Raw genomic sequence first — 57926 nt, 5'->3', positions numbered from 1 at the left:
TTGTTTTATTGTTGTAGTTCTTATTGTTGTTGATGTTGGATAGGACGGAGAGAAATGGAGGAGGGGGAAGACAGAGCAGGAGAGAAAGATAGAAACCTGCAGATCTGCTTCACCACTTGTGAAGTGACTCCCCTGCAGGTGGAGAGCTCAAACCGGGATACTTGTGCTGTGCTTTGTCCTATGTGCATTTAATCCACTGTGCTACCGCCCAACTCCTCAAAAATTATAGCTTTTTAAAAATAATAATATCTTTTTAAAATATTTATTTATTCTCTTTTGTTGCCCTTGTTTTATTGTTGTAGTTATTATTATTGGTATTGATGTCATTGTTGTTGGCTAGGACAGAGAGAAATGGAGAGAGGAGGGGAAGACAGAGAGGGGGAGAAGAAAGACACCTGCAGACCTGCTTCACCGCCTATGAAGCAACTCCCCTGCAGGTGGGGAGCTGGGGGCTCGAACTGGAATCCTTATGCCAGTTCTTGGAAATTATTGCTTCTAAGGTCTCATCCAACAGGGTGCTCTCACCTGGACTGGTACGCAGAATTCCTCTCTCCTTTGTCATCAGTTTGTCATCTTGCTCCAACTGACAGATCAAGCTGGGTTTTTCACCGTGATACACTAACTCAGAGAGAAAAAGACCCTTGTTGAAGGGAGACCATAAAGTTGACAGAGACCCTGTTGAACTGAGAGCAACAATTCTTTTGGTCTGACTTTGTAGGAACTGAGCAAAAAGAAATTAATGTACGATGGTAAATAACAGACGAACCTAAACTCAGGAAACCCAAGGGTTAAGTAGACAGTTGGAAGGCAGGCCTGTCTCCAAGAAAAGAAGCAATTCTCAGGAGTTAGAGCTGCCATAAGAGAAAGGCCTGGGAGTCTGCCCAAACAGGAGATAAATCCAAGGACAGACTCTGAGAAAACAGTCTGGAAGCCTAGAGTCAGGAGAAGGAGGTAACCACCAGGCAGAAAAAGACCCACTCCCCTTCCCTGCACCTGTGGACTATAGATAACTACTGTTGTAAAACTGACATTGTGTAGCTGAACCCTGTCACGTAGTCTGTAATCTGAAATGTATATATATCCTAGTAGGACTTGGGTGCGGGGTGGATTACCAGAGAGCTGGTGTGGCAGCCCCTCGGTAACTCGGCCCTAGCCAGCTAGAACAATAAAGGCTCTTTGCTTTTGCATCACCCCAGTCTCTTGGTGCTTCCTTAGATTTGCAGTCCAACAACTTTGACAGCAGTGGCATCAACAATGCCTAAACTCTAGTGAAAATAACAACTCTGGGGGAATAAGTGAAGTTGTATGCCCTCCCTCAATATCCCAAAGATAGGACAGGAATAGTCCCAAAGCTCACATCCAGGGGCCAGGCAGTGGTGTACCTGGCTGAGTGCTCGCACTACACCGCACAAGGACCCATGTTCAAGACCCCAGTTCCCACCCACAGGGGGGAAGCTTCATGAGGGGGTGAAGCAGGGCTGCAAGTATCTCCCTGTCTCTCTCCCTATCTCCCCTGCCCCTCTCAGTTTCTCTATCCAATAATAAATGTTAAAACAACAACAAATCACATCTAAGTCTAGATACACAACTTCAGAAACCCTAATACTATTAACCAGGGAGAATATAGAAACAGGGGTAAAGAACAGATATTCTGTTTGTGAGGTAGGCTTCAAACAAAAGTCCCATGAAGGTGGAGACTATATTTTTAACTTAAGACAATGTGTTCCTTTTATAAAAAAGATATTTTATTTAATCATTTTAAATTTTTTAAAAAATATTTTTAATTCCCTTTTGCTGCCCTTGTTGTTTTATTGTTGTAGTTATTATTGTTGTCGTCGTTGTTGGATAGGACAGAGAGAAATGGAGAGAAGAGGGGAAGACAGAGAGGGGGAGAGAAAGACAGACACCTGCAGACCTGTTTCACCACCTGTGAAGCGACTCCCCTGCAGGTGGGGAACCAGGGGCTCGAACCGGGATCCTTACGCTGGTCCTTTAGCTTTGCGCCAAGTGCACTTAACCCGCTATGCTACTCCCTGACTCCCCATTTTTAATTTCTTACTATCATTTACTGGACAGAGACAGCCCGAAATCGAGAGGGAAGAAGGAGATAGAGAGGAAGAGATACAGACAGACACCTCAGCTCAACTTCACTTGTGAAGTTTTCCCCCTGCAGGTGGGGACCGGGGGCTCAAACTTGAATCCTTGTGCATTGTAACATGTGTGCTCAACCAGGTGTGCCACCACCTGGCCTCTTAAGATAATGTATTCCTAAGCCCAGCACTGACCCAGGAAATATATAATACTTAAGAAAGACTTAAGCTTGACAACAGATATATACAGATTATTCTAACCAAAAAAAAAAGAAGTAGCATACACACTTTAAAAAAATATTTATTTATTTTTCCTTTTGTTGCACTTGCTGTTTTTTATTGTTGTTGAATTATTATTGTTGTTATTGTTATTAATGTCGTTTGTTGTTGGATAGGACAGAGAGAAATGGAGAGAGGAGGGGAAAACAAGAGACGGGTAGATAGACACCTGCAGACCAGTGAAGGGACTCCCCTGCAGGTGGGGAGCCGGGGTCTCGAAATGGAATCCTTTCGCCGGTCCTTGGGCTTTGGGCCAGGCCATGTGCCCTTAACCTGCTGTGCTACCGCCCGACTCTCCAGGATATTGTTTAAAGAGAACAGAAGACACAGATAAACAGGAAGACATCTCTGTTTTTGCGGAATAAGCAGTAAAAACAACAACAACAACAACCCACTGCATTTTTGCATGTTTATTTATTTTAGATAGATGGAGAGAAATTGAGAGGGGAGGGGGGAGATTAGGAGGGAGAGAGACAGAGAGACACCTGCAGACCTGCTTCACCGCCTCTGAAGCAACTCCCCTACAGGTGGGGACCGGGGTCCCCGGTCCTTGTGCACTGTGATGTGTGCGCCACTGCCTGGCCCCTAGGACAGCTAATTGGTAACAAAGGCACTAATGTCATGTAATAGTAGTGAGGAGTCTAGCCTTGGGGGCGGGGCCAAACATGTGGGCGGGGTTTGGGGGGCTGGAGGTAAGTTTTCATGCAAAGCCAGGAATCCTTACTCAGAATCTTGGGTTTATTTTTAGGTATTTTATTTATTTAATTAATTTATTTTTTGCTGCTTCAACTTCTGTCATTTTGCAAGTGTTTGGAATTTGTACCTTTGCTGAGATTTTTCTGCCTTGCTAGTTTATGTTTTAATGAATTAAGGGTTATTAGCGATTTAATATTGATTGATACTGTAGTAGTTCTCCCAAGGTCAGCGATATGACCTGATTCTATATCTATGATCAATCGATTGATTTCCCCTCATTTTTTTTTTCAATGATCCTGCCTTCACTTCCTGTCCAAGTCACCCCTCCCTACACCTGTTCGGAATTCCAGGTGTGTTGTGACCCCAACAGGGTTTGGAACTATTAGCATATGAATGAGGTCAGCCTGAGGCGGGAATGTATAAAAGGCAGGGACTCATTCCTCTTTTTGGCTGCTGCTTTATCTTGGGAAGTGTTTCAGGTATCCGCCATGGCTCCTTCTCCTGGAACCTGTGACTCTGCTAGCCTGTAAACTTTTTTTAAAATATTTATTTATTCCCTTTTGTTGCCCTTGTTGTTCGTTATTGTTGTAGTTATTGATGTCGTCATTGTTAGATAGGACAGAGAGAAATGGAGAGAGGAGGGGAAGACAGAGGGGGAGAGAAAGACAGACACCTGCAGACCTGCTTCACCGCTTGTGAAGCGACTCCCCTGCAGGTGGGGAGCCGGGGGCTGGGCTGGAACCGGGATCCTTATGTGGGTCCTTGTGCTTCGCGCCATGTGCGCTTAACCCGCTGCGCTACCGCCCCACTCCCTGAACCGGTATCCTTATGCCAGTCCTTGCTTTTTGTGCCACCTGCGCTTAACTTGCTGCGCTACCTCCCGACTCCCAGCCTGCAAACTTTTAAGACCCTTCTACAGCCATGAACAACCTTTACCTCAGCTGAGAATTGTTTATATTTATTTATTTATTCCCTTTTGTTGCCCTTGTTTTATTGTTGTAGTTATCATTGATGTCATTGTTCTTGGATAGGATAAAGAGAAATGGAGAGAGGAGGAAAAGACAGACAGGGAGAGAAAGATAGACACCTGCAGACCCGCTTCACTGCCTGTGAAGCCACCTGCACTTAACCGGCTGCGTTACAGCCCGACTTCCGAGAATTGTTTATCTTATGGGGCTATACTTTTGATAACTATACTCAGATTTTATGGACCTAGCACACTCTCAACCACTGATGATAATTGCTTATTTTGCCTTTTACCCATTTCACTCTAATAAACCTTGTATTGTTTAAACCCGTTCCCAGCTCCCTGCTCTGAATCCTTTATGTGCTGCAGTGGCTCCCACAAACTCCTTATATATTTTTAAAAATATTAGTTTATTCCCTTTTGTTGCCCTTGTTGCTTTATTGTTGTAGTTATTATTGTTATTGTTATTGATGTCGTCGTTGTTGGATAGGACAGAGAGAAATGGAGAGAGGAGGGGAAGACAGAGGGGGAAAGAAAGACACCTGCAGATCTGCTTCACCGCCTGTGAAGCGACCCCCCTGCAGGTGGGGAGCTGGGGGCTCGAACTGGGATCCTTACGCTTGTCCTTGCACTTTGCACCACGTGTGCTTAACCTGCTGTGCTACCCTCCGACTCCCCACACAAACCCCTTACGTTACAACACAGGTATCTTTCCTTTTTACCTCTGCTCTTCCAGATAAGAGAAAACATGTCTGGTTTCGTCTGGTATTTCCCAGATTCACTTCCCTTTCTTTCAGTGATGGTATAAATACAAAATTCTTACAGAGAAATTCCTATCACTCGCCCAAGCTGGTTTCCACCCAGGAAGATCTACCTGCGAACAAGCCCTGGCCCTCTCAACTTACATTGAAAATGGTTTCCAGAAGAATTTAAAGACGGGTGCTGTCTTTGTTGATCTCACAGCAGCCTATGACACAGTCTGGCACCGTGGTCTCCTAGTCAAGATCTCAAGATGCCTACCTCCATGGGTGGCCAACACTATATCGTTTCTTCTCCAAAACAGAAGATTCCGGGTACATCTGGGTGACAAGTCTAGCAGATGGAGACTTGTCTCAAGTGGCCTCCCCCAGGGCTCTGTTCTGGCTCCTACGCTATTTAATATTTACATCAATGACCTCCCAGAAACTTCTTCAAGGAAGTGCATCTACATCGATGACATCTGCTGTGCAACTCAGGCATCCAAGTTCGACATCCTCGAGGAAACACTCACGAAAGACATGTCTCTGATATCTGATGACTGTAAAAAATGGTGACTAATCCCTAGCACTGCAAAAACGGTATCATCTGTTTTCCATCTACACCATGCCTCGGCCTCGCGTGAGCTTAATGTGCAGCTTGGCGATACGAGAATCCAGCATGAAGCCCAGCCGGTCTATCTTGGCGTTACTCTCGATCGCACTCTGTCATTTCACGAACATCTCATAAAAACTGCAGCCAAGGTGGGCGCGAGGAATCACATCATTGCAAGACTGGCCAGCTCCTCATGGGGCGCGAGCGCTTCCACACTGCGATCATCATCTCTGGCATTATGCTATTCCACTGCAGAATACTGTGCCCCAGGATGGTTCCGTAGCCCCCATGTCCACTTGGTCGATTCCAAATTATATTCCTCCATGAGGATCATTTCTGGAACCATCCGTTCCACCCCGGTTCCATGGCTGCCAGTTCTTAGCAACATCGCCCCACCAGATATTCGTCGGGATGCGGCATCATCTAAGTTCATTTCCCACGTCTACGCTCGACCGGACCTGCCAATATACGCGGAGATCTTCGCCCACCCTGTCCAACGCTTGACGTCTCGTTACCCAATCTGGTCCCCTACGCCTACACTGAACTTCTCTGTTCCAGACTCTTGGAAACAGAGTTGGCAGTCAGCTGCGGTAAAGAACAAACACCTCATCACAGACCCCTGCAAGCGTCAACCCGGCTTTGACCTAGCACGTTATGATTGGGCCCTCCTCAATCGCCATCGAACAGGCCATGGCCGGTGTGCCGCTATGTTCCATCACTGGGGAGCCAGAGACGACCCGAACTGCCCCTGCGGCTCCAGACAGACTATGACCCACATAGTCAACGACTGCCACCTCTCCAGATTCAAAGGAGGTCTCGAAACTTGACATCAGGCTCAACCTGACGCTGTTGACTGGCTACGGAAGAAGGGCAAACGCCAGAAGAACCCCATAACCACGCCTCCTGGGCTTTAAAAACAAAACAAAACACACACACTTCATATTGCGATACCGGCATTCGCCACCAGGTGGCAGAGCGCACTCAGAAACGGGGTGGTGGAGGGGAGGAGGGTTTTCGGAGGATCAGAGCATCGGGTCTGGTTTCTGCGGGGGGCGGGGAGGGGGTGTCTACAGCTATTTGGTGAGTGGGTGGGGTGCTGAGGTCCCCAGGAAAGGCAGTTTAGCCGGTGCTGAGAGCTCAGGGCGCCCCCCGAGGGGCTGGCTTGTTCCTCTCCAGCTCTGGACAATGTTGCACCTGCAGACAGATTCGGCAGCCAGTGGCAATGCTGCTGCCAGAGAATTGTAATGCTGCAACCAGCTGCAATGCTGCAGAAAGTTGCAATTCTGCATCCAAGTGTGCGACCTCTTCAGATCAGTGAGGACCATCCCGGTCTCCCTACCCTCACCCCCATTTCCCCAAAGGCTTCCATCACCCCCTACCCCCACCCTTCAGCCCTAGCTACTTACCCTTTCTTGATCTACCTTAGATGCCAGGGTCTGTCTCCTCCCAGGACCGACATTTGGCCAAGTCCAGCAAGGTAGGCGGTTCCTACCCCTGAGCACCCCAAATCCATTCTGCTCCCAGTGTCCTCCTCCCATCCCCATCCCCACCACCTCTGCCAGTCTCCTGGGCTTTTGAAAGCAGGCATTTCAGGTTCTGTGGGGCCCAGAGAGAGCCAGGCTTAAGGAGGAAGCCCCCTCACCCATCCATCCCCAGGCTCTTCCCTTCCCCTCCCCTCCTCTTCTCCTTCACCCCAACCCCTCTCTCCCAGCTCTGCTCAGGCCTCCAGCTTGGGGGAGATGGTGGGGGCGGGGAGCAAAGCAGATCCAGTGCCCTACCCCCCAGCAGGCTCTTTCTGAAGCTTTCAAAGACAGGCTCTTTTCTAGTGAAACAAAAACTTAGACTTGGCTATGGGACTTCACCATCTAAGGCTTGACTTGTGCAGAACTTGCACAAGCTGTTTTTTCTTTTCTTTTTTCGTTTGCCTCCAGGGTTATCAATGGGGCTCAGTGCCTGCTCCTGGAGGTTATTTTCCCCATTTTTTTTTTGTTGCCCTTGTTGTTGTTATTGTTGGCATTGCTGTAGTTTTTGGGCTATAGGACACAGAGAAATCCAGAGAGGAGGGGAAGACAGAGAGAGGGAAAGAAAGATAAACACCAGCAGACCTGCTTCATCGGGAGTTTTATTTTCCTTTCCCCAGAGCCCCTCTCAACTCTGGCTGATGGTGGTGCTGGGAATGGAGCCTGGGACCTCAGAGCCTCAGGCAGGAATCTGTATTTGTTCTGATTAACGGTTATGCTGTCTCCTCTCAACTTTGTCAAGCCTCTCATCTTTGGCTTGTGGAGGTGCTGGGGATTGAACTTGGGACCTTTGGTTCCTCAGGCATGATTCTTTTTTGCATAACCATTATGCTGTCTCCCCAGCTTTTACTTTAAAACTTACTTATTGGATCGAAACAGAGAAATTGAAAGGGGAGTAGGAGATAGGGAAGCTTCTCTCCATCTCTCTCTCTCTCTCTCTTTTTATTTCCAGGGTTATTGCTGGGGCTCAGCACTGGTACTATGAATCCACTGATCCTGGAATCCATTTTTTCTTTTCTTTTGCATTTTTTAAAATATTTACTTATTCCCTTTTGTTGCCCTTGTTGTTTTATTGTTGTAGTTATTATTGTTGTTACTGATGTCGTTGGATAGGACAGAGAGAAATGGAGAGAGGAGGGGAAGACAGAGAGGGGGAGAGAAAGACAGACATCAGCAGACCTGCTTTGTGAAGCAGGTGGGGAGCCTGGGGCTCGAACCAGGATCCTTCTGCTGGTCCTTGCGCTTTGTGCCACGTGCACTTAGCCCGCTGTGCTACCGCCCAACTCCAGCCCATAAACTTTTAAGACCCCTCTTACAGCCATGAGCAACCTTTACCTCAGCTGAGAATTGTTTATCTTATAGGACTAAACTTTTGATAACTATACTCTGACTTTATGAACCTAGCAGTAATCTTTTTTTTTTTTTTGCCTCCAGGGTTATTGCTGGGGCTCAGTGCCTGCACCTTGAATGCACTGCTCTCAGAGGCCATTTTCCCCCCTTTTGTTGCCCTTGTTGTTGTAGCCTTGTTGTGGTTATCATTGTTATTGTTGATGTCGTTCGTTGTTGGATAGGACAGAGAGAAATGGAGAGAGGAAGGGAAGACAGAGAGGGGAGAATAAAGATATAGACACCTGCAGACCTGCTTCACCACCTGTGAAGCGACTCCCTGCAGGTGGGGAGCTGGGGGCTCAAACCAGGATCCTTAGCTGGTCCTTGCTCTTGGCGCCACATGCGCTTAACCCGCTGTGCTACTGCCCGACCCCCTCTTTTTAAAAATATTTATTTATTCCTTTTGTTGCTTTTGTTTTTTATTGTTGTAGTTGTTATTGATGTCGTCATTGTTGGATAGGACAGAAAAATGGAGAGAGGAGGGGAAGACAGAGAGGGGGAAAGAAAGATAGACACCTGCAGACTTACTTCACCACCTGTGAAGTGACTCTCCTGCAGGTGGGGAGCCGGGGGCTCAAACTGGTCCTTGTGCTTCATGCCACCTGCACTTAACCCCTAGTGGTACTCTTAACCCCTGATGATAATTGCTTATTTTGTATATCTAAAATGTATGTCCCATACTTTTGTACTGCCCTTATAAACCTCTCTTTTGCTTTACCTTGAACGAAGCCGCTTATTTGCAGCACCTAGATAAATGTTGTCTTTTACGTGGCTTACCCAAATCGAGTCTCTACGGATTAAACCCATTTCCAGCACCCACCCCGCTATAAATCTTTTTATGCGCCACAACTCCCCAACCCTTTTTAAGTTTTAAAGTACAACAAACGCACATGCTACCATGCTTCAGGACCCAGGTTCAACCCCCCCCACCCCCGTCCCCACCTTCAGGAGGAAAGCTTCATGAGTGGTGAAGCAGATCTGCAAGTGTCTCTCTGTCTCTCTCCTTCATTGCTGGAGAATAGGGCCCAGTGTCCCAGGAAGTCCAGGCCGTTGTTTCCATGATGTTCAAGCGGGTTGACCCCTCAACTCTCCCTTCAGGTTGAGAGGAGGACAGGTTCCCCTGACCTCCGGAACTAATGGTGGATGGCTTCTCCGGAAAGGCCTCTCCTCTCCCCTTAAAACAAAGGCTATGGGGGGTCGGGCGGTGGCGCAGTGGGTTAAGCGCAGGTGGCGCAAAGCGCAGGGACCGGCGTAAGGATCCCGGTTTGAGCCCCCGGCTCCCCACCTGCAGGGGAGTCTCTTCACGGGTGGTGAAGCAGGTCTTCAGGTGTCTATCTTTCTCTCCCCCCCCCTCTGTCTTCCCCTCCTCTCTCCATTTCTCTCTGTCCTACCCAACAACAAAACAACATCAACAATGGCAATAATAACCGCAACAAGGCTGCAACAACTAGGGCAACAAAAAGGGGGGGAAAATGGCCTCCAGGAGCGGTGGATTCATGGTGCAGGCACCGAGCCCAGCAATAACCCTGGAGGAAAAAAAAAACCAAAAAACAAAACAAAGGCTATGGGGGTCGGGTGGTAGCACAGCGGATTAAGCGCACGTGGCGCAAAGCGTAGGGACCGGCATGAGGATTCCGGTTCAAGCCCCCGGCTCCCCACCTGCAGGGGAGTCGCTTCACAGGCGGTGAAGCAGGTCTGCAGGTGTCTGTCTTTCTCTCCCCCTCTCTGTCTTCCCCTCCTCTCTCCATTTCTCTCTGTTCTATCCAACAACAATGCCATCAATAGCCACAACAATGTTAAACAACAAGGGCAACAAAAAGGCAAAATAAATAAGTATAAACAATTTTTTAAAAAAGTACTCTGGGCCCGGCGGTGGCACACCTGGTTGAGTGCACACATTACAGTGCACAAAGACCCAGGTTCGAGCCCCCAGTCTCCACCTGCAGGGGGAAAGCTTCACAAGTGGTGAAATAGGGCTGCGGGTGTCTCTCTGTCTCTCTCTCTCTCCCTTCCCTCTCAATTTCTGGCTGTCTCTATCCAATACATGAATAATAAAGGTAACAACAACAAAAGATTAAAAAAGTACTCCAAGACTGGAAGATAGCTTTCTAGGGTTGTGTGTGTCTTACCAAATGCAGGTGTTCTGGGTTCATACATGGCAGAAGCCAAAGCCCCAGGGGAAGCTCTAATGTTGTTATTGTTATTGCTATTATTGTTGTTGGATAGGGCAGAGAGAAATGGAGAGAGGAGGGGGAAGACAGAGAGGGGGAGAGAAAGACAGACACCTGCAGACCTGCTTCACCGCCTGTGAAGCGACTCCCCTGCAAGTGGGGAGCCGGGGGCTCGAACCAGGCGAGATTCTTGTGCAGGCCCTTGAGCTTCGCGCCATGTGCACTCTTCCTCTCTCTGTGACGGTTTCCCTTTCTCTCTCTCTCTGAAGTCAAAAGAATGAAGAAGGCAGCCTGGGAGGAGAGGCCCCCCCCACACACACCCTCTCAAATCAAACCAATACAGAAGGACTGGGGTTGAAGTCTGACCAATGTGGTTTATTTTTGTTCCAGCCAAGTTTCTTGGGATCCTGGCTGGGGACCAGGAATTCTCAGGCAGCTGTGGTCACTGCAGCTTCCTAAGGTCCACGTGGGACAGGTAGTAGCTTAGACGGCGACGCTGGACCTCGTAGTCCCCCTCCTTCTTGCGCCGGCAAAAGGTGACCTGGGACAGAGAAAGCAGGCGTCAGGAAGGAGGAGGCGGGCGGTAATGCACCCAGTTAAATGCACATGCCACCAGGCACAGAGACTTGGGTTCAAGCCCCTGGTCCCCACCTGCAGGGGGCAAGCTTCATGAGTGGTGATGCAGGGCTGCAGGTGTCTGTCTTTATCCCTCTCTATCTCTCTTTAAAAAAAAATATTTATTTAGGGAGTCAGGCGGTAGCTGGAGCAAAGCACAAGGACCGGCGGAAGGATCCCGGTTTGAGCCCCCGGCTCCCCACCTGCAGGGGAGTCGCTTCACAGGCGGTGAAGCAGGTCTGCAGGTGTCTGTCTTTCTCTCCTCCTCTCTGTCTTCCCCTCCTCTCTCCATTTCTCTCTGTCCTATCCAACAACAACAGCTATGACAACAATAACAACTACAACAAGCACAACAACAAGGGCAACAAAATGGGAAAAACAGCCTCCACGAGCAGTGGATTTGTAGTGCAGGCACCGAGCCACAGCAATAACCCTGGAGGCAAAAAAATAATTTATTTGAGGGAGTCGGGCAGTAGTGCAGTGGGTTACACACACGTGTCACAAAGTGTAAGGACCCGTGGAAGAATCCCGGTTCAAAACCCCGGCTCCCCACCTGCAGGGGAGTCGCTTCACAGGCGGTGAAGCAGGTCTGCAGGTGTCTGTCTGTCTTTCTCTCCCCCTCTCTGTCTTCCCCTCCTCTCTCCATTTCTCTCTGTCTTATCCAACAACAATGGCATCAATAACAACAGCAACAATAAAACAACAAGGGCAACAAAAGGGGATAAATAGAGAAATAAAATTTAAAAAATTATTTGTTTACTTATTATTGGATAAAGACGGAGAGAAGTTGAGAGAAAAGAGGGGTTATATAGATGGAGAGAGACAGAGAGACACCTGCAGCCCTACTCCACCACTTGTGCAGCTGCCCCCGTTGGTGGGGACCAGGGGCTTGAACCCGGATCCTTGCAGTCTTAATGTGTGTGCTTAACCAGGTGTGCTACTGCCTGGCCCCGTCTCTCTCTCTCTTTTTAAATTTTAATGTTTTATTTATTATTGGATAGAGACAGAGAGAAATTGAGAGGAGAAGACAGAGACAGAGAGAGAGAGAGAGAGAGAGAGAGACACCTGCAGACCTGCTTCATCACTCATGAAGCTTTCCCCCTGCAGGTGGGGACAAGGGGCTTGAACCTGGATCCTTGCACACTGTAATGTGCACACTTAACCAAGTGTACCACCACGTGGCCATTTTTTCTCTCTAATCTTATTTTTAAAAATTTATTATTGGGGGGGTTGGGCGGTGGCGCAGTGGGTTAAGCGCACGTGGCGCTAAGCGCAGGGACCGGCGTAAGGATCCCGGTTCGAGCCCCCGGCTCCCCACCTGCAGGGGAGTCGCTTCACGGCGGTGAAGCAGGTCTGCAGGTGTCTATCTTTCTCTCCCCTCTCTCTCTGTCTTCCCCTCCTCTCTCCAATTCTCTCTGTCCTATCCAACAACAAAGCAACGTCAACAATGGCAATAATAACCGCAACGAGGCTGCAACAACTAGGGCAACAAAAAGGGGGGCAAAATGGCCTCCAGGAGCGGTGGATTCATGGTGCAGGCACCGAGCCCAGCAATAACCCTGGAGGAAAAAAAATTATTGGATAAAGACAGAAATTAAGAGATGAGGGGCAGACAGAGGGAGAGAGACAGAGAGACACCTGCAGCCCTGCTTCACCACTTGTGAAGCTTTCCCCCTGCAGGTGGGGACCAGGGGCTTGAACTTGAGTCCTTGTGCACTGTAATGTGTGCATTTAACCAGGTGCACCATCTGTTCCTTTCTCTCCCTCTCTCCTCTCAATTTCTCTCTGTCTTGTCAAGTAAAACTATTTTTTTTAAAGCCAGAGCCCTGCTCAGCTCAGTCTGATGGTGGTGCTGGGGATTAAACCTGGTACTTTGGAGCGTCAGGTAGGAGAGTCTTTTTGCAAAACCATGATGCTATCTACCTCCATTTGAAAAGAAAGAAAAAGTAGGGAGTTGGCCAGCAGCACATCAGGTTAAGCGCACGTGCGCAAAGTGCAAGGACTGGTGTAAGGATCCCAGTTCGAGTCCCCGGCTCCCCACCTGCAGGGGAGTCACTTCACAGGCGGTGAAGCAGGTCTGCAGGTGTCTGTCTTTCTCTCCCCCTTCTCTGTCTTCCCCTCCTCTCTCCATCTCTCTCTGTCCTATCCAACAACAACAGCTATGACAACAACTACAACAAGCACCATAACAAGGGCAACAAAATGGGAAAAATGGCCTCCAGGTGCAGTGGATTCATAGTGCAGGTACTGAGCCCCAGCAATAACCCTGGAGGCAAAAAAAAAAAAAAGAAAAAAGAATTAAGAAGTGACTTTTTTTTGGGGGGAGGAGGATCTGGTGGTACACCCAGACCTGGGTTCAAGACCCCCCTCCCCATGCACCCTGAGGTCCCCACCTGCAGAGGGTGGGCGGCACTTCTGACTTACCAGAAAGCAGCATATGAGACACGTAATAAGGGCCAGGAGTCCTGCCAGGCAGATCAGGATGATGGCCCAGAAGGGCAGCTCTGGGTGACAAATGCCGACTCAGTCACCAGCCACCAGCCACCAGCCACCAGTCCCTCTGGGGGAGCCCCACTGTTCCCCCTCTCCAACACACTGCTAAGGACTGGCCCTCCTCTCAACCCCCACTCGAGAGCATGTGTGCGCACAGATGTCTCTGAGGAGACACAGCATGGAAATGTCTGTCCCCTCCCCACTCTGGAGACTTCGTGAGGCCCTGGGCTGAGGATTCTGGGGGTTTCTGGGGTAGGGGAGAGAGACTCACCTGGGTTCCTAGTGAAGGTATCATCTCTGTGGATTGAATATCCTAGAATCAAAAGAAATGGATAGTGTCTGTGAGAAAGGTTTTACTCTTTCTCCTCCCTCAGATTTTATTCATTTCTTTGGAAAACAAGGAGAGACAGAGAGAGAGAGATATACAGAGAGACAGAGACAGACATAAAGAGAGAAATAGAGACAGAGATCAGAAAGAGACAGAGAGACAGACAGAGATAGAGAAACAGACATACAGAGACTGAAATAGACAGAGAGACAGAGAAACAGACAGACAGAGATGACAGAAAGAGACAGATAAGAGACAAAACAGAGAGATGACAGAAAGATAGACAAGAGACAGAGCATTGATCCTCATATACAAGGCTGGGAACTGAACCAGAAACCTCAGGTCAGCGGTAGAGCAGCGGGTGAAGCGCAGGTGGCACAAAGCGCAAGGACAGGCTGTAAGGATCCTGGTTCAAGCCCCCGGCTCCCCACCTGCAGGGGAGTCGCTTCACAGGCGGTGAAGCAGGTCTGCGGGTGTCTGTCTTTCTCTCCTCCTCTCTGTCTTCCCCTCCTCTCTCCATTTCTCTCTGTCCTAGTGACGATCCTCAGGCATTTAAGTCAAAGCTCTTCCCGTTGGACCATTTTTCTTTTCTTTCCTTTTTCTTTTCTTCCCTTCCTTCCCTCCTTCTTTTAAAAATTTATTTATTTTTTTATGATTTACTTATTATTGGGTAGAGGCAGAAATTGAGAGGGGGACAGGGGACAGAGATAGAGAGAGGAAAAGAGGCAACGAGACACCCGCAGCCCTGCTTCACCACCTGTCAAGCTTCCCCACCCCGCAGGTGGGGAAATAGGGGCTTGAACCAAAGTCCTTGTACACTATAATATGTGCGCTTAACCAGGTGCGCCACTGCCCGGCTCCCTATTATTTTTAAAGAGAGACAGAAATCAGGACAGAAGGGAGGGAACGAGACAGAGAGACACCTGCAGCCCTGCTTCCCCACTCGTGAAGCTTCCCCCCTGCAGGTGGGGACCAGGGGGAGCCTGAACCTGAGTCCTTGTGCATTATGACATGAGTATTCCCCACCAGTGCCCCCTCCCGCCCCCCCCCGCAATACCCACCATCCACCACGACGCTATTCCTGTCCAGGGTGAACTTCTGCAGCTGGGTGCCATTCTTGGTCAACCTCAAGAACTCCTCATAAATAGCTACTCTGTCCAGTCTGCGTGTCCATGGGGTGAAGTCACACAGCGTATCCACCCCGGTGTGGCTGCTGGCGGGGACAGGCCTGGAAGAGGACAAGAATATGTACCTTGTGGGGTTGGGCAGTAGTACAGCAGGTTAAGCGCTGGTGGCACGAGGCGCAAGGACCAGCCTAAGAATCCCAGTTCGAGCTCCCGGCTCCCCACCTGCAGGGAATTCGCTTCACAGGTGGTGAAGCAGGTCTGCAGGTGTCTGTTTTTCTCTCCCCCTCTCTGTCTTCCCCTCCTTTCTCCATTTCTCTCTGTCCTATCCAACAACAACGACATCAATAACAACAACAACAAACAAACAAAAACAAGAGCAACAAAAAGGAAAATAAATAATAGAAAAAAAAAGAATATGGACCTTAATTCGAGTTTTCTCTATTATCTGGGTTCTGCCCGAGAGTTTTCTTTAGTGGTTGAAAAAAACCTCATATCTCTGCATGACACGATTCTTCCATCATGAGCTCATTCATTCACCAGCCTTTTTTTTTTTCCTTTCTATTTTTACTTGACAGGACAGAGAGAAATTCAGAGGCAAAGGGAGACAGAGAGAAGTAAGAAAGAGAGACAGGGGAAGTTGGGCAGTAGCTCAGTGGGTTAAGTGCACGTGGCACAAAGTGCAAGGACCGGCATAAGGATCCCAGTTCGAGCCCCTGGCTCCCCACCTGCAGGGGAGTTGCTTCACAGGCAGTGAAGCAGATCTGCAAGTATCTTTTTCTCCCCCTCTCTGTCTTCCCCTCCTCTCTCCATTTCTCTCTGTCCTATTCAACAACAATGACATCAGTAATAACAATAATAACTACTACAACAATGAAAAACAAGGGCAACAAAAGGGAAAATAAAATAAATATTAAAAAAAAGAGAGAGACACTTGCAGACCTGTTTCAGTGCTCACCAAGCATTCTCCCTGCAGGTGGGGAGAGGGGGCTCGAACCCGGGACCTTGTGCATGGTCATTTGTGTGTTTAACGAGGTCCCTTGTCGATTTTTTTCTTTTGTGTGTGTGCACGTACAATCTTGATGCTTCTGGGTTGAGTTTATTATTATTATTATTATCCATTTATTCAGACACAGACTACAACATCCCCTGTGGGACTATGTGGAAGCTTGGTAGAGCTTAGGGAAAACTCCCCCCATCCTTGGATGGAGGTCTGGAAGGACACCTCGCTAGTTAGCCTCTCTCCTTATAGAGATGAGCCAAGAGGGAAAAGTCTTCCTGACTCAGTTTTCCCTTGTTAGACTCCCAGTTCACAAGAAAACCCACACCCTCTCTTCACTTAGTTCCCCCTGCTGTCAGCCAAATGGTTTCATGCTTTAGGTTTCATTCACTCAAAGTTCACACATTCCATTTCACCTTTTGATCACAAAGGAAGAGCACATCCTGTCACACACTCCTAACACCGGACAAGTGAAAAGCCCCCAAAATCTTATTTCCTGGTGCTCTTTGATGTCCTTAATTTACACCAAGCCTGGTTTTTCCTTCTCTATCTCACCTTACTGGTTCAACCCCTATTCTTCTCTCAAATGCCTTTGTATAATTAAATGCCTACATCAGGAGACTAATTGTTTTGATCTTTATGTATCAACTCTTGTCATACCAGACCCCTTCCCCCCAACAGGGGCATACTGACCTTTAAGAAACCTGTGAATTCTGATGTATGTGAAAACTGTTTTTTGCTTAACCTTCTATATTAACCCAAACCCACCCCCAATAAATGAGTGTTCGTACCAGAATTCTCCCTGAGTTCCCTTTCTTTATCACACAGTCCCTAGTGACAGGGCCTAGGTAAGCTTACCTTTCTGGCTGGAGTCACTCCATGTGAGCCCCAGCAATCCCCGATTTTTTTTCTTTTCAGTGCTGTGCCACTCTTAAATATCAAAAGTTAGTAAAGTCATGGAACCATTGGAATATACCTAAAATAGACTTCCTAGCTTTTTCCAAAATGGAGACCCCAGATCTCATCTGCTCTATTCTTACCTTTAGGTTCCTGATTACTAAACAATTTGTTCTGCTTCATATCTTAATGCTTTTCAGCCACCGACTTCCAGAGGCTACCATGATCCCATCCTGACTCCCCTGGGCAGACCATCTCACCAATGTGTCCTGGAGCCCCACCTCCCCAGAACCTTGCCCCACTAGGGAAAGAGAGAAACAGGCTGGGGGTATGGAGTCACCTGCCAATGTCCATATCCAGCAGAGAAGCGATTACAGAAGCCAGATCTCCCATTTTCTCTGCATCCCATAAATAATTTTGGTCCACATTCCCAGAGGGATAAAGAATAGGAAAGCTTCCAATGGAGGGGATGGGATATGGAACTCTAGTGGTGGGAAACTGTGTGGAATTGTACCCCTCTTATCCTATGGACTTGTCGATCATTATTAAATCAATTAAATAAATAAAAATGTTGTAGGGCTCAAGTGTGGACTATTTGTATGTTACAGTATATACCCTATAAAGTGAGCTATCCCTCCAACCCCAACGGCTGCACCAAAGTATAGGACTCTAGGGTAGGGGGGAGGGTTCTAGTCCTTGGAACGTGATGACAGAGGAGGACCTAGATGGGGGTTGAATTATTATGTGGAAAACTGAGAAATGTGAACAGGGGGTAGATAGCATAATTGTTATGAGACTCTAGGGAGTTGGGTGGTTCAAGCCCCTGGCTCCCCACCTGCAGAGGAATCGCTTCACAGGTAGTGAAGCAGGTCTGCAGGTGTCTTTCTTTCTCTCCCCCTCTCTATCTTCCCCTCCTCTCTCCATTTTTCTCTGTCCTATCCAACAACAACGACATCACTCATAACTACAACAATAAAACAACAAGGGCAACAAAAGGGAATAAATAATAAATTTAAAAAAAAAAACCCTTTAAATTGTTATGAGACTCTTAAGACTCTAAATTAATTAAGAGACTCTTAATTCCTGAGGTTCCAAAGTCTCAGGTTCATGGTGAATTCACCATCTTTACCCCAATCTTAGATAGAGCATGAAGAAATGTTAAGTCAGAAAGGGAAGGATGAATATAGGATGATATCACTCATAGACAGAAGTTGAAAAACAAGATCAGAAGAGGCAATACAAAGCAGAACTTGGATTAGAGTTGGTGTATTGCACCAAAGTCAAAGACTCCGGGGTGGGGGTGGGGGCTTCAGGTCCTAGAAAGTGATGGCAGAGGAGAACCTAGTGGGGGTTGAACTGTTATATGGGAAACTGAGAAATGTTATTTATGTACAAACTACTGTATTTTGCTGTTGACTGTAAACCATTCATTCCCCAATAAAGAAAATGAAAAAAAAAAGGATGATAGTAACAAATGCTGGAGAGGTTGTGGGGGGAAAGGAACCCTCCTGCTCTGCTGGTGGAAATGTCAATGGGTCCAACACCTGTGGAGAGCAGTCTGGAGAACTCTAGAAGACTATAACTTTAGAACTTTAGAAGGCTAGAACTCTAGAACTTTAGAAGGCTAAAAGTGGACCTACCCTATGACCCTGCAATTCCTCTCCTGGGGATATATCCCAAGGAACCCAACACACCCATCCAAAGAGATCCAGAGACATGAGTGTTCATAGCAGCACAGTTCTAACAGTTGCTTTCTTTTCTTTCTTTCTCTCTTTTTCTTTTACCAGAGCACTGCTCAGTTCTGGCTTACGGTGGTGTGGGGGACTGAACCCAGAACTTCGGAGTCTCAGGCATGAGAGTCTGTTCGCATAACCATTATGCTATCTACCTCCCCACCCTAATAGCTGCTTTCTTCAGTCATAGATGCTACACTGTTTTTATCCCTTCAATTTTATAATCTTTATTTATTGAATAGACATAGCCAGAAATTGAGAGGGAGAGAGGGAGAGAAACAGAGAGACACTTGTAGCCCTGCTTTACCACTTGCAAAGCTGTGCCCCTGCAGGTGGGGACCAGGGGCTTGAACCTGGGTCCTTGAGCATTGTAACATGTGCACTCAACCAGGTGTGCCATCACCCGCCCCCTGGATGCAACACTGTATGCAGTTTCTTCAAACACCATGTACTGTAATATATGTCGACAGTTCCACAACTCTCATGAGTCACTAAACCCTTAGTGTTACCCTGGTTTGGTAAGAAGTTACTTGTGAGGTCAGAGTTTCCATATTCCCAGGGCCCTCTCTCATAATGGCTAGGAACTGAGAGATTGTGACAGAGGAACACCCCACTTCACTTTACAGAGAGGCTTCCGGCATCAGAGGGTCTCGAGTTAGAACTCACCTGAATGCTAAAACTTGGCAGCTGGAAAAATAACTCTTGATACTGCTATTTTGAAATAGCTGGTTGAGCTGAAAGACACAGTAAGGTTTCTTGGTTACATGAGGTCCAGCAACTTATTTATTTATTTATTGCCTCCAGGGTTAATGCTGGGGCTCTGTGCCTGCACTACAAATCCACTGCTCCTGGAGGCTGTTTCCCTTTTGTTGCCTTTGTTGTTATTATTATTATTGTTATAGATGTTGTTGTTGTTGGATAGGACAGAGAGAAATGGAGAGAGGAGGGGAAGACAGAGAGAGGAAGAGAAAGATATAGACACCTGCAGACCTGCTTCATTGCTTGTGAAGCGACTCCCCTGCAGATGGGGAGCTGGGGGCTCGAAGTGGGATTCTTAGGTTGGTCCTTGCGCTTCGCACCATGTGCACTTAACTTGGTGCGCTACTGCCCTGGCCCCAGTCCAGTGACTTTTAAGAATTTTAAGCTCTAGGGGATGGGTGGTGGTGCACCTGGTTAAGTGCACACATTACAATGCACAAGAACACAGGGTCAAACCCCTGGTCCTCACTTGCAGGGGGGGAAAGCTTCACAAGTGCATAACGGTTCTCTGCAAAAGACTTCTATATCTGAGACTCCATGGTCACAGGTTCAATTCCCAGCTCCACTACAAGCCAGTGCTGAGCAAGGCTCTGGTCTTTCTCTATATAGCTCTCTCTCATTAAAATAAACCTTCCACCTTCTGTACCCCATAATGACCCTGCGTCCATACTCCCAGAGAGATAAAGAATAGGAAAGCTATCAGTGGAGGGGATGGGATATGGAGTTCTGGTGGTGGGAATATTTTATTTTATTTTAATTTCTTTATTGGGAGATTGTTTTTTTAAATTAATTTTCCCTTTTGTTGCCCTTGTTGTTTTATTGTTGTTGTCATTGATGTCGTTGTTGTTGGATAGGACAGAGAGAAATGGAGAGAGGAGGGGAAGACAGAGAGCGGGAGAGAAAGACAGACACCTGCAGACCTGCTTCAATGCTTGTAAAGCGACTCCCCTGCAGGTGGGGAGCTGGGGGCTCAAACTGAGATCCTTATGCAAGTCCTTGCGCTTCACGCCACCTGCCCTTAACCTGCTGCACTACTGCCCGACTCCCGGGATTAATGTTTTACAGTCGACAGTAAATACAGGAGTTTCTACATGCATAACACTTCTCAGTTTTCCACATAACAATACAACCCCCACTAGGTCCTCTGTCATCCTTTTCCAGGACCTGTACTCTCCCCAACACCCACCCCAGAGTCTTTTACTTTGGTGCAATACACCAACTTGGTGGTGGGAATTGTGTGGAGTTGTACCCCTTTATCCTATGGGTTTTGTCTGTGTTTCCTTTTAATAAATAAAAATTTAAAAAATGAAATAAATATTTTTAAAATGTCTTTTTTTCTTATTTATAATAGAGACAGAAGAAGAGAGGGAGAAAGGAGAGAGGGAGAGAGAGAGAAAGAGAAGGAAAGAGAAAGGGGTCTGGGTCATGGTGCATCTGGTTGAGTGCACACATTACAGTGTGCAAGGACCTAGGTTCAAGACCCCAGTCCCCGCCTACAGGGTTGGGGAAAGCTTCATGAGTAGTGAAGCAGTGCTGCAGGTGTCTCTCCCTCTCTATTTTCCCGGTCTACTTAATTTCTGGCTATCTCTATTCAATCAATCAATACAGACAATAAAAAAAGAAATCTCTGAGAGAGAGAGACACAGAGAGAGAGACCTGCAACCCTGTTTCAACACTAGCAAAACTTCTCCCCTGCAGGTGGGAACTGGAGTTTTTTTTTAAATATTTATTTTATTCCCTTTTGTTGCCCTTGTTGTTTTATTGTTGTAGTTATTATTGTTGTTGTTGTTGGATTGGACAGATAGAAACGGAGAGAGGAGGGGAAGACAGAGAGGAGGAGAGAAAGATAGACACCTGCAGATCTGCTTCACCACCTGTGAAGCGACTCCCCTGCAGGTGGGGAGCCGGGGGCTCAAACCGGGATCCTTATGCCGGTCCTTGTGCTTTGCGCCACCTGCGCTTAACCCGCAGCGCTACAGCCCGACTCCCGGAACTGGAGTTTTGAACCTGGTTCCTTGAGTATGATAAAATATGCAGTCTATCAGATGTGCTAGTGCTCAGCTTCTGCTTTATCCACCTGTCCTGTCTTCATAAAATCCAACCCAGGGGAGTCGGGTGGTAGCACAGCGGGTTAAGCGCACATGGCATGAATCTCAAGGACTAGAGTCAGGATCTCGGTTTGAGCCCCCGGCTCCCCACCTGCAGGGGAGTCGCTTCCCAGGCGGTGAAGCAGGTCTGCAGGTGTCTATCTTTCTCTCTTCCTGTCTTCTTCATCTGTTTCAATTTCTCTCTGTCCCATCCAACACCAGCAGCAGCAATGGCAACAATGACAATAACAATAAAAAGGGCAACAAAGTGGGAAAAATGGCCTCCAGGAGCATCGGATTCATAGTGTTGGCACCAAGCCCCAGCAATAACTCTGGAGGTAAAAAACAAAAGAAAACAAAAAACTAGCCCAGTCCTGGTTCCAAGGCCTGAATCTGGGACTACTAAGCCTCAGGCATGAGAGTCTCTTTGCATAACCATTATGCTATCCACCTCCTGCCCAGGATTTTACCTTCTTCACCTCATCTCGGATGGAGCATGAAGGAATCCTGTGATGTGAGATCAGTCAGAAAGAGAAGGATGAAGATAGGATGATCTCACTCATGGGCAGAAGTTAAGAAATAAGAACAGAAAGAGGAAACACAAAGCCAAACTTGGACTGGAGTTGGTGTATTGCACCAAAGCAAAGGACTCTGGGAAAGGAGGGGATGGGGGCTTTCACTCCTGGTGCAGGATGGTGAAGGAGGACCTAGGCTGGGCGTGACAGTATTTTGCAAAAAACTGAGAAATTTTACCCATGTACCAACAACTATGTTTATTGTAAACCATTAAGCCTCCTCCCCCCGCCTCCCAAAAAAAAGTAAGGAAAAACCTCAGAATTGTTTTGGTGAAAAAAAAAAAATCAGGGAGTCAGGTGGTGGCGCAGCAGGTTAAGCACACGTGGGGCTAAGCGCAAGGACTGGCATAAGGATCCCGGTTCTAGCCCCCGGCTCCCCACCTGCAGGAAGGTCGCCTCACAGTGAAGCAGGTCTGCAGATGTCTGTCTTTCTCTCCCTGCCTCTGTCTTCCCCCTCCTCTCTCCATTTCTCTCTGTCCTATCTAACAATGATGACAGCAATGACAACAATAATAATAACAACACTGGCGCTGATAAACCACAAGGGCAACAAAAGGGAAAAAAATTAAGAAAAAAACCCCCACAAAATCATGCTTTGGTAACCCAGTGTCAAGAGCTCAATTTATCTACATGGAACCATTCTGGCCACGCGGCACCATTCTCACCGCATCCTCGATGCTTCTCTTGTTCCGCTGGTGTTTGGGGGAGTCTGGCTGAGCCATGTCCTGGGAATACAGGAGGTTGGTGACCGTGAAGTTGAGCTGGAAGTGGTGGGGGCTGGATGAACTTGTTGGTAGAGGAACCAATAGCTCTCCTCCTAAAAGAAAAAGAGAACAGGAAAAGTGACACCTCAGAGTAAGGGGACTAACACAGTTGGCGGGGTGGGTGGGGGCTGTGGGGGAGGTTATATTGTTCTGTGGAAAACTGAGAAATGTTACACATGTACTAACTACTATATTTTACTGTTGCTTGTAAACCATTAACCCCCCCCCCAATAAAACAAAGTAGGTACGGCATTCTTGACAATCTAACTTGACCTATTTATTTATCTGTGCTTCATTTATTTATTTATTTATTTATTTATTTTCCCTTTTGTTGCCCTTGTTTTCTTATTGTTGTTGTAATTATTGTTGTTATGGATGTCATCATTATTGGATAGGACAGAGAGAAATGGAGAGAAACGAAGCTTCTCCCGTGCAGGTAGTGAGTGAGGGCTCGAACCTGGGTCTTTGTGCATCGATAATCTATAAGATCAACTGGTGTGTTACTTCCTAGTCCCTGACTCTTTAAAGATGTGGAGTATGGACTGACCAGTCAACGCCCATATTCAGCGGGGAAGCAATTCCAGAAGCCAGAACTTCCACCTTCTGCAACCCACAATGATCCTGGGCCCATGCTCCCAGAGGGATGGAGAATGGGAAAGCTATCAGAGAGGGGATGGGATATGGAGATTGGGTGGTGGGAATTGTGTGGAGTTGTACCCCTCCTACCCTATGGTTTTGTTAATTTATCCTTTCTTAAATAAAAAATAAATTAAAAAAAAGATGTTTCCTCTTTTTTTAAAAAAAATCTTTAATCATTTTTATTTATTAGGTAGAGACAGCCAGAAATCGAGAGGGAAAGGGGAGGCAGTAAAAACAAAAGGGGAAATAATTTTTTTTTTAAATTGGCGACTTCCCCTGCAGTTGTGGAGGGGTGGCTCGAACCTGGGTCTTTAACCGTGGTGATATGTGCACTTAATTGGCTGCACCACCACCTGGTCCCTCAAAAAGTGACATTAGCATGTAGTGGTTATAACGTGTTATATGAAGGTACAGCCTATAGGATCAATGTGAACAGGAAACAATAATATCCACACAGCATCACATACTAACACTACTGAGATTCTGCTGAAAACACAGGCTTCTCCTTGACAGATTTCTCGATGTCATTATCAGCTCTTGGTATGAACTATTTTCTGTGCCAATTTAAAAAAAAAAATTATTTCCCCTTTTGTTTTTACTGTTGTAGTTATTATTAATGTCATTGTTAAATAGGACAGAGAGAAATGGAGAGAGGAGGAGAGAAAGATAGACACCTGCAGACCTGCTTCACCGCCTGTGAAGAGACTCCCCTGCAGGTGGGGGGGATGGGGGCCCCAACCGGTATCCTTACGCTGGTCCTTGCACTTTGTGCCATCTGAGCTTAACCCACTGTGCTAGCGCTGGACTCCCTTCTGTATCAAATTTAAAAGTAGGGACAGCCCCATTCTCTGAAGGGAGGTTGGGCCAACATACTCTATGACAAGAGGAAGAAGGGTCCTGTAATGAGTGCAGCCTGGAATGTTCCCAGTTGTGACCATCGAATGTGAGCTCAGACCTACAGGGATGCAGAGGTGACACAGGCTTCTGGACTGAATATGGGCTCCAGATCAAATCGATGGGGTTTACAGTGAACAATATTCATTTAATTTTCCCATGTTTGGAAGCTACTTTCTGCCCCGATCTAGCTTTCTAGTCCTATTGCCAACTCTGACACTATGTTCCCAGACAATACCCACCTGCATGTTAGCTGTTGGGTTCAGATAAAAATTAGTAAAGTCATGGGATTCTTGGAATAGACCTAAAATAGACTTCCTAGCTTCTTCCAACATGAAGACCCCAAATCTCACATGCTATATTCTTGCCTTTTGGTTCCTGATTACTAAACAATTTATCTTGTTTTATATATAAATGCTTTTTCAGCCCCCAAATTGCAGGTGATGCCAACCTGACTTCTCCCCTCAGATGAACTCACCAATGTGTCCTGGAACCCTGACTCCCCAGAGCCCTGCCCCACTAGGGAAAGAGAGAAACAGGCTGGAGGTATGGATCTACCTGTCAACACCCATGTCCAGTGGAGAAGCAATTCCAGAAGCCAGACCTCCCACCTTCTGCACCCTATAAAGGATTTTTAGTCCATACCCCCAGAGGGATAAAGAATAGGGAAGCTTTCAAGGAAGGGGGTGGTGGAAACTGTGTGGAATTGTACCCCTCTTGTCCTATGGTCTTGTTGAAATTTTTATTTTATTAAAAAAATTTAATAAAAGATGTTGATTTAAAAAAAAAATCTGTTGCTCAGAAGCTGAACTCCTTTCAAACCTCATCCTTTGAGGGTGGGGAGAGAGGCACCTGTATCTTCAAGCCAAGGGACCAATCCCTTTTGAGTTCCCACCTGTCACGTGCACATCCGACAGCTGATAGGTGGAGCCCAACCAGTGGGCGGAGCCGTTCAGAGTCTTGTGTACAAAGACCTGCATCACCAGCCTGGGGTCCAGGCTGGAGGAGAACAGGGCCCGGATGGTGACCAGGTAGGAGTCCAGCCTGCAGACAGAAAGCAAATGATCTTATTTAACACTCCACACTAAAGGGGCCTCCTTTGTGTGGAGTCAGGGGTCTCTCTTGCCCCTTCTCCCCTCCTCGTCTAGAGGAAAGACTCTCACCCCAAAGGGAAAGATTCCAGGAGACAGAATTGGAAGTAAGAGTTAATCCTAATACGAGTGAGGACCAGGGAGGCAGCACAATGGTTCTGCAAAAGATTCTTCTGCCTGAAGCTCCGAGGTCTCAGGTTCAATCCCCAGCACCACCATCAGGTAGAGCTGAGCAGGGCTCTGGCCTCTCTATGTCTTTCTCGCATTAAAGAAAAAAAAAATCAAATAAATGAGGGTGGAGGTAGATAGCATAATGGTTATGCAAAGAGTCTTTCAAGTCCTGAGGCTCTGAAGTCCCAGGTTTAATCCCCTGCACCACCATAAGCCAGAGCTGATCTGTGCTCTGGTTAAAAATAATAACAATAGGGAGTTGGGTGGTAGAGCAGCGGGTTAAGCGCTGGTGGTGCAAAGCGCAGGGACCGGCGTAAGGATCCCGGTTCAAGCCCTCGGCTCCCCACCTGCAGGGGGGTCGCTTCCCAGGCGGTGAAGCAGGTCTGCAGGTGTCTGTCTTTCTCTTCCCCTCTATCTCCCCCACCTCTCTCCATTTCTCTCTGTCCTATCTAACAACGGCGACAACAAATAATAACTACAACAACAATAAAAACAAGGGCAACAAAGGGGAAAACAAATAAATATAAAAAAATAAATAATAATAACAATAAGGGGGCCAGGCGATGGCACATCTGGTTGAGTGCACATGTTACAATGCACAAGGACACAGGTTCGAGCCCCTGGTCCCCACCTGCAGGGGGAAAGCTTCACGAGTGGTGAAGCAAAGCTGCAGGTGTCTCTGTCTCCCTCACTGCCTCCCCCTCCCTTCTCAATCTCTCTCTAATAATAAATAAATAAATAAATAAATATTTTTAAAAGGGAGAGGGGGGAGTCGGGCAGTAGCACAGCGGGTTAAGCACACGTGGCGCAAAGCCCAAGGACCCGCGTAAGGACCCAGGTTTGAGCCCCGGCTCCCCCACCTGCATGGGAGCCTCTTCACAAGCGGTGAAGCAGGTCTGCAGGTGTCTGTCTTTCCTCCTCTCTGAATTCCCCTCCTCTCTCCATCCTATTCACCAACAATGACATCAATAATAACTACAACAATGAAACAACAAGGGCAACAAAAGGGAATAAATACTAAAAATATATTATTTATTTACTGAATAAAGACCGCCAGAAATGGAGCACTAAGGGGGGTGATAGCGAGGAAAGAGAGAGCAAGAGACACCTTCAGCCCTGCTTCACCACTTACAAAGCTTTTCCCCTGCAGGTGGCGACCTGGGGCTGGAACCTGGGTCCTTATGCACTGTTTTTTTTTTTTTTAAGATTTTCTTTCTCTCTCCCCTCCCCTCTCTCTCTCTCTCTTTCTTTCTTTTTTGTGCCTCTAGGGTTATTGCTGGGTCTCGATGCCTACACTACGAGTCCACTGCTCCTGGAGGTCATTCTTTTCCCTTTTGTTGGCCTTGTTGTTTATTGTTGTTGTTCTTATTATTGCTGTCATTGTTGGATAGGATAGAGAGGAGGGGAATTGTACCTCTGTTATCTTACAATCTTGTTCATCATTATTAAATCACTAATGATAATAATAATAAACTGAAGTTTTAGAATATTTTTCTTTTCTTTTTTTTTTTTTTTTACCAGAGCACTGTTGAGCTCTGGTTTATGGCGGTGCAGGGGATTGAACCTGGGACCTCGGTGCCTCAGGCATGAGTCTCTTTGTGTAACTATTACGTTATCTCCCCCTGCCCAAGAATATTTTTCCTTGTTTGAGTCACTTTGAGTTAGTCTGAGTGGAGCTTTCTGTCTCAAAGACCAGTGAAGCATGTTCCCACAAAACATTTTGGTTTTGAGATATATAGTTGTCCGATATATAGTTGTCCCTAACTTACAGAAAGTCTTCATTGACGTGATCAGGCCATCAGAAAGTGCTCAGTTGGGAGCCTGGCTGTGGTGAAATGTCAGAGGGTGACATTTGCCCAGAAAGAGGTGGACTCTGAGGGGTTGGTGGTACCATTTAAAAACCCAAAGGAAGCGTCTGGCAGGGCTAAGAGATAGACTGCAGAACTTGGACTGGAACTGGTGTATTGCAACAAAGTAAAAGACTCTGGGGTGGGTTGTGGAGAGGGTACAGGTCTTGGAACAAGATGGCAGAGGAGGACCTGGTGGGGGTTGTATTGTTATGTGGGAAACTGGGAAATGTTTATTATTATTTCTTTTTAAAATTTATTGGAGGATTAATGGTTTACTGCCGATAATATTTCCCAGTTTTCCACATAACAATTCAACTCCCTCTAGGTCCTCCTCTGCCATATCATGTTCCAGGACCTGAACCCTTCCCCCACCACAGAGTCTTTTATTTTGGTGCAATAAATACACCAACTCCAGCTCAAATTCTGCTTAGTGTTTTCCTTTTTGATCTTGTTTTTCAATTTCTGTTTATGAGTGAGATCATCCCATATTTATCCTTTTGTTTCTGACTTATCTCACTTTACATGATGCCTTCAAGTTCCATCCAAGATGGAGTGAAGAAGGTGAAGTCACCCTTTTTAACAGCTGAGTAGTATTCCACTGTGTATCTAGACCACTTGCTCAGCCACTCATCTGTTGTTGGACACTTGGGTTGCTTCCAGGTTTTGGCTATTACAAATTGGGCTGCCAAGAACATATGTGTACACAGATCTTTTTGGATGGATGTGTTGGGTTCCTTAGGATATATCCCCAGAAGAGGAATTGCAGAGTCATAGAGTAGATCCATTTCTAGCCTTCTGAGAGTTCTCCAGACTGTTCTCCACAGAGGTTGGACCAATTGACATTCCCACCAGCAGTGCAGGAGGGTTCCTTTGACCCCACAACCTCTCCAGCATTTGCTGCTGCTACCTTTTCTGATGGCTGACATTCTCACATGGGTGAAGTGGTATCTCTTTGTTGTCTTTATTTGCATTTCTCTGAGCATCAGTGACTTGGAACATGAAAACTGGAAAATGTCACATTTGTACATAATACTGTATTTTACTATTGACTGTAAACCATTAATCCCCTAATAAAGAAATTAAAAACAAAACAAAAACAAAAGAGAGACGGTCCTGCGAACAGAAATACTGGCAGCACGGTGATTTCTAGCTCCAAGCTGAACCACTGGAGCTCAGAATCACCAGCTGTCAGTGACAGCAGGGACCCCAGTACCTGTCCCCCTCCCGCCACCCCGCCTCTAACTTACGTCATGTTGGTGGCGAGACAGGAGAGGAATCGGTCTCCTAAGACACTGTCTGTGTACAGAATGGTGACCTGGGATGGAAGGGTGGACAGAATTGGTGAGCAGAACTCAGGGAGCATGACAGGGAGGTGGGGAGGAGATGGGGGGGCCCTGGAAACAGTAGAAACATTTAAGACAGCTGGACATAGGGGGCAAGGCAGCAGTGCACACACTTCAATGTACACCTCACTACGCATAAAGACATGGGTTCGAGCTCCCGCTCCCCACCTGCAGGGGGTGGGTAGCTTCATGAGTGGTGAAGCAGGTCTGCAGGTGCCTTTCTTATATATATATATATATATATATATATATATAATTTATTTGCCATTTTTGTTGCCCTTGTTTTTTATTGTTGTAGTTATTATTATGTTGTTATTGATGTCGTCATAGGACACAGAGAAATGGAGAGAGGAAGGGAAGACAGAGAGGGGGACAGAAAGACAAGATACTTGCCTGTGAAGTGACTCTCCTGCAGGTAGGGAGCTGGAGGCTTGAACCAGGATCCTTACGCTGGTCCTTGCGCTTTGTGCCACGTGCACTTAACCCGCTGCGTTACCGCCTGACTCCCGTTAAGGTGTCTTTCATTCTCTTTCTCTCTCTGTCTCTTTCTCTCTCTTTCTCCCCTTCCCTCTCAGTGTCTCTGTCCTATTTACAAAAAAAAAAAAAAAAAAAAAAAGACAACTGGGTATGTTGTTTCCTTTTCCAGGAAGTCATCTTTGATTAACCTTTTCCTCTGCACATCTGTATCCGGCTGGGGATAGGTGTCTCTACTTTTATTTGTCCATAAATGTTAAATAATCTCTCTTTTTAAAAAAATATTTATTTATGTATTTATTCCCTTTTGTTACCCTTGTTGCTTTATTGTTGTTGTAGTTATTATTATTGCTGTTGTTATTGATGTTGTCGTTGGACAGGACAGAGAGAAATGGAGAGAGGAGGGGAAGACAGAGAGGGGGAGAGAAAGATAGACACCTGCAGACCTGCTTCAACGCCTGTGAAGCGACTCCCCTGCAGGTGGGGAACTGGGGGCTTGAACCGAGATCCTTCTGCCGGTCTTTGAGCTTCGTGCCACATGCGCTTACCCCGCTGTGCTACCACCGGACCCCCTAAATAATCTTTCATGCACTTGAGTGTGAGTGTTCTTCTCCCTTCCCCCCTTTTTGTATGCATGTTTTCTTTATATTTGATAGAATAGAAAGAAATTGAGAGGGAAGGGGGAGATAAAGGAGAGAGATGGAGAGACACCTGCAGCCCTGCTTCACTGCTCATTAAGCTTCGTCCCTGCAGGTGGGGACCCCAGCCTTAAACTTGGATTCTGGCAAGTGGTAATGTCTGTACTCAAACAGGTGTGCCATCTCCTGGCCCCATGGGTCTTATTATTATTTTACTTATTTATTTAAAAAATGACTGGCATAGATTAAAAAATTAATAAGAGACTTAACAAATCAAACTTTTTTTTTTTTTTTTTTTTTTTTGCCTTCAAGCTTATTGCTGGGTGCCTGCATCATGATTCCACTGCTCCTGGAGGCTATTTTTTCCCCCTTTTTGTTGCCCGATTGTTTTATCATTGTTGTGGTTATTATTATTGTTGTTATTGATGTCATTGTTGCTGGATAAGACAGAGAGAAGTGGAGAGAGGAGGGGAAGACAGAGAGGGGGAGAGAAAGACAGACACCTGCAGACCTGCTTCACCGCCTGTGAAGCGACTCCCCTGCAGGTGGGGAGCCGGGGGCTCGAACTGGGATCCTTACGCCAGTCCTTTTGCTTCACGCCATATGTGCTTAACCTGCTGTGCTACCACCTGACCCCCTTATTTATTAATTAAAAAAAATTTGATAGGACAGAGAGAAATTGAGAGAGGGTGGGGGATATAGAGAGGGAGAGAGACAGAGAGACACCTGCAGCCCTGTTTCACCACTTAGGAAGCTTCCTCCCTGCAGGTGTGGAGCGGGGGGCTTGAACCTGGGTCCTTGAGCACTATAATCTGTGCCCTTCCAATGCTTCACTGCCCGGCCCCTCTCTCAATTTCTCTCTGTCTCTAGCCAATAATAAGTAAATAAAGATTAACAACCACAACAACAACAAAAATCCTGGTTCGGCCTCTCACTCCTAATGTGACATAAAGGAACTTCATTCTCCTTCCTGAGCCTCAGTTTACCCAATTGAAAAATGGGAAACAGAGGTGATTTCAGAGAAACACCGAAGCAGATATTTTGGGGGCTGTAAGCCAGATAGGGGAACAAGAGGGATCCAGAGGGGAGGCAGAGATGGGGACCACAGGTATCAGGGAGTAGGGGGAACAGGTGCTGAGAACCCACCTTGTCCTGGAGGTCTCTCAGCAAGGCTGAGTACTTCTTGGAAGTGGGGTCCAGGCTGCTGAAATTCCAGTGGATGAGACGGAAACTCAGCTGGTACTCACTCAACATGGGTATTTCCTGGGGCGCGTAGCCTAACAGCACACACAGGCACACACACACACACACACACACACACACACACACACACACACACACACACACACACACAGAAAGAGAGAGAAAGGTAAGTATGAGGGGAGACTGTTGACTTTTGAAGTACAGAAGCACAGGGGCTGGGGAGACAGCATAATGGTTCTGCAAAAAGACTCTCCTGACTGAGGCTCTGAGGTCTCAGGTTCAATGCCCAGCACCACCATCAGCCAAAGTTGAGCAGGGCTCTGGTGTTTCTCTCTCTGTCATTAAAATGAAATAAATAAAGTTTTTAAAAATGATTTATTCTAGGGTAGAGGAGACAGCATCATGGTTCTGCAAAAGACTCTCCTGCCTGAGGCTCTGAGGTTCCAGGTTCAATCCCCAGCACCACCATCAGCCAGAGCTGAGCAGGATTCTGGTTACAAACAAACAAACAAACAAACAAACAAACAAACAAAATAACCCTGGGAGTTGGGCAGTAGCACAGCAGGTTAAGCGCATGTGGCACAAAGCGCAAGGACTAGTGGAAGGATGCCGGTTCGAGCCCCCGGCTCCCCACCTGCAGGGGAGTCGCTTCACAGGAGGTGAAGCAGGTCTGCAGGTGTCTATCTTTCTCTCCCCCTCTCTGTCTTCCCCTCCTCTATCCAACAACAACAACATCGATAACAACAACAAAAATAACTACAACAATAAAAAATAATAAGGGCAACAAAAGGAAACACAAATAAATATAAAAAATAAAACAACAACAACAAGGGCAACAAAAGGGAAAATAAATAAACATGAAAAAATCTCAGATATGTAAGGAGTTCTTAGAAAATCAACAAAATGATAGGCATTGCCAGGGAGACAGCATACTGGTCCTGCAGAACTGATTAGATATCATAATAGTGATGTAAAAAAAAATGGCTTTCAGGCTTCAGGCTTCAAGGTCCCAGGTTCAGTCCCCAGCACCACCACTATCCAGAACTGAGCAGAGGGCTATAATTTCTCGCTCTCTCCTCATAAAAATAAATAAAATGAGGGGGTCGGGCGGTAGCACAGCAGGTTAAGCGCACGTGGCATCAAGCGCAAGGACCGGCGTCAGGATCCCGGTTGGAGCTCCCGGCTCCCCACCTGTAAGGGAGTCACTTCACAGGCAATGAAGCAGGTCTGCAGGTGTCTGTCTTTCTCTCCCTCTCTCTGTCTCCCCCATCTCTCTCCATTTCTCTCTGTCCTATCCGGCCACAAATGACATCAACGATAACAACAATAACCACAACAAGGCTACAAAAACAAGGGCAACAAAAGGGGGAAAAATGGCCTCCAGGAGCAGTGGATTCATGGTGCTGGCACTGAGCCCCAGCAATAACCCTGGAGGCAAAAAAAAAAAAAGAAATAAAAGAAATAAATACAATGAGAGCTGAGGAGACAGATCTGCAAAATGACTTTACTGCCTGAGGCTTCAAAGTCCCAGGTTCAATCCCTAGCACCACCACCAGCCAGAACTGATCAGGGTTCTGATAAATAAATGATAAATAAATGAATAAAAGTACACAGGCATGGTCTAGGAGATGTCACAGTGCATGGAGCACTGGATTCTTTTTAAAATTCCATTTATTTATTTATTTAGAATAAAAAATTTTATTTTTTAATGAGTTTTAAAAAATATTTATTTAATTCCTTTTGTTGCCCTTATTGTTTTTATTATTGCTGTTGCTACTGATGTTGTCATTATTGGATAGGACAGAGAGAATGGAGAGAGGAGGGGAAGACAGAGAGGGGGAGAGAAAGACACCTGCAGACCTGCTTCACAGCCTGGGAGACGACTTCCCTGCAGGTGGGGAGCCAGGGGCTCGAACCGGGATCCTTCTGCTGGTCCTTGCACTTTGCGCCATGTGCACTTAACCCACTGTGCTACCACTGACTCCCGGAGCACTGTATTCTTAGGAATGGAGGCCCCATATGAAAGTGTCTCTCTGTCTCTCTCCCTCTCTATCTCCCCCTTCCCACTCAGTTTCTCTCAGTCCTCTCAAAAATGAATGAATGAATGAATGCATACTGGCTTGCAAATCCAATTTCAGCAGGAATACCCACCATCGACGATGAGGCTTTCTGGGTCCAGGGTGTAGGGGCCCAGCCGGGTGACTCCGTGGGTCAGGAGACTCAGTTCCCAGTACAACCGCTCACGGTCCAGCCTCAGGCCCGCGGGGTTGGGGCTGTAGTTGCATACAAGGCCCACGCCGGTCCTGGTGCTGTCCTGCTTGGGCCTGGGGAAGAGACTCAGTGTGTTGGAGCACTACACAGAGATCCAGAAACCTCTGTGGTCAGGGAGGTGGGAGGAGAGAGGAGCAGCTGGGAGGTCAGGGAGTAGAGAGAGAAAAAGAATTTCCAGGGAGTCAGGAGGTAGTGCAGCGGGTTAAGTGCACTTGGTGCAAAGCGTAAAGACCGGCATAAGGGTCCCAGTTTGAGCCCCCAGCTCCCCACCTGTAGGGGAGTCACTTCACAGGTGGTGAAGCAGGTCCGCAGGTTCCTTATCTTTCTCTCCCCCTCTCTGTCTTCCCCTCCTCTCTCCATTTCTCTCTGTCCTATCCAATAATGACGACGTCAATAATAACAATAATAACCACAACAATAAAATAACAAGGGCAACAAAAGGGAATAAGTAAATAAATATTAAGGGGGAAAGCTTCATGAGCAGTGAGGCAGGGCAAAAGATGTAAGCATCTCTTTCTCTCTCTTCCTCTCTCTCTCACTCACCCAATTGCTCTATATCCTATTAAGTTAAAAAAAAAATAGAGGGGGAGTTGGGCGGTAGCGCAGCGGGTTAAGCGCACGTGGCACAAAGTGCAAGAATCAGCAGAAGGACTCCTGTTCGAGCCCTGGCTCCCCACCTGCAGGGGAGTCGCTTCACAGGCAGTGAAGCAGGTCTGCAGGTGTCTGTCTTTCTCTTCCCCTCTCTGTCTTCCCCTCCTCTCTCCATATCTCTCTGTCCTATCCAATGATGACATCAATAACAACAACAATAATAACTACAACAAGGGCAACAAAAGGGAATAAATAAATAATTTTTTTTTAAAAAAGGGGGTCCTCACAGGTAGTGCTCAAGAAGGGATCTCTTACCTGAGGGAGCTGAGTCTGCAATCTGAGTAGAAGGGTCCCAGGCTGCTCTTCTGGAAAAGGGTGTCAAGCTGGAGGAGGAAGAAGAGAAGAAAGAGGAGGAGGAGTGGGGTGAATAGAAGGGAAAGCAAGGCCCCGGGATGGAGGGAGTTTTTGGAGCAGGGACCTTACCAGAAGCCTCAGGACCCTGTCAGTGGAGTTGAATAAGGCAGAGCCGTTGTTCCCGTCCTCATCCTCCACTGAGGGGTAGAGGTTGGAGATGGTGAAGTTCAGGGTGAAACCATTCAGCCTGTGGCCCCCGGCTAGAAGGAGAGACGGGAAGAGAGGGGGAGAGGGGAGATGCCTCTCTCTGGCAGCTGACCTGAGACCAGCACAGAGGGCTGTGTTCACTTCAAGCCATTGTCCCTGAGTGGCTCAAGAAGTTGGGGGCAGTGACACATCCTTGATAACCTGCAAGGATCTGGGTTTGAGGCCCGTCTCCCCCCTGTGGGGGGAAGCACTTTACAAGTGGTGAATCAGGGCTCCAGGTCTCTCTCTCTCTCTCCCCCTTTTCAATTCCCCTGTCTCTCTCTCTCTCTCTTTTTTAAATATATATTTATTATTGGATAGAGACAGAGAGAAATTGAGAGGGGAGATTAGAGAGGGAGAGAGACAGAGAAACAACTGCAGCCCTGCTTCACCACTCGTGATGCTTTCCCCAGCAGGTGGGGGACTGGGGGCTTGAACCTGTGTCCTTGTGCACTGTAATGTGTGTGCTTAGCCAGGTGTGTCTGGTCTACATTTCTCTCTGTCTCTATCAAAAAGAAAAAAGAACAATGGGAGTGGTGGATTCATCCTATAAGCACTGAGCCCCACCAATAATTGGCAGAGGGAGGGATGGAGGGAGAGAGAAAGGGGGGAAAGAGAGAGAGGGAGAGAGAGAGAGTGGGAGAAAGGAGAGAGAGGGAGGGAGAAAGAGAGAGAGAGGGAGAGAGAAAGAGAGAGGGAGAGAGAGAAAGGGAGAAAGAGAGGGAGGGAGAGAGAGAAAGAGCAAGAGGGAGAGAGAGAAAGGGAGAGAGAGGGAGAGAGAAAGTGAAAGAGAGAAAGAGAGAAAAGGGAGAGAGAAAGGGAGAGAGAAAGTGAGGAAGAGAGAGGGAGAGATAGAGAGAGGAGAGAGGAAGAGAGAAAGAACATGAACCAGGCAGTGGTGTACCTGGTAAGGCACACACATTACAGTGCACAAGGACCCAGGTTCAAGTCCCTGGTCCCCACCTGCAGGGGGAAAGCTTCACAACTGGTGAAGCATGGCTGCATGTGTCTCTCTTTCTCTCTCCCTCTCTTCACCTCTCAATTTTGCTCTGTATCTATCTAATAATTGGATAAATACAATAAAGCTTTAAAAATAATTAACAGACAAGCTTTAAAAAATAGATTGGCCAATGGAGTCGGGTGGTAGCACAGTGGGTTAAGCGCAGGTGGCACAAAGCGCAAGGACCAGCGGAAGGATCCCAGTTTGAGCCCTCGGCTCCCCACCTGCAGGGGAGTCGCTTCACAGGCGGTGAAACAGGTCTGAGGTGTCTGTCTTTCTCTCCCCCTCTCTATCTCCCCTTCCCCTCTTCATATCTTTCAGTTCTATCCAACAACAATGACATCAATAACAACAGTAAAAATAACTACAACAGCAATAAAAAACAAGGAAAACAAAAGGGTAAATTAACAAATATATAAAAAAGTAGAATGGCCTGTGATCAGGATGTTTTTTTTTAAATTTTTTAAAAATACTTATTCATTTTCCCTTTTTGTTGCCCTGTTGTTTTATTGTAATTCTTATTGTTATTATCCCACTGTGCTACACCCGACTCCCGATCAGGATGTATTTAAGGGCCAACACCTGGTAACATCGTTGGTTTCATCTCTGTGATCCAGGGTGTTTGCCCTGACATCCCCAAGTTCAAAACCCTGGCTTCTTAAGCTGAGGGGGGGGGGGCAACAGGCTGGTGGAAGTGGAGTGCTGGTGTATTTCTCTCAGGAAGGAGAGCCCCCTCTCTAACTTCCATCCCCTCCAGTTACCTGTGGTGGCTTCCGGTTCCACCGTGGAAGGTGAAGTGTGCAGGAAAAAAATGATCGGCTCAGGTGCTGTCAAAAGAATAGACATCTGAGGAGACTTCCAGAGGTAGAGCTACGAGCAGCAAAATATCTCTTCCTCTCCTCTCCTCTCCTCTCCTCTCCTCTCCTCTCCTCTCCTCTCCTCTCCTCTCCTCTCCTCTCCCGGATCAACTAGGAATACCAAAGGAGACCACCCAGGACCGAAACAAGACAGGACTAGAATGACCACAGGAACCCACTAAATCACCGGTGAGTACAAACACGTGTGGCTGGTGACAGAGAGGAGAGAGGAGCGTAAGGAGAGATTAAGTGACTGCTAACAGTCCAGCAGTTTATCAGTTGAGACACCACCTCCAGTCTGCTCCACCAACAAGGAGACAGCTGAAGGGAGGAGAGGACTCCCCAGAGACTCACCAAGTACGACTCTGAGTCTCCATTGCTACTGCCCTCAGAATGTGGAGCAGCAACAGGGAGGGACACCAGGGGACAGAGATCTAACCAGGAAACTCAGGAGAAGACCTATACCTCGGTGGCATAGCTGAGGAGCTGTGAAAGTCTCTTTGCATAACCACTGGATTATCTCTGCCACACCCTGCTTTATCTCTTGGTCAGGAATCAGTGATTAAGCTAAGAAGCCTATTGATAGTTTAAAAGCCCTCAGGCTCTCATAGCCTACAGGGAAGACAAAAAAAAAAAAAGAAAGAGGCCTTTAAACCACTGAGCTCCAACTCAGGGATTAAAATACTAGTGAAACAACTGTTAACTTCCACCACTGTGAACCCTTTAATTAACTTACTTAGACACAAGTCAATCCAGGCAATAGTGATCAGTAATTTGAAAAGTACTGAGAGAGGGGAACTCATAATATATAAAATGGTTAAAACAACAAGAAGAAATATTGGAGAAACGAACCAGGACAAGAGTCCAGCTAAAAGTTCCCCAAAGGGTGAAGCACAAAATAATGATGTCAACATCCAAACACTAGCTAAGCAAATAATCACAGGAGTGAGTAAAGAATTTGAAAAAATTGTAATCAGAAATACAGGAACAACAAATGAGACTATAGAAGAAAATACTAATTATCTCATGGTTATTAGAGAGCTGAAAGCTGAAATTGCTGAGCTAAGAACGCAACTAGCTGAACAAGCTAAAACAGTATCAGAACAGGGCAACAAAATAGATGAACTCCAGAAAACAGTAGAGGGCAGAGAGAATAGAATCAATGAGGCTGAAGACAGAATTAGCAAGATCGAGGATGAATTAGAGACAACTAAAAAAGAAGTAAGAGATCTCAAAAAGAGATTAAGAGATGCTGAAAACAACAACAGAGACCTATAGGATGACTTCAAAAGAAACAATATACACATTATTGGCATACCAGAGGAAGAGAAGGAGAGGAAGAAAGCATTCTCCAGGCCATAATAGCTGAAAACTTTAGTCTAGACAACATCAACGACATAAAGATTCAAGAAGCTCAGAGGGTCCCAAACAGAATTAACCCAGACCTAAAGACACCAAGACATATCATACTTAGAATGGAAAGGAATAAGGATAAAGAAAGGATCCTGAAGGCTGCAAGAGAAAAACAAAGAGTCAGCTACAAAGGAAAACCCTTAAGATTAGCAGCAGACTTCTCCATACAAATACTACAGGCCAGAAGAGAATGGCAAGATATCTATTGAGTGCTCAATGAGAAAGGCTTTCAACCAAGAATACTATATCCTGCTAGACTGTCATTCAGACTAGATGGAGGCATCAAAACCTTCTCAGACAAGCAACAGTTGAAGGAATCAACTATCACCAAGCCTACCCTGAAAGAAGTTCTGAAAGGTCTCCTATAAACAATCAGACCACCATAAACAGGACATATATCAGAACACTCTAAAACTCTACAAGAATGGCATTAAAATATCTTCAATCTTTGATATCAATAAACGTCAATGGCCTGAATTCACCTATTAAAACACACAGAGTAGGAAGATGGGTCAGAAAACACAACCCAACAATATGTTGTCTATAGGAAACCCACCTAACTCAACAAGACAAACACAGACTTAAAGTGAAAGGATGGAAAACTATCATACAAGCCAATGGCCCACAAAAAAGGGCAGGAACAGCTATTCTCATATCTGACATGATAGACTTTAAAATAGATAAGATTAGAAAAGATAGGAATGGACACTAAATGCTCAGAGGATCAGTCAATCAAGAGGACTTAACAATTATTAACATCTATGCAACCAATGAGAAGCCATCTAAATACATCAAATGTCTACTGAAAGAGCCACAAAAATATATTAACAGCAACACAATCATAGTAGGGGACTTCAACACCCCACTCTCTCAACTTGACAGATCATCCAGGCAGAAAATCAATAAAGACATAAGGGAGCTAAATGAAGAGATAAACTAGAACTATTGGGCATTTTCAGAGTCATTCATCCCAAGAAACTGGAATACACATTTTACTCAAATCCACATGGGTCATTCTCAAGGACACACCATATGTTAGGCTACAAAGACAGCATCAGAAAATTCAAGCATCTTCTCAGACCACAGTGGAATTAAACTAACACTTAACAATCAACAAAAGATCAGTAACAGTCCTAAAATGTGGAAGCTCAACAGTACACTTCTTAACAACTTCTGGGTCAAAGAGGAAATCAAGGAAGAAATCAAAATGTTTCGAGAATTCAATGAAAATGAAGACACAAGCTATCAAAATATTTGGGACACAGCTAAAGCAGTCCTAAGAGGGAAGTTCACAGCTATACAAGCACACATTAGGAAACAAGAAAAAGCACAAATAAACAGCCTGATTACACATCTTAAAGACCTAGAAGAAGAAGAACAAGGGAACCCTAAAGCAACCAGAAGGATGGAAATCACTAAAGTTAGGGCGGAAATAAATAACACTGAGAATAAGAAAACCGTACAAAAGATCAACAGAAGTAAATGTTGGTTCTTCGAAAGAGTGAACAAAATCGACAAACCTTTAGCCAGACTCACAAAACAAAAAAGGGAGAAGACCCAAATAAATCGGATACTAAATGAAAAAGGAGTTATCACAACAGACACTGCAGAAATTCAACATATCATGCGAGGCTTCTATGAACAAGTATATGCCATCAAGCTAAAGAACCTGGAAGAAATGGACGACTTCCTAGATACCTACCAACTTCCAAAATTAAATAAAGAGGAATTAGATAATATGAACAAGCCCATCACAGCTAATGAAATTGAAACAGTTATCAAAAATCTCCCCAAAAATAAAAGTCCTGGACCAGATGGTTTTACAAATGAATTCTACAGAACCTTCAAAGAAGAACTAATACCTCTACATTTGAAAGTCTTCCAGAAAATTGAAGACACTGGAATACTCCCTGCCAGCTTCTATGAAGCCAACATCACTCTGATACCAAAAGCAGACAGGGACACAACCAAAAAAGAAAACTACAGACCAAAGTCTCTGATGAACATAGATGTGAAAATATTGAACAAAATTCTAGCCGACCAATTACAGCAGTATATTAAAAAGATTGTTCATCATGACCAAGTGGGGTTTATTCCAGGCATGCAAGGTTGGTTTAATATATGTAAATCAATCAGTGTGATCCACCACATCAACAAAAGCAAGACCAAAAACCACATGGTCATATCAATAGATGCAGAGAAAGTCTTTGACAAAATCCAACATCCCTTTATGATCAAAACACTACAAAAAATGGGAATAGATGGAAAATTCCTGAAGATAGTGGAGTCTATATATAGCAAACCTACAGCCTATATCATACTCAATGGTGAAAAACTGGAAACATTTCCACTCAGATCAGGTACTAGACAGGGCTACCCACTATCACCATTATTTAATTCAACATAGTGTTGGAAGTTCTTGCCATAGCAATCAGGCAGAAGCAAGGAATTAACGGTATACAGAAGCAAGGAATTAATGGTATACAGATTGGAAGAGAAGTCAAACTATCCTTATTTGCAGATGACATTATAGTATACATGGAAAAACCTAAGGAATCCAGCAAGAAGCTTTTGGAAATCATCAGGCAATACAGTAAGGTGTCAGGCTACAAAATTAACATTCAAAAGTCAGTGGCATTTCTCTATGCAAACACTAAGCTAGAAGAAATTGAAATACAGAAATCAATTCCTTTTACTATAGCAAAAAAACAGTAAGATATCTAGGAGTAAATCTAACCAAAGAAGTGAAAGACTTGGATACTGAAAATTATGAGTCACTACTCAAAGAAATTGAAAAAGACACAAAGAAGTGGAAAGATATTCCATGTTCATGGGTTGGAAGAATTAACATCATCAAAATGAATATACTACCCAGAGCCATCTACAAATTTAATGCTATCCCCATCAAGATCCCAAGCACATTTTTTAGGAGAATAGAAAAAATGCTACAAATGTTTATCTGGAACCAGAAAAGACCTAGAATTGCCAAAACAATCTTGAGGAAAAAGAACAGAACTGGAGGCATCACACTCCCAGATTTTAAACTGTATTATAGGGTCATTGTCATCAAGACTGCTTGGTACTGGAATATGAATAGACACACTGACCAGTGAAATAGAATTGAGAGCCCAGAAGTGAGGCCCCCACACCTATGGACATCTAATCTTTGACAAATGTGCCCGGACTATTAAATGGGGAAAGCAGAGTCTCCAACAAATGTTGGAAACAATGGGTTGAAACATGCAGAAGAATGAAACTGAATCACTGTATTTCACCAAATACAAAAGTAAATTCCAAGTGGATCAAGGACTTGGATGTTAGACCAGAAACTATCAGATACTTAGAGGAAAATATTGGCAGAACTCTTCTGCATAAATTTTAAAGACATCTTCAATGAAACAAATCCAATTACAAAGAAGACTAAGGCAAGTATAAACCTATGGGACTACATCAAATTGAAAAGCTTCTTCAGAGCAAAAGAAACCACTACCCAAACCAAGGGACCCCTCATAGAATGGGAGAAGATCTTTACATGCCATACATCAGATAAGAGTTAAATAACCAACATATATAAAGAGCTTGCCAAACTCAACAACAAGACAACAAATAACCCCATCCAAAAATGGAGGAGGACGTGGACAGAATATTCACCACAGAAGAGATCCAAAAGGCAGAGAAATACATGAAAAAATGCTCCAAGTCTCTGATTGTCAGAGAATTCAAATAAAAAAAACAATGAGATACCACTTCACCCATGTGAGAATGTCATACATCAGAAAAGGTAACAGCAGCAAATGCTGGAGAGGGTGTGGGGTCAAAGGAACCCTCCTACACTGCTGGTGGGAATGTACATTGGTCCAACCTCTGTGGAGAACAGTCTGGAGAACTCCCAGAAGGCTAGAAATGGACCTACCCTATGATCCTGCAATTCCCCTCCTGGGGATAGATCCTAAGGAACCCAACACATCCATCCAAAAAGATCTGTGTACATATATGTTCTTGGCAGCACAATTTGTAATAGCCAAAACCTGGAAGCAACCCAGGTGTCCAACCACAGATGAGTGGCTGAGCAAGTTGTGGTATATATACACAATGGAATACTACTCAGCTGTAAAAAATGGTGACCTCACCGTTTTCAGCCGATCTTGGATGGACCTTATAAAATTCATGTTAAGTGAAATAAGTCAGAAACAAAAGGATAAATATGGGATGATCTCACTCTCAGGCAGAAGTTGAAAAACAAGATCAGGAAAGAAAACACAAGTAGAACCTGAACTGGAATTGGCATATTGCACCAAAGTAAAAGACTCTAGGGCAGGTGGGTGGGGAGAATACAGGTCCATGAAGGATGATAGAGGACCTAGTGGGGGTTGTATTGTTAAATGGGAAACTGGGGAATATTATGCATGTACAAACTATTGTATTTACTGTTGAATGTAAAACATTAATTCCCCAATAAAGAAAAAAAAAAAGAAAATAATAGACATCTTGATGTCGTTCCATTGGTTTATTTTTGGTTTTAACAATTTCTTTCCTGGGGATATATCCTTAGGAACCAAACACACCCATTAAACAAGATCTGTGTACACCTATGTTTATAGCAGCACAATGTGTAATAGCCAAAACCTGGAAGCAACCCAGGTGTCCAACAACAGATGAGTAGCTGAGAAAGTTGGGGTCTAGATACACAATGGGGTATTACTCAGCTGTTAAAAATGGTGAATATCGGGCTGGGGTGGGGTAGCACAGAGTGTTAAGCACACATGGCTAAGCACAAAGACTGGTGTAAAGATCCTGGTTCAAGCCCCTGGTTTCCCACCTGCGGGGGTGTGTGTGTGTCACTTCACAAGCAGTGAAGCAGGTCTGCAGGTGTCTGTCTTTCTCTCCCCTTCTCTGTCTTCCTCTCCTCTCTCCATTTCTCTCTGTCCTATCCAACAACAGCAATAACAACAATAACAATAACAACAACCATAACAAGGGCAACAAAATTGGGAAAATGGCCGCCAGGAGCAGTGGATTCGGGGTGCAGGCACTGAGCCCCAGCAATAACCCTGGAGGCAAGAAAAAAAGAAGTCACCTTCTTCACCTCCTCTGTGAAGTGAGATCAGCCAGAAAGAGAAGGAAGAATATGGAATGATCTCACTCTATGGACAGACTCGATAAATAAGAACAGAAGAGGAAACGCAAAGCAGAACTAGGACTGGGTTTGGTGAACGGCACCAAAGTAAAGGACTGTGGTGGTGGGGGGGGGAGTCTTTTAGGCTCTGGTGCAGGATGGTGGAGGAGGACCTAGGCTGGGGTGTGTGTGTGTGGGAAAGTGTTTTGCAGAAAATAGAGAAATTTTACACACGTGTCAACAACTGGATTTACTGTAAACCATTAATCTCCCAATTAAAAAAAAAAGTTGGGGGTTAGGCGGCAGTGCAACGGGTTAATCACACATGGAGCAAAGCGCAAGGACCGGCGTCAGGATCCCGGTTCGAGCCCCCGGCTCCCCACCTGCAGGGGAGTCGCTTCACAGGCGGTGAAGCAGGTCTGCAGGTGTCTGTCTTTCTCTCCCCTTCTCTGTCTTCCCCTCCTCTCTCCATTTCTCTCTGTCCTGTCCAACAATGACATCATCAATAACAACAATAATAACTACAACAATAAAAAACAAGGGCAACAAAAGGGAAAACAAACAAACAAACAAATAAATATTTTTAAAAAGCCATCAGAGAGGGACCGAGCACGCCCTACAGATTGGAGAAGCAACCCCAGGCTTCTCTGGGCTCTAGCATTGAGTTCACTGGGCACAACCTGCCTGTTACAGGTGCGCCAGAGGAGAGGAAGGGATGGAGTGATGGTACCAGGGAATGAATCCTAGGCTTCGAATGCATCTAAAAGTGTGAGACTCCCAGGCCAGGCAGTGGTGCACTCCGTGAAATACACACAGTAGTATTCACAATGGACCAGCACAAGGATCTGGGTTTGAGCTTGTGTATTAAATATATATAACAAGGGCTGGAGTGACAGCATAAGGGTTACCCAATAAGAAGTTTCAATGTTGGGATTCGGGTGGTGGTGCAGCGGGTTAAGCGCATGTGGTGCAAAGCTCAGGGACCTGCTTCACCACTTGTGACGGGATCCTTACACTGGTCCTTGTGCTTTGAGCCATGTGCACTTAACCCGCTGCACTACCACCAGGCCCCCTAAATCAACTATTTAAAAAAATTTCTTTTTGTATTTATTTATTTTTCCTTTTGTTGCCCTTGTTTTTCTATTGTTGTTGTAGTTATTGTTGCTGTTATTGATGTCATCATTGTTAGATAGGACAGAGAGAAATGGAGAGAGGAGGGGAAGACAGAGAGGGGGGGAGAAAGATAGACACCTGCAAACCTGCTTCACTGCCTGTGAAGTGACTCCCCTGCAGGTGGGGAGCCGGGGGCTCGAACCGGGATCCTTACGCTGGTCCCTGCGCTTTGCACCACATGCGCTTAACCCACTGCGCCACAGCCCGACCCCCTAAATCAACTATTTAAAAAAATATTTATTTTCCTTTTTGTTGCCCTTGTTGTTTGTATTGTAGTTGTAGTTATTATTGTTGTTCATGTTGTCGTTTGTTGGATAAGACAGAGTGAAATGAAGGGAGGAGGGGAGACAAGAGAGGGGGAGAGGAAGACAGACACCTGCAGACCTGCTTCACCACCTGTGAAGTGACTCCCCTGCAGGTGGGGAGCCAGGGGCTCGAACTGGAGTCCTCATGCTGGACCTTGCGCTTTGCGCTACATGCGCTTAACCTGCTGCGCTACCGCTGGCCTCCCCCAATCAACTATTTTTGAAAGGGAGACAGAGTAATAGTTCTGCAAAAGACTCTCCTGCCTGAGGCCCTGCGGTCCCAGGTTCAATCCCCAAATCCCCAACACCACCATTAGCCAGAGCTGAGCAGGGCTCTGATGTAATACAAAGAAATAAACAAACAACATAAGTCAATGCCACAGAAGCAGATCCTTACCCCCAAAGGAAAAAAGGTCATGAGTTTAGTTAGTCTCCCTTCTCCTGAGACCCTGGTCACCCACGCCCCCTCCGGAGACCTCAGTTCAGACTTTGAATCAAGCTCCCTGGCTCAGTGAGGAGGGTGGTTTGAATCAAAAGCTGCCAAGGTTGAGATAGGAAATGGGTGGTCAGATACATACTCGTGGGAGGCATGTCAGGTCCGGGTTCATTGTAACCTAGCAAGTAGAAAGGACACAGGTAAGGGGAGGGGTCAAAAGATTCCCGTCTGGAAAAAGGGTTAGAAAGCTGGATCAGGGAAGAGAGTAGCTCCCAAATATGGGAAAGGGGTACAAATATTGTTGACTGTAAACCCCATGGATTTGATGTGATCTGGGGCCCATATTCAGCTTAGGGAGCCTGTGTGATCTCTGCATCCCTGTAGATCTGAGCTCACATTCCGTGGACATCAGTAAGAATGTTCCCAGCTGTCCCAATTGACATCATCTCCCCAGACAATAACTTGGGTGAACCTGCATATCAGATGTCATGCTCAGAAAAACAAAAACAAAAACAAAAACAAAACAAAACAAAACAAAAAACTAGTATAGTTATACAGGCCCTTTGCAATATAACTAAAATAGGCCTACTAGCTATCTTCAAAACAGAGACCCCAAATCTGCATCTGCACTATTCCAGCCTTTAGGTTCATGATTAGTCAACCATTTGTTTGGTTTTGTATGTTAACTCTTCTTTCAGCCACCAGGTTCCAGATGCTACCATGATGCCAACCAGACTTCCATGGGCAGATGACCCCACCAAGGTGTCCTGGAGCCCCACTTCCCTAGAGCCCCGCCCCACTAGGGAAAGAGAGAGAGATAGGCTGGGAGTATGGATTGACCTGCCAACGCCCATGTTCAGTGGGGGAAGCAACTACAGAAGCCAGACCTTCCACATTATTAAATAACTTGTCCTGCTTTATATCTTAATGCTTTTTAGCCACCAAGCTGCAGATGCTACCATGATGCCAGCCTGACTTCTTTGGACAGATGACCTCACCAATGTATCTTGGAGGTCCACCTCCCCAGAGCCCTGCCCCACTAGGGAAAGACAGAAACAGGATAGGAGTATGGATCCACCTGTCAACACCCATGCCCAACAGAGAAGCAATTCCAGAATCCAGACCTCCCACCTTCTGCACCCCATAAAGAATTTTGGCCCATACTTCCAGAGGGCGAAAGAATAGGGAAGCTTCCAGTGGAGGGAATGGGATCTGGAACTCTGGTGGTGGGAATTGTACCCTTCTTAACCTATGGTCTTTTTTTATATTTTAATTTTTAATAACTAAGAAAATAAATTAACAATTGTCAAAGGGGGAAAAAACCCAAAAAGAGTCAGGGCTGGGCCCACTCAAGAACCACTCACCGTTGAGGTAGAGACTGTCTTTGTCCAGGGAATACGGGCCCAGCTGGGTGATACCACGGGTCTCCCTGCTCAGCTCCTGAAACACCTGCTTAGGCTGGAGCCCGGGGCCCCTGGGTGGCTCTCTGTAGGTGCACAGGGTGTCCACCCCCGTCTTGGCACCGTTCCTCACAGGCCTGGGGATGGGGGAGGAAGGACAGACTGACCTTTGGGAAAGGTGGCCCACTTGATGCTTTGGTGCCTCCCTGCCTGTGGTCTTTCCGTGGCCCAGGTCCTGTGTCCTGGTCTCCTGAACCACCCACAGGTTGTCTATCTGGTCTACCAGGAGGTGAAGCAGGGTCAGGAGGAGAAGATGGGAGGAGGAAGAGAAGAAGGATAAAGAGAGGAGTAGGAGAATGAAGAGGACGATAACGAGGAAGAGGAGAGGAGGAGGAGAAGGAAGAGAAGAAGTAGGAGGAGAAGGAAGAAGAGGAGGAGGAGAGAGAGGAGGAGAAGAGAGGGAAAAGGAGGAAGAGCACAAAGGAGGAGGAGAGGGAAGAGGAGGAGGAGGAAGAGAAGAGGAGGAAGAGGACAGGAGGAGGAGAAGAGGAGGAAGAAGAGATAGAGGAGGAGATGGAGAAGGAGAGGTAGGAGGAAAAGAGGAAGAGGAGGAGGAGGTGAAGAAAGAAGGAGGAGAGGGAGGAGGAGAAGAAAAATAAAGAGAAGGAGAAGGAAGGAGGAGAGGGAGGAGGAGGAAGAGGAAGAAGAAGGAGGAAGAGGAGGTGGTGGAAGAGAAAGAGAAGAAGAAGAGGAGGAGGAGAAGAGAAAGAGAAGGAGGAAGAGGATGAAGAAGAGAAAGATAAGGTGGAGGATGAGAAAGAGAAGGAGAAGGAAGGAGGAGGAGGAGAAGGAATGAGGAGGAGAAGAAAGGAGGAGGAGAAGGAAGAGGAGGAGGAGGAGGAGGAGAAGGAAGGAGAAGGAGGAGGAGGAGTGGAGCAGACAAAAGCCCTGCAGATGCCTCCCAGGACAGGCGTGACCTGCACAGTCAGACCAGAGCCCCTGAGTGACGGGTGGGGAGGGTGCCCTCACCTGAGTGCAGTGACCCTGCAGCCCGCAAACCGGACCCCCAGGCTGCTCCTCTGGAACATGGGGCCGAGCTGGGGGAGAAAGAGGAGAGGCAGGCGTCAGAGACCCCACCTCCTGCACCCCAGACAGACAGATGGATGGACAGGCAGGGGGGAAGCGGAGGGGTGGGGGCATGTCACCAGGTGCTGCATCAAGGTGTCTGTGATGTTGAACTTGGCCGAGCCCGGACGGCCCATGTCCATCATGTAGCGCAGGTTGTCAATGGTGAAGTTCAGTGTGAAAGGCTTCTCGTGGACCTCCCAGGCTGTGGAGAGAGGGAGGGGGTGAGGAAGGAGGGAAGGGAGGAGAGAAGGCTTCTCGTGGACCTCCCAGGCTGTGGAGAGAGGGAGGGAGTGAGGAAGGAGGGAAGGGAGGAGAGAAGGCTTCTTATGGGCCTCCCAGGCTGTGGAGAGAGGGAGGGGGTGAGGAAGGAGGGAAGGGAGGAGAGAGGAGGAGGAGTAGGGAGAGGGAGGAAAGGGAGAGAAAGAAAGAGAAGAAAGGGAGGAAGGAGGAGGAAGAGGGTGAGGGGAAGAAGACAAAGATGGAAAAAGAGAAGGAGGAAGAGAAAGAGAAAGAGGGAGGGGAAAGGAAAGAGGAGAAGGAGGAGGAGAAAAAAGAAGAGGAAGAGGGAGAAGAGGGAGGGGGGGAGGAGAAGGAGAAGAAAGAGGAGGAGAAGAGAAAAAGAAATGAAGAAAGAGAGCAAAAGAAAGAAAGTAGAGAAAGGAAGGAAAGGAGAAAGAAAGAAAGAAAGAAAGAAAGAAAGAAAGAAAGAAAGAAAGAAAAGTGGCCCACGTGATGGTGCAGCAGATTAAGCGCACATGTCACCATGTGCAAGGATCTGGGTTTGAGTCCCCAGCTCCCTACCGGCAGGGGGTAAGTTTCACAAGTGATAAAACAGGTCTGCAGGTGTCTGTCTTTCGCTCCACCTCTATCTCCCTTTTTTTCTCTCAATTTCTCCCTGTCCTATCCAGGAAAAATATGGTTGCCAAGAGAGGTGGATTCATAGGGCTGGCACTGACACCACTAATCACACTGGTGGCAGATAAAAGAAGAGAGAGAAGGAGGAGGAGAATGAGAAGGAGGAGAAGGAGAAGGAGGAGGAGAATGAGAAGGAGGAGAAGGAGAAGGAGGAGGAGAAGGAGAAGAAGGAGGAGGAGGAGAAGAAGAGAAAGAGGAGGAAGAGCAAGAGGAAGAAGTGGAGGAGGAAGAGGAGGAAGAAGCAGAAGTTGAAGAAGAAGGAGAAGAAGAAGAAGAAGAAGAAGAAGAAGAAGAAGAAGAAGATGATGATGATGAAGAAGAAGAAGTTGAAGAAGAAGAAAGACGTAGTAGAACATCATTGTTTCAGACCTTACGCTGTGTGGAAACTGTCCACCAGGATGTGGATCTGGATGAACCCTTCCCGAGTTCCCCTCCCTGAGACGAAGACTTGATCAAAAAGAATGGTTTCCAGCATGGAAGGGTGGGGAGGTGGGGCCCAAGACATCAGGGGTGACATACTCACTGATGGCCGTTGGTGCTGTGGCTCCATAGCTATAACCTGCAGAGGGAAGGCCAAAATCGATAAGAGCCAATCTTAGAGGAAGGTGTGGGTGTGTCTGTGTGTGTGTGTGTCCGTGTGTGTCCGTGTGTGGAGATGTGTCCATCCGGACAGAGGATCCCAATCCATGGTTTACAGTCAACAGAAAATACAGTTGTTGGTCCATGTGTAAAATTTCTCAGTTTTCTGCAAAACACTCTCCCCCTTGCCCCCAGCCTAGGTCTTCCTCCGCCATCCTGCCCCAGGACCTGAAAGCACTCCCCAACCAGAATCCTTTGCTTTGGTGCAGTACACCAAACCCAGCCCAAGTTCTGCTTTTGTTTCCCTTTCTGTTCTTCTTCTTTTTTTCCCCTTTAAGTATTTGCTATTTAATGAGAGAGAGAGAGAAAAACAACAGAGCACTGCTCAGCTCTTAATATATTGTGATTAATTTTCTTTTTTAAAATTTTTTAAAATATCTATTTACTTATTCTCCCTTTTGTTGCCCTTGTTGTTTAACATTGTTGTGGTTATTTATGTCATTGTTGTTGGATAGGACAGAGAGAAATGGAGAGAGGAGGGAAAGACAGAGAGGGGGAGAGAAAGACAGACAATGCAGACCTGCTTCACCGCCTGTGAAGCGACTCCCCTGCAGGTGGGGAGCCAGGGCTCGAACTGGAATCCTTATGCCGATCCTTGCACTTTGTGCCACCTGCGCTATTGCTCGACTCCCTATTGTGATTAATTTTCATGAGAGAAAGAAAGAGAGACACAGACCAGAGCCCTGCTCAGCTCTGGCTGATAGTGGTGCTAGGGATTGAACTTGGGACCTTAAAGCTTCAGAAATGAAAGTCTTTTGCAGAACCATGATGCTGTCTCCTCAGCCCTATTTATTTATTGGGATAGCTAGAGAGAAATTGAGAGGGGAGAGGGAGATAGAAAGAGAAAGAGACAGAGAGACACCTGCAGCCCTGCTTCACTCCTCATGAAGCTTTCCCCCTGCAGGTGGAGACTGGGAGCTTGAACCTGGGTCCTTGCACATTGTAACGTGTGTGCTTAACCAGGTGTGCCATCACCTGGCCCTCTCTCCCTCCTCTCTCCTAATTGCACCAAAGTAAAGGATTCTGTGGTAGGGGGTCTTTCAGGTCCTGGTACATGGTGGCAGAGAAAGACCTAGGCTGGGAGTAAGAGTGTTTTGCAGAAAACTAAGAAATTTTACACATGGACCAACAACTGTATTTTCTGTTGGCTGTAAACTATTCATCTCCCCAGTAAAAATAAAATAAAATACATTTAAAAAATTAAATAGAAAGGAATCCCATAATTTAAAATAAAATAAAATGAAATAAAATAAAATGACGTAGTGAAGTAGGAGAAGCCCCAGTTCTGGCCGGTCCAGGGAGAGTGAAAGAAAGCCAAGGTTGGGGGCCAGTGAGTGGCACAGCTGGTTGAGCGCACATGTTACAGTGCACAAGGACCCAGGTTCAAGCCCCTGGTCCCCACCAGTAGGGGGAAAGCTTTGTTAAGTGGTGAAGCAGGGCTGTCTCTTTGTATTTCTCCCTCTCTGTCTCCCCCTTCCCTGTAGATTTCTGGTTGTCTCTTTCCAATAAATAAAGAAAATCATAATAATAAAAAAAAAAAACTGAGACTCAAGACTGAGACTCAGCTCCTCACCGTCTACATAGAGACTGTGCCGGCCCAGGGTGTAGGGGCCCAGCCAGTTGACGCCGTGAGTTTGTTGACTCAGTTCCCAGTACAGCTGCTCACGGTCTAGTCGGGGGCCCAGGAGGTCAGGGCGGTAGTTACACACCATGTCTACACCGGTGGCTGCTCCTCTCTCCGCAGGCCTGTGGGAGGGAGTGAAATGGAAAATTGGATTCACCCTTGGTAGAGAATTATATTTCTCACCCTGTACGCTTAACCGCTGCGCTACCACCCAGCCCCCCTGAGAATTATATTTCTCTGTGATTTAGAGACATCTAGATTAAGTCTGTATTATCTCACAGGATTCAGTGACTGCAGCAACCCTACTTCATCCCTCCACATTCCCAAGCTAGTAGATCCAAGGCAACTGTGCTTGAAGATATAGATGACTGAAAAGGCAGTTAACATACAAAGCCATATTGTTGAACAATCATGAACCTAAAGGCTGGAATAATGCAGATGAAGAGTTGGGGGGGGGTCCTCCACCTCTTTTCAGCCACCAGGTTCCAGATGCTAGCATAATGCCGACCAGATTTCCCTGGACAGACAACCCCACCAATGTGTCCTGGAGCTCCACTTCCCCAGAGCCCCACCCTACTAGGGAAAGAGAGAGGCAGGCTGGGAGTATGGATCAACCTGTCAACGTCCATGTTCAGCAGGGAAGCAATGACAGAAGCCAGACCTTCCACCTTCCGCACCCCATAATGACCTTGGGTCCATACTCCCAGAGGAGCCCCTTGATTGAAAACAAAACAGTGGGGCCGGGTGGTGGTGGTGGACCTGGTAAAGCACACAGGTTACCATGTTCAAGGATCTGGGTTCGAGCCCCCTGGTCCCCACCTGCAGGGGGAGGGGGAGAAGCTTCGTGAGCAGTGAGGCAGGGTAGTAGATGTCTCTCTGTCTCTCTCCCTCTCTCTCTCTCCCCTTCCCTTTTAATTTCTTTTTATTTAAAATTTTAATCTATTTATTTACTTATGACTGGATATAGACAGAGAAATTGAGAGAAGAGGAGGAGACAGAAAGGGAAAGAGATACAGAGACACCTGCAGCCCAGCTTCACCACTTGTGAAGCTTTCCCCGTGCAGGTGGGGACAAGGACCAGGACCTTGAACCCGGATTCTTGAGCACTGTAATTAGCACTTAACCAGGTGCGCCAATGCCTACCCTCAATTTCTCTCTCTCTAGTGAATAAATAAATAAAATTAAAATCAATAGAGAAAGCAAAAGTTGAGGGTGGAGGTAGATAGCATAATGGTTATGCAAAGAGACTCTCATGCTTAAGGCTCCGAAGTCCCTAATATGTCCCCCCAACACACACACACCACCACAAGCCAGAGCTGAGTAGTGCTCTGGTTAAAAAAAGAAAAGAAAAAAAAAAGAAAAGAGAAAAGAAAAAAGAAAAGAAAAGAAAAGAAAGCAGAAGTTGAAAAACAAGAACAGAAAGGGAACTCAAAGCAGAACTTGGACTGGGTTGGATATTTTGCACCAAAGTCAAAGACTCTGGGATGGGGATGCTTTCAGGTCCTAGAAGAGTGTTTTGTAAAAAACTGAGGAATTGGGAGTTGGGCGGTAGCGCAGGGGGCTAAGCTCACAGGGCGCAAAGCGCAAGGACCTGCACAAGGATCCCGGTTGGAGCCCCCAGCTCCCCACCTGCAGGGGAGTCGCTTCACAGGCGGTAAAGCATATCTGTAGGTGTCTGTCTTTCTCTCCCCCTCTCTGTCTTCCCCTCCTCTCTCCATTTCTCTCTGTCCTGTCCAACAACAACATCAATAACTACAACAATAAAACAAGGACAACAAAAGGGAATACATAAATATAAAAAATAAACTGAGGAATTTTACACATGTCAACAACTGTATTGCCTGTAAACTATTAATCCCCCTAATAAAAACAAATTAAAGGGGCCAGATGGTGGGCCTGATTAAGCACACACATAACAGTGTGCAAGAACCTGCGTTCAAGCCCCTGGCCCAACCTGCAGAGGAAAAGCTTCACGAGTACTGAAGCAGGGCTGCAGGTGTCTCTCTCTTCCCCTCCCCTCTCAATTTCTCTCTGTCTATATCCAATAATAAATAAATTAAATATTTAAGAGAATTAAAAATAATCACCAACTATATTTACTGGAAACCATTAATTCTGCAACGTTCTGGCCTTTAGGTTCATGATTAGTCAATAATCTGTTCTGCTTTATATGCTAACTCTTATTCAGCCACCAGGTGAATCAGATGCTACCATGATGCCAACTAGACATCCCTGGACATACAACCCCACCAATGTGTCTGGGAGCCCTGCTCCCCTAGATCCCTGCCCCACTAGGGAAAGAGAGAGACAGGCTGGGAGTATGGATCCACCTTCCAACACCCATGTTCAGTGGGGAAGCAATTACAGAAGCCAGACCTTCCATGTTCTGTACAACGACCCTGGGTCCATCCTTCTAGAGGGATAAAGAATAGGAAAGCTATCAGGGGATGGGATATGGCATTCTGGTGGTGGTGGGAACTGTGTGGAATTGTACCCCTCTTATCCAATAGTCTTGTCAATATTTCCATTTTATAAATAAAAATCAAACAAAAAGTTAAACTAAATCAGATACATACACGAAGGCACGGAGATAGAGACCAGGTAGACTAACATCACACCCAGGAACTGATCCCAGCTGACTGGGATAGGAGACGTTTTTCAGTGGCCCGTCCACCTGCCGTGATGGTTCTCTGAACCACAAGAGTCTCACCTGAGTGCCTGCAGCTTGCAGCCAGTGCTGATCGGGCCAACGGTGGTCTTATTGAGCAAAAGTGTGAGCTGGGGGTGGGAGGGGGATGGAGAGAGGGGTGAGTGGGTTCCCCAAGGGAGCATAGGAGGCTGGGGGAGGGAGGGAGAAAGGTGTGGAGACTCTCACCCAGCGCTGTAGAAGCCTGTGGGTGGAGTTGAATCTCTTGGAGGTTGGGAGATTCATGTCCTTGGTGTAGTGCATGTTGGTGATGGTGAAATTCAGCGTGAAAGATGACAAGGGCGGGCTGGCTGCTGCAGAGGGAGAGGAAGAGGAAGGAAATGATGATAGCAATGACCAATGGTTGTCTGTCTGACTTCCTTCCTTCCTTTTTTTTTTTTTTTAATTTTCTTTATTGGATAGAGACAGCCAGAAGTCGAGAGGAAGGGGAGACAGAGAGGGAGAGAGACAGAGAGACACCTGCAGCCCTGCTTCACCACTTGCAAAGTTCCCCCCCCCCCCCGCAGGTGGGGACCAGGGGCTCAAACCCGGGTCCTTGAGCATTACAACATGGGCTTTCAACTAGGTGTGCTACCACCCGGCCCCTTCCTTCCTTCCTCCCTTCCTTCCTTCCTTCCTTCCTTCCTTCCTTCCTTCCTTCCTTCCTTCCTTTACCTCTTTATTTCTTCCTTCCCCATCCTTTCCCCTCCTTCCCTTTTATGAAAAACAGGCCAGGAGTATGGATCGACCTGCCATCGCTCAAGTCCAGCAGAGAAGCAATTCCAGAAGCCAGACCTCCCACCTTCTGCACCCCATAATGATCCTGGGTCCATACTCCCAGAGGCATAAAGAATAAGGAAACTTCCCATGGAGGGGATGGGATATGGAACTCTGGTGGTGGGAACTGTATAGACTTGTACCCCTGTTATCTTACCGTTTTGTTAATCAGTAATAAAACTAAAAAAAATTATTAGTGATTTAATGTTGACTTACAAAATTGTAAGATAACAGGGGAGGGGCCAGGTGGTAGGCGTACCTGGTTAAGTGCACACATTACAACACTCAAGGAATTGGGTTCGAGCCCCTGATCCCCACCTGCAGGGGGAAAGCTACACAAGTGGTGAAGCAGGGCTGCAGGTGTCTCTCTGTCTTTCTCCCTTTTTATCTCCCCTTCTTGTCTCAAGTTCTCTCTTTATCTAATAAATGAATAAATAAATAAAAATAAAAAGACAACAGGGGTATGATTCTACACTGTTCACGCCACCTGAATTCTGTGTCCCCATTCCCTCCATTGGAAACTGCAGGAGTTCTCCTAAGGTCACAGGTACGGGTTGACTATCATTTCTTTAACTATCTATACTTATATATATTTGTCCATTTTTAAATATGGCCCTGCTTCCTCTCCCTTTCTAAGTCACATCTACAGGTATTACTACTTCTGAATGTCCTTCCATTTTTCCTCTTCTCTCTCTGAGTCCTGATGGAATTGGAGTTCAGAGCCCTCTGGTCATCTTCCCCCTAACATTTCTTCCCCTCTGGGAGTCTGGACCCAAATTCTTATATATATATTTTATTGCCTTTTGTTGTCCTTGTTGTTTTATTGTTGTAGTTATTATTGTTGTCATCATTGTTGGATAGGACAGAGAGAAACGGAGAGAGAAGGGGAAGAAGACAGAGGGGAGAGAGAAAGACAGACACCTGCAGACCTGCTTCACCGCTTGTGAAGCGACTCCCCTGGAGGTCCTTGCACTTTGCACCACCTGCGCTTAACCCTCTGTGCCGATGCCTGACTCCCTGGACCAAAATTCTTTACGGGGTGCAGAAGATGGGAGGTCTGGCTTCTGTAACTGCTTCTCCACTGGACATGAATATTGCCAGGTTGATCCATACTCCAGCCTGTTTCTATCTTTCTCTAGTGAGGCAGGGGTCTGGGGAGGTGGAGTTTTGAGACACACTGGTGAAGTCATCTTTCTCTCTTTTTAAAAAATATTATTTGTTCATTTCAATGAGATACAGAGAGAAAGATAGATAGCCCAGCGCCCTGATCAGCTCTGGCATACGGTGGTACAGGGGATTGAACCTGGAACCTCAGAGCCTCAGGCAGGTGAGTCTTGTATAACCATTATGCTATCTCTCCCCAACCCTTAGTCCATATTTCATTTCTCATAATCTGACCACCTTCTCATCCAAAGGGAAGTTATCAGGAGGTAGGGGCTAGTTGGTTTAGCATCCTCTACTTGAGAGGGAAAGTGACAGTCACATAGAAATATGAAATAGGGGGGTGGGTAGTAGTGCAGTGGGTTAAGTACACATGGCACAAAGCACAAGGACTGGCATAAGGATCCCAGTTTGATCCCCTGGCTCCCCACCTGCGGGTGGGGGGAACTTCACAGGCGGTGAAGCAGGTCTGCAGGTGTCTGTCTTTCTTCCCCCCCCCCCCCCCGTCTTCCCCTCCTCTCTCGATTTCTCTCTGCCCTATCCAATAGCAACAACAGCTTTAACAACAATAATAACAACCACAATAAGGGCAACAACAAGGCCAACAAAATGAGAAAAATAACCTCCAGGAGTAGTGGATTTTTAGTGCGGGCACTGAGCCCCAGTGATAACCCTGGAGGCAAAAAAAAAAAAGAAGGGGCCGAGTGTTGGCATACACATGCCATCATGTGCAAGGACCCAGGTTCAAGTCTCTGGTCCATATCTGTGTGTGTGGGGGGCTTCAAGAGCAGTGAAGAAGGGCTGTAGGGGTCTCTCTGTCTCTTCCCCCCCCCCTTTTTTTGTCTCCAGGGTTATGGATAGAGAGGTGCCAGCACTAGGAATCCACTGCTCCTGGTGGCCATTTTTTTCCCCTACTTTATTGGACAGGACAGAGAGAAATTGAGGGAGGAGGGGAAGATAGAGAGGGAGAGAGGGGGCCAGGTGGTGGTGTGCCTAGCTGAATGCACACTTTACAATGTGCAAAGACCCTAGGTTCAAGCCCCTGGCCCCACCTTCAGGGGGGGGGTAAGCTTTGCAAGTGGTGAAACAGGTCTGCGGGTGTCTGTCTCTCTTCCTCTTAGCCCTCCCTTTCAATTTCTCTCTGTCTCTATCCTAAATAAAGAAATAAATGCATATATTTAAAAAAGAGAGAAAGGGAGAAAGAAAGACACCTGCAAACCTTTTTTTTTTTGCCTCTCGTGAAGCAGCCCTCCCTTCAGGTGGGGAGCCAGGGGCTCAAACCCAGATCCTTGTGCTTAGTATTATGTGCACTTAAGTAGGCGCACCACCGCCCAGCCCTGCCTCTCTCCTTCTTAATCTCCTCCTCCCTTCTCCATTTCTCTCTGTCCTATGAAGTGTAACAAAACAGATCAATACTCGACCTCCCACCTTCTGCACCCCATAAAGATCTTTGGTCTGGGGGCCAGGCGGTAGCGCAGTGAATTAAGCACACATAGCATGGAGCACAAGGACCAGCATAAAGATTCTGGTTCGAGCCCCCAGCTCTCCACCTGCAGGGGGGTCGCTTCACAGGTCTTCAGGTGTCTATCTTTCTTCCTATCCCCCTCTCTGTCTTCCCCTCCTCTCTTGATCTCTCTCTGTTCTATCCAACAACTACAACAACAACAGCAATGGAAACTATAACAACAACAAGGGCAACAAAATGGGAAAAATGGCTTCCAGGGGCAGTGGATTTGTAGTGCAGGCACCAAGACCTAGCGTTAACCCTGGAGGCAAATAAATAAATAAATAAATAAATAAAAGGAGAGGGAATGTTGCAGTGGAGGGAATGGGACATGGAAGTCTGGTGGTGGGAACTGGGTGGAACTGTACGTCTCTTCTCCCAGGATCTTGTTGACCGTTATTAAATTACTAATAAGAATTAAAAAAAAAGAACCAATCAAGGAAGTCTGAAATACTCACGGCTGGGGGAGGCCATTGTAGCCAGAACGGTAGAACCTGTGGAGACAGGGAGAGATGAAGAGATTGGGAGAGAGAGAGAGAGAGACCTATGATGATGAGGTCTCTCCAATTTGGAGCCGGGCGAGGAGGGGTCTCTCCAGCCCAAGTAGGGTCTCGCGACAGGGAAGATCTGAGGGTTCATCTGGACACAGAGACAAATAACTCCACCAACCCACAGAGGCACAAAAGCCTTGCTGAAAGTGTCCTTCAAAATGGCCTTCCCCCTGGGAGTCTGACTCAGCTCAGCCAGCCAGACGGACAGGCAGGCAGACACACACAACCTCTCACCCTCAATAGGCAAGCTGGAGAAACAAGGCTACAAGTGACACAAGAGAACTACCCCCTCCCCTCCCCAGAGCTGGGGCTGCAGGGACGACAGCTCCCCAGTTTCTCAGCGTGGACTCCTGGCTTCCTCTGCGCCTCACAGCTGGGACCTGAGGAGTTCCAGAGACTTTCAAAGCCTCATATACTCACTGCCGGGGGTGGTGGCTCTGGCCTTCTGGGTGTATCCTGCACAGAGGGAGAGAGAGAAAGAAGAAGACGATAAGGAGGAGGAGAAAGAAGAGGAGGAGAGGAAGAGGAGAAAGAGAAACAGGAGGAAGAGGAGGAGGAAAAGGAGGAGGAGGAAGAGGAAAAGGAGAAGAAGTAAGAGGAGGAAGAGGAGGAGAGAAGGAGAAGAAGGAGAAAGAGGAG

General features: G+C 46.5%; 1 protein-coding gene across 1 annotated transcript; it reads right to left on the bottom strand.

The window, feature by feature from the left end:
- Positions 1–10816: 10816 nt before the first annotated feature.
- On the bottom strand, positions 10817–57695 carry LOC132536397 (mucin-16-like). The gene is made up of 22 exons (XM_060184189.1): positions 57195–57695; positions 53484–53608; positions 53319–53386; positions 50558–50730; positions 48869–48904; positions 47508–47632; positions 47332–47399; positions 46267–46439; positions 45045–45080; positions 36364–36429; positions 34486–34616; positions 34318–34385; positions 33292–33464; positions 31084–31214; positions 28730–28797; positions 25266–25414; positions 22739–22890; positions 19319–19386; positions 14960–15126; positions 13842–13883; positions 13502–13581; positions 10817–11003 (listed from the first exon to the last, which is right to left on the bottom strand). The coding sequence occupies exons 1-22, from the start codon at positions 57373–57375 to the stop codon at positions 10905–10907; spliced, it is 2379 nt and encodes a 792-aa protein (XP_060040172.1). The 5' UTR covers positions 57376–57695; the 3' UTR covers positions 10817–10904.
- Positions 57696–57926: the final 231 nt, after the last annotated feature.

This window comes from Erinaceus europaeus, unplaced genomic scaffold (genome assembly GCF_950295315.1).
Source record: "Erinaceus europaeus unplaced genomic scaffold, mEriEur2.1 scaffold_420, whole genome shotgun sequence".
In the NCBI taxonomy this organism is placed as follows: Eukaryota; Metazoa; Chordata; class Mammalia; order Eulipotyphla; family Erinaceidae; genus Erinaceus; species Erinaceus europaeus.
This window is presented reverse-complemented; position numbering and strand designations above follow the sequence as displayed.

Bases quoted from the DNA above. Each gene is read 5' to 3' on its own strand.
- LOC132536397 (XM_060184189.1), bottom strand. From the start codon at position 57,375: ATGAACCCTCAGATCTTCCCTGTCGCGAGACCCTACTTGGGCTGGAGA. The intron at 53,387-53,483 runs GTGAGAGTCTCC...TCCCACCCCCAG, and splicing joins ACAGGCTTCTACAGCGCTGG to CTCACACTTTTGCTCAATAA. The intron at 11,004-13,501 runs GTAAGTCAGAAG...TCTCTGTCCCAG, and splicing joins GTCTCATATGCTGCTTTCTG to GTCACCTTTTGCCGGCGCAA.